Below are 72,089 nucleotides of genomic sequence, written 5' to 3'. Positions count from 1 at the left end.
TGTAGCTTCGGAAGCCAATACATAGTTGGGACTTTCATTGTATTTGGCTCTGCTTGTAAAGCGGTGCCTTAAATTTTATGTTTGTTACAGATTTCGTTTTCTGAAAATGGAGTCAGTTGGAATGTTGGTGAATTGGTGATTTCCTTTTTCAGAACCTCAATGTAAAATTTACGTCAAACAATAATAGTATTATTAGCAGCTTTATCTGCCGGGACAAAAACAAATTCCTTGGCTAGTTCTTTTAGTTTATGTTTGATACGAGAAATAGGTTTATTGTGGTTATGGTTTATAGTAAAATGTAGCATATAAACGTAACAAAAATATAAAAGAATAACTTGCTAAATCAAGGCAGTAGTTAAGAGACTTTTGAATAGGGACCCAAGCAAAAATTCCCGAAACACTGTTAGTGATAATCTTAATTATAGGCAACACTCTTATAGAAAATAGAGGAAAAAAAACCGGTGTAAAGTCTTGAGTTAGTTGAAAGAAATCGCATTTAATTATAACCGCATAATAAGTCTGTTTAGTATTTACCAACAGCATATGCATGCACTAATGAAAGTTCAAACAGGGTCAGTAAACACTTATATCTAATCAAACGATGTATGTGTTTCTACTTTAGTAGCGTTTAGGAAACGATAATAAACGCCACACAACGTTTACAAAATTTAGGTTAGAAAGAAATGCAAACTTATTATTATTAACAAGACATGTCTCTCTTTTTTTAATTTACTGTTTTTTGCAAATTTTAGACTTTGAAAATTTCATATTAAACAGCCTTGAAAAGGTTGCCATTAATATTAGGTAATTATATTTTGTAAACTAAATTGAGTATTTTATTCCATTTTTAGGTACTTATGGATGGAGCAAATGGAATTTGGGCTAGTGTAATAAAAGAAGGCGCTGCCATGGGAAATGCGCCATCTATAGTTACAATACTTAATCTAATTAGAATGGGAAACAAAAGAGTGCTGAAAAAGTTTAATTGTACGTACCTGAGAAAAGCAGCAATTAACATGACCAGAATTACTACTGGAGTTGATCCCCACATCAAACAGCCTGTGTATGGTGCACGTGCTCTCGACTTCGTTTATGATTTGAATGCTGAAGAATTTGATTTTGCCGAATTTTTCGAGGAAAAAGCTCCTATTCGAATAACCACTCTTTCATCAGCAAAAATGGTCCAAACTAAATTAGTCAATTATTTTGGCGAGAACGAAGACTTTACTATAGAACGAGCCAATCTTATGAAGGAAGTCATGCTAGAAGATTTACGATCGAACAGGTTTGTTTACATTTTCTATAAAGTATACAACACAGGTTGAAAAAGCAACTACTTCAAAAGTAAGTGCAAATGTGTTTGACACTGAACATAAGTTTATCGCATCCGACAGACGATGTTGTTTTTTCTTAGTATTATATATTCATTTCATGTCTAGACTTGAAAATCTAGTGTTGGAAATTGTAACATGTTAAATAACTATGTGGACTATTCAGTAAAGTTGTGAGCTGAAAGATCTTTAGATTTTGTATGTGCATATGTTTTTCCAATTTTATTTATCAATTTGCAGCAAAGAATTTGATATTTTTATTTCAGTTTCACAAGCTTGATTTAAATGCATAAAATCATCTCGATAAACAATGAACGTAACATATCGTGTTTTTTTTTATAAATAAAGATAACGAGATGGTATGATTGCCAATGACACAACTACCCGTCAAATGTTAATTTCTAATAACACAATTTAAATTAAGCAAATATTTTCTTTAAAATGTACAATCATAATAAGTCGATTACTGTATATAAATATTTGTTACTCAGTATCTTCACCGACATTGTTTTACTGATATTTCACGAAGAGGAGAGATTGTTCTATAATTCTCCTTTTCATCGCTTTATCCGCTATAGAGTCTTTGTAAAAGCTTTGTTTTGAAAACCTATTGGTTTAAATTTGAAACCCTTTTCCTTGTTTTCTTTGCATTGCACAAATTTCACCGACCTCATCATAATTATATCTAATATGAGGAATGCATTACTCGTGAAAGGGGACGAAGTCTGTATGATTTTTTTTTTAATTCAAACATATCTTAATTTCAAAATGGAAATACCGTAACGTTTCCGATTTTGGTTCTGTTGTTAGGGATTTTAGTTGTGACGTTATTTAAGTTATGACGTCATATGCAATGAAAACAAAGAAATGCTATCATAAGGTAACGTTTTTTCATATCAAGAAATTATTAAAAATGAAATTGATATTGCGTTCCTTCCTATTTTATACTAGACTGATAAATATATATTTTACTCAAAATTTCATGCAAACGAGACCGGAAAAAGGAAGTACATTGTAGATTTCTGCGCAGATGCGGGAATTAAAACATGACATAAAAAAGTTTGAACGATTTTGAGTTCATTAGTACAATGAAAATTTCGGCAAAATTTTCCCGATTTTTTTTTATTGAATTTTCTACTGTTATTGGGGACTTCGTCCCCATAATAAGTACATTGTATTGTACAATTTTATCAAAGCATATAAATCCCAGAAAATAAAACCACTTTAATTAAAAAGGTAAAATAAATTAAAATTACGTTCAAAATGAAAAGTTACAAGGTATAAATAAACCGCGAACACTGCTTCACCACCAAACAAAGACAAATTAATGTTCGGGTTAGTACTTTTTTTCTATTTCATTTTTTTTTTATTTTCACAAGTCCACTGTTCATGTTTTTATTATATTCAGGAAAGAAGAGTATATGAGTAAATGTGGGTTGGCTGTTTTATTCGACCGATCTGGGGGGAAACTCACAGATGAAATAAGAGACGAAATCGCCAACGATCCAATGGAGACACCACATGGACAAAACCTACTTCAAGAAATCCGTGAAAGATGGGACGAATGGGATCTGAAAGATAAAGTTCAAGGTGATAACCTCCTGGATTTCGATTCCTTCTACAATGGTTTCATGGCCCCTTATTTTGCCTGTTACAGATGTAACGATACTAAAAAAGCGTTGCAGGCCCTCGATATGGATAGCGACAACTCCGTTGATTGGTCGGAATTCTGTGTCTTTTTGAAATGGGCAATGAAGCAATATCCTAAAACAATTCATACTGCAGATGATTTACTCGATGTGGCTTTCCGAAAAGGTTTAATTCCTTGTATGAGAGATGAAATGGTTGTCAAAAAGTAAAAACGAAAACAATATTGTATCTTGAAACCAATAGCAACATATATTTGTAATGAACTGCGTATATATCCATACAAAGCATCTGCTTGCAACTGCTAATAGTATATTTATGTCTTTTATGTGTAACACAAATGTGATTATTTCAACAATATAGAGATATAAACATGCATCTGTTTATGGTCAGAACAATGTTTTTATTTGAAGTAAATGTAAGAACAAATATATGCAAAAAGTGAATTTGATATCCTAAATAAACAAATTAATGTAACCAATTGCTTGCCTGGAGACATTTCTGCAATAGTTTTATTGTATTTAGATTTGTATATTTAGTATATTAACTTTATCTTGAATAAAAATTATGTGTATTTCGTTTGATCTGTCAATACGGCATTGTATGTCAAAAAAGATACAAAGTAAAGGTTTTTTGTTGCACATCAATGTTTCTGTTGGTTTGTTGTTATAGTTGATGTGTTTACTTTGAGGTTTTAGTTTGTAAACCGGATTTGGTTTCTTTTCTCAATCGATTTATGACTGCCGAACTATTGTAACCTTTATCTAACGAACTTGTTGCTCGTACATATGTCACTTGTTAAGACGTACTTATATATTTTTTTCTTTGACTGAATCGTACCATCCTTTAGCATAGACAATTTAGCTAATTTCCAATCTATCCCATCTTCCTGCTAAATACAGCATGGACAACTCTAGATTCTACTGACGATGTAACACTAGGGTAAATAGAAAACATTTTTTTTCTGCCAAGATTTCAGGTTAAGTACTAAATTAAACAATACTTAACTTGGTTAAAGTTGAAGTTTAATTTGAATTCTATGTAGTCATAGAATCACTGACGTGATTAGGTGAGAAGCACTGCGCAACAGTAACCCCAGTCTTAAAAGATACATTGTTTTATGATGAAAGCCAAATAGTACTCTTCCAATACCATAAGCCTTTAACAACACAGCTGTAGGGAGGGTGGTGTCATCTGATTTCTTCAGTCTACATGTCTAAGGTATCTAGTGGGGACAACTGCTCCAACACGATCAAATGGGGACTTCTTTCGTGTTGGTTTTTTGTTTAATTTGATATGAGATTTGCTTACAAAAGAACTTATTATATTTAGTTCACTTAATTTATGTCATCCAAAGGACATTTCTCAGCTACCAACTGTTACCATGGTTACATGCAATTATAATAAGTTCTTTTGTAAGCAAATCTGATATCAAATTAAACACAAAACCAACACGAAAGAAGTCCCAATTTTATCGTGTTGTAGCAGGTGTACCCACTTGACACCTTATATATGTAGACTGAAGTGATCAGCCACCCTCCCTACAGCTGTATTGTTTAAGGCTTATGGTATTGGAAGAGTACCATTTGGCTTTCATCATCGAACACATGTATATTTAAAAACTGAGGTTGCTGTTGTGCAGTGCTTCTCACCTAATCACGTCAGTGATTCTATGACTACATAGAATTCAAATTAAAAACAAATTAAACTTCTACATTAACCAAGGTAAGTATCGTTTAATTTAGTAATTAACCTGAAATCTTGGCAGAAAAAAAAATGTTTTCTATATACCCTAGTGTTACCTTTCATCGTCAGTAGAATATAGAGTTGTCCATGATGTATTTAGCAGGAAGATGGGATAGATTGGAGATTAGATAAAGTCTCTATTCTAAATGATCGTTAGATTCAGTCATTTTGATGAAATAGATTAAGTGAACTGAATGGGGACACACAAACTCTACACAAATGTATGATATGAGCATTCTAAATGGTGACTATTAATGGCATTTATTTCGTCAACTAAATGGGGACACTCAGTATGATATGAGATTTCTAAATGAGGACTTTCGTCTTATCATACTCCTCGAATAACTCAGTATTATAGTGTTTAAGAACGTTAATTAGGGATCGCATCCCTGTAACAAAACTCAGCATCAATGGTTATACACATCGAATAACACATTACCAGTGTTATATAAACGTTATCTAGGGGTTATACACATTCTAACCTAATTTAACTGGGACACGTAACTTCAAGTAGGGACACGTATGCTTGTCTAAGTAACATCAAGTGGAGACACACATGATAGATTCTTCCTAAATGAAAACATTTTTTTGTGAAAATTTTGAGAAATCGTGAATTGTTAGTTTTATATTGATCTAGCCATCCAAAAAGTCAATTCAAGTTTTATAACAAGGTGATCCAAACGACAGACTCCTAAAGAAAAGCAGTATAAGTATTCGCTAGTGGTCATTTACCAAGAATATCTCAGTATTAGTTTTATATGAACGTTTTATTGTTTTCATATCCCTTGAAAAACTTAGTATCAGTGTTATATGCACGTTTTATAGGGTTCATATCCCTTGTAAAACCAAGGAGTAGTGTTATATAAACGTTATCTAGGGATCATATCCCTTGTCAAACTAAGGACCTGTTTAATTGGAACGTTATTTAGTGTTCATACCACTCGAATAAATCAGTACCAGTGTTCAAGCAAGTACGTTATCTCGAGATCACATCCTATGAAAAATTCAGCATTATTGGTATATGAATTTTATCTCGGGGTTTTACACCTCAAATAACTCAGTATCAGTGTTTTATTGACGTTATCTAGGGGTTAAACACTTTAAACATCTCAGTGAGAGTGTTTCAGAACGTTCCATACAGATACAAAACGTCTAATAACTCATTATCAGTGTTTTAGGACTGTTTGCTAGTGGTCATTTCTCATAGAATATCACATAGCAGTATCAGTGTTATATGAACGTTATCTATAGGATTATACACTCAAAACATCTCAGTAAGAGTGTTTCGGAATGTTCCCTACCCATTAAAAACCTCAAACAACTCATTATTAGTGTTGTGTAGGAACGAACGCTAGTGCTAATTCGCCTAGAATATATCAGCTTCACATTTAACTTTAACCAAGGTACAAATGTAAGTATCGTTTAATTTAGTAATTATATTACGTCATGATATGTCTTCCGCAATTAGATGAGATTTTAAAGCACACTCAAAAAAATTTCAATAGTAACTTTTATATACATATCATTTATATATAAATGTAAACAAAGCATTTTTGTTTTAGATTTACATCAAAACTATTAGAATTTATAATTCTTTTATTATAGAAAGTTGCAAAAGTATTCACATTTTTCCAACCCGCTTTACTCATAATATCAGCTAAAAAACACTGTACCGTTTAGCCGGGGAGCCGCTTCGGACGCATGGAGTTATTAAACGTTTTGTTTTCAATGTTTTACATCACTGGGTCGATACCTCTGCTAGTGAACTACCAGTATCATCAGCTCAGTAGTCAGTACTTCGGTACTATAAAGGCCCGATATGTCAATGTAAAACAATTCAAACGAGAAAACTAACGGCCTTGTTTATATAAATAGATCATTTTAAAAAAAAAATAGTCAAAACATCTAGCACTATATTTATAGAAATTTGAAGTTTACTAATTTTCCTTTCAGGACAGTAAGACAACCACTTTTTGACAAATACTTTATACTACACTACAAACTGCTCAGAGTCTGAATTGACCAGTTTTTGTGCTCGATCAGTAAAATCGAGCACACATTATACTCGACCAGTCTCGACATTGTCTCGACTGTACTTAACTGTACTTAAGTGTACTCGACTAGGTCTCGACTTTACGTTGAAAGTTGAAAACGAATGTTGAAAGTTGAAAATCGAATGATGAAAACGAATGTTGAATGTTGAAAACAAATGTTCAAAGTTGAAAATCGAATGTTGAAAACAATTGTTGAATGTTGAAAACGAATATTGGAAGTTGAAAATCGAATGTTGAAAACGAATGTTGAATGTTGAAAACAAATGTTGAAAGTTGAAAATCGAACGTTAAATGTTGAAAACGAATGTTGAAAGTTGAAAACGAATGTTGAAAGTTGAAAATCGAATGTTGAAAACGAATGTTGAATGTTTAATACGAATGTTGAAAGTTGAAAATCGAATGTTGAATGATGAAAACGAATGTTGAAGGTTGAAAACGAATGTTGAAAGTTGAAAATCGAATTTTGAAAACGAATGTTGAATGTTGAAAACGAATGTTGAATGTTGAAAACGACTGTTTGAAAGTTGAAAACGAATGTTGAAAGTTGAAAATCGAATGTTGAATACGAATGTTGAAAGTTGAAAACGAATGTTGAAAGTTGAAAATCGAATGTTGAAAACGAATGTTAAATGTTGAAAACGAATGTTGAATGTTGAAAACGAATGTTGAAAGTTGAAAATCGAATGTTGAAAACGAATGTTGAATGTTGAAAACGAATATTGAATGTTGAAAACGAATGTTGAATGTTGAAAACGAATGTTGAAAGTTGAAAACGAATGTTGAAAGTTGAAAATCGAATGTTGAAAACGAATATTGAATGTAGAAAACGAATATTGAAAGTTGAAAATCGAATGTTGAAAACAAATGTTGAATGTTGATAACGAATGTTGAATGTTGAAAACGAATGTTGAGAGTTGAAAACGAATGTTGAAAGTTGACAATCGAATGTTGAAAGTTGAAAACGAATGTTGAAAGTTGAAAATCGAATGTTGAAAACGAATATTGAATGTTGAAAACGAATATTGAAAGTTGAAAATCGAATGTTGAAAACAAATGTTGAATGTTGAAAACGAATGTTGAAAGTTGAAAATGAATGTTGAAAGTTGAAAATCGAATGTTGAAAACGAATATTGAAAGTTGAAAATCGAATGTTGAAAACGAATGTTGAATGTTGAAAATCGAATGTTGAAAACAAATGTTGAATGTTGAAAACGAATGTTGAGAGTTGAAAACGAATGTTGAAAGTTGAAAATCGAATGTTGAAAACGAATGTTGAATGTTGAAAACGAATGTTGAAAGTTGAAAATGAATGTTGAAAGTTGAAAATCAAATGTTGAAAGCGAATGTTGAATGTTGAAAACGAATATTGGAAGTTGAAAATCGAATGTTGAAAACGAATGTTGAATGTTGAAAACAAATGTTGAAAGTTGAAAATCGAATGTTGAATGTTGAAAACGAATGTTGAAAGTGGAAAACGAATGTTGAAGTTGAAAATCGAATGTTGAAAACGAATGTTGAATGTTAAATACGAATGTTGAAAGTTGAAAATCGAATGTTGAATGATGAAAACGAATGTTGAAAGTTGAAAATCGAATGTTGAAAACGAATGTTGAATGTTGAAAACGAATGTTGAATGTTGAAAACGAATGTTGAAAGTTGAAAACGAATGTTGAAAGTTGAAAATCGAATGTTGAATACGAATGTTGAAAGTTGAAAACGAATGTTGAAAGTTGAAAATCGAATGTTGAAAACGAATGTTGAATGTTGAAAACGAATGTTGAATGTTGAAAACGAATGTTGAAAGTTGAAAATCGAATGTTGAAAACGAATGTTGAATGTTGAAAACGAATATTGAATGTTGAAAACGAATGTTGAATGTTGAAAACGAATGTTGAAAGTTGAAAACGAATGTTGAAAGTTGAAAATCGAATGTTGAAAACGAATATTGAATGTAGAAAACGAATATTGAAAGTTGAAAATCGAATGTTGAAAACGAATGTTGAATGTTGAAACCAAATGTTGAAAGTTGAAAATCGAATGTCGAATGTTGAAAACGAATGTTGAAAGTTGAAAATGAATGTTGAAAGTTGAAAATCAAATGTTGAAAACGAATGTTGAATGTTGAAAACGAATGTTGAAAGTTGAAAATCGAATGTTGAATGTTGAAAACGAATGTTGAAAGTTGAAAACGAATGTTGAAAGTTGAAAATCGATTGTTGAAAACGAATGTTGAATGTTGAAAACGAATGTTGAAAGTTGAAAATCGAATGTTGAATGTTGAAAACGAAAGTTGAAAAAGAATGTTGAAAGTTGAAAATCGAATGTTGAATGTTGAAAACGAATGTTGAAAGTTGAAAATCGAATGTTGAAAACGAATGTTGAATGTTGAAAACGAATGTTGAAAGTTGAAAACGAATGTTGAAAGTTGAAAATCGAATGTTTTGAAAACGAATGTTGAATGTTGAAAACGAATGTTGAATGTTGAAAACGAATGTTGAATTTTGAAAACGAATGTTGAATGTTGAAAACGAATGTTGAAAGTTGAAAATCAAATGTTGAAAACGAATGTTGAATGTTGAAAACGAATCTTAAAAGTTGAAAACGAATATTGAAAGTTGAAAATCGAATGTTGAAAACGAATGTTGAATGTTGAAAACGAGTGTTGAAAACGAATATTGAATGTTGAAAACGAATGTTGAATGTTGAAAACGAATGTTGAAAGTTGAAAACGAATATTGAAAGTTAAAAATCGAATGTTGAAAACGAATGTTGAATGTTGAAAACGAATGTTGAAAGTTGAAAATCGAATGTTGAAACGAATGTTGAATGTTGAAAGTTGAAAACGAATGTTGAAAGTTGAAAATCGAATGTTGAAAACGAATGTTGAATGTTGAAAACGAATGTTGAAAGTTGAAAATCGAATGTTGAATGTTGAAAACGAATGTTGAAAGTTGAAAATCGAATGTTGAAAATGAATGTTGAAAACGAATGTTGAATGTTGAATACGAATGTTGAATGTTGAAAACGAATGTTGAATGTTTAAAACGAATGTTGAAATTTGAAAATCGAATGTTGAAAACGAATGTTGAAAGTTAAAAATCGAATGTTGAAAACGAATGTTGAATGTTGAAAACGAATGTTGAATGTTGAAAACGAATGTTGAAAGTTGAAAACGAATGTTGAAAGTTGAAAATCGAATGTTGAAAACGAATGTTCAATGTTCAAAACGAATGTTGAAAGTTGAAAATCGAATGTTGAAACGAATGTTGAATGTTCAAAACGAATATTGAAAGTTCAAAACGAATGTTGAAAGTTGAAAATCGAATGTTGAAAACGAGTGTTGAATGTTGAAAACGAATGTTGAAAGTTAAAAACGAATGTTGAAAGTTGAAAATCGAATATTGAAAACGAGTGTTGAATGTTGAAAACGAATGTTGAAAGTTGAAAACGAATGTTGAAAGTTGAAAATCGAATGTTGAAAACGAATGTTCAATGTTCAAAACGAATGTTGAAAGTGAAAATCGAATGTTGAAACGAATGTTGAATGTTCAAAACGAATGTTGAAAGTTCAAAACGAATGTTGAAAGTTGAAAATCGAATGTTGAAAACGAGTGTTGAATGTTGAAAACGAATGTTGAAAGTTAAAAACGAATGTTGAAAGTTGAAAATCGAATATTGAAAACGAGTGTTGAAAGTTGAAAACGAATGTTGAAAGTTGAAAACGAATGTTGAAAGTTGAAAATCGAATGTTGAAAACGAATGTTGAAAGTTAAAAATCGAATGTTGAAAACGAATGTTGAATGTTGAAAACGAATGTTGAAAGTTGAAAACGAATGTTGAAAGTTGAAAATGGAATGTTGAAAACGAATGTTGAATGTTCAAAACGAATGTTGAAAGTTGAAAATCGAATGTTGAAAACGAATGTTGAAAGTTGAAAACGAATGTTGAATGTTGAAAACGAATGTGGAATGTTGAACGGATGTCAAGTTGGTTCAATATTCAACATTCAACATTCAACATTCATTTTTTTTTCTTGTATCCATTTTTAACATTCAACATTCAACATTCAACAATCGATTCCAATATTCAACATTCAACATTCAAAATTTTTTTTTTTTTTTTTTTTTTTTGTATCCATTTTTAACATTTGACATTCGATTTCAACATTCAACATTAGTTTTTAACATTCGGGATTCAAATTTTAACATTCAACATTCGTTTTCAATATTCAACATTCGTTTTCAACATTCGATTTTTCACTTTCAACATTCGTTTTCAACATTCAACATTCGTTTTCAACATTCAACGTTCGTTTTCAACATTCAACATTCATTTTCAACATTCGATTTTCAACTTTCCAAATTCGTTTTGAACATTCAACAGTCGTTTTCAACATTCGATTTTCAACTTTCAACATTCGTTTTCAACATTCAACATTCCTTTTCAACATTCGATTTTTAACTTTTAACATTCGTTTTCAACATTCGATTTTCAAATTTCAACATACAGCTTTTAATGATAACATTTGGTGAATGGTTATCTGTCTTTAGTCGAACTGAGGATGTCTTATAAACTGTTCTTTCGTTTTTATAGGAATCATATTATAATGTTTAATTTCATATTATTTCTATACATGTATATGTCGTGTACATGTTACTATTTTGTACAAGTTATTACCTGTACAAAAACTTTGTAACAGTAATTACCTGTACGATGCCATCATACAAGTTATTACTTGTACAAATATAATTGTACAAGTAATTACTTGTACAATTTTTGTTGAGAAAAAGATTATAACTTGTACAACACGCTATCTTTGGGTTATATTTGTTTCTTCCTTGAGCAAATTGGTCTTAGTCGCTTATCAACTTGTTGCCACTTTAAAGGGGCACTTACTACGAGATATATAACAATCTAACATATGATTTTTTTTTGTTCAATCATTAATGAAAGTGAAATAGTGAAATAACTTTTTCGCTTTATGCAGCCAGTATGGTTTAATTTGTCAAAATAAGCGAAGAAATCAATGATGATGAATTATTCACTTGCAACGTCAGATATTGCTACCATTTAGTGTAACAGAAAAATAACGTTAAACTAGAAACGCACGCAAGTTTTTCTGCTTTCCTTGTTGGGTAAATTCAAAGTATAGCACACAAGTAGAAATGCCGAGATATTCCATTCCAATATGATTTTATAATTAACATAGGATATTACATCATATTTCTAGTAATAATGTGTTTTTCGGGGGAATATTGCTGCACTATATATTCAAGCAGTGGAACAAGAGACAATTAAATGGCTTATAATTATGACACTGAAGTTTTCTTAACTTTTTGATCGTCTTATAGAAGTTCATTTTTGTAATATGTGCATCATTTCGTTTGGTTAAAGTAGGACATTTACATTAAGTGGAGGAAGGAACCCGCGAATGTAGTTCATGTCGTCCCATATTACGCTTGTGGCGACGTCAAATAATGTTAACAGACAACCTTGCCAGACATTTTCATTAATCCTTATTTTTTATAGGTAACCCTGTAATCATAATACAATTTGGTGTAACAATTTCAACTTTTAAAGTACTTTTTATTGGAATAGGTAATCAAAGCCGAAAAATAATCTTCATGAAATCAAATCTCTGTTTTTTGGCAGTAAAAGTTTTGTAAAGGAAGAAAGTTTAACTCGGACAATACCGCAAGACATTGCAAACCTATTGTATTGAATTATAAATGTAGCTCAATTCATTCATTAATTTGAACTTGACGTTGCTAACGTAAAATGTTATTTTCGCGACGTCAAACTGTGACATATCGCGAAAAGATGCATTTTCGACTGATTTTTATCATTCAAACTGATTTAATTTAAAAACGAGTGCATGGACCCCTATTTTTCAAAACAGCAATTTGTTTCATTTTGCAAGGAGATTATGTGACCCAAATTTTATAAAACTGTAAATAGTGCAATTTTTTTAATTTTGATAAACATGCAGCAAAAAATAACGTTTTTTCCTCTATTCATGAACATTTGATAAATATAGAGTTATTTCGGAACAAAAATTGCATAATTTTTAATGATACTTATTAAATACAGAAATTACCGATTTTTTAACAAAAACCATTTTGTGTTTATCTTTTAAAACAAAAAAGTTATGTCTTTCTTTCGAAAAAGAAAATATGGACACAAATCTGAATTTTGAGCAAATATACAAAATTTCGAACTCATTTTACTCAAAAAGTAGCACATGAAGGTATATTTTTTATTACATACTTGATTTAATGAGGTAAAAAATACCCTACATGCAAATTTTCACCAACTTGTAAATACAGGTTCAAAACTGTATCGTATGCCCTTAACAGGTTTGTTTTCTACGTCTTTGATATGGTCTCTTGATGGCCCTTGACGACGCAATTATATTTGTTTTAAAACGACCACTGTACACTGTGTGTATCTGGGTCAATTATAACGTGGTATTGTCTGTTGTCTCGATAACATGTAAACTAATTATGTTTGAAGATTTAACCACGGAATTACTGTGTATTTCATCATAGACTTACGGGAGAGAACATTCTGGTTAAAAATATTAATATTTAGATTGGAAAACAAAAAGATAATATTTTTATCAAAAGTATTTAATACAATCGGAATCAACGAAATATATATACAAAATATATACTGTATTTATGTTTCTGAAGAAACTAACAATGATTGAATTCAGAATATTTTCAAAGTTGCAATTCAGAAATAAGTATTTTATATGACAAGATCCTACAAAAAAAATGTGTATAAACCATTATCATTATACTTCTACGTTAAATATTTCATACCATTTTAGTATTTACGTTTTATGAGTAATTATTATTTATTTTTGTGTATTGTAATATATCAATAAAAACGGAAAGTAAGATCAAGTTATTAAATATTTAAATTTTAAACGGTCGTGAATGAAAATACTTGTGTGTTTTCAATTCATAAAGCATGATTTTAAATCCTTGTAGCTCACAACAACAGTTAAAATAATTAACAATAATCACAACTAAATTTAATTTCAACCATAAATGTTAATTTTTTTATACTGTTAGTATGGATTTAGAAGTCATTGCTTATATTTTGTATAGTAATATATTCACATTGTGGAATGTTAAAATTTAAAAATAGATTCATTCGATAAATAAAATGTCCATCCGTAAATACTTGACGTTCGTGTTTATTGATATTATATAATAATATTCAAAAAAAAAAGATTTTTGAAAAAAAATACTTAGATGAACGTTAATTTATTATAAAATTTTAATTCAATTTTTGTTTGTTTGTTTTAATAGTTTAACCTGATAGCATAAAATTCTACATATTTGTACTATCATGGTACGGTTTTGAAAATTGTATTCATTGTGTGTCCAACTATCCTACACGTCTTAATTCATTCTCATTATAGATCACATTTCAAAAGCACCCTATCGGTTTGCGTTCTCAAAAATTCCGGATAAAATGTCAATGAATCCGGAATCAAAACATTTAATGTAGGCCGTTTGACATTCAAATTCAGTATTAAATTAAGATATGTAATGACGCAAATGCGTATTCTTTTCCTGAGTATCAGTGAGATGCTTTCTATTTACTATTTCGTGCGCTAAAATACTACTTGCATGTAATACTATTAAATTCACTCGTGAAAGCTTATTTTCGTTTTTGTTATCTAAGTTCAGGACACGGCAGAAAGAGCTTTACATGTGACTTTCAAGCACGGTCATCATTACTAACGGTACATGTATTCTGACCTCGAGTTGTTTCTCTTTTGTTTCTTTTTTGAGTCACTGTCCTATTATAAACTTTGACCTTTTCAAAAAGCTAAGGATTGTCTACCCAAGGAATAGATTCCTTAACTTTGTAATGTATTTAGCCTTTTAACTTTTTTCATTCGAGCGTCACTGGTGTTTTTTTTTTTTTGTAGACTTAACTCGTGTCTGGCGTTTTTTATATCTACATACCTTTATATATATATTGGTTATTTTGAAAGTGTGTACAGGTATTCATAAACTTCTGAATCAAAAAATTCTTCGGCAAAACTAAGTTTCCCTGTAGAATGTCTGAATTGATTTAAGTAAAATCAGGAAATCCTTAAAATTTGAGATGTTTTATGAATCCAAAATAAGTCTCTTCCTAAGAGGTCCCAACCAATTGCATGCCAAGACAGCTTCAAATACGAGTTGGGAATATAAAGGCCGATCATGTAGGAAACAAAATATAAAGATATGATAGATAAAATGAATGCATCCAGAATTCCAGATTATAAAGCAAACTGAGTGCATAAATTTATATTGCGATAGGTTTGTGCCATTTGCATAAGTCATCCGGTTAGTAGAAATTAGGATTTGCCAAAGGGTTATAATCGGAAAAATTATGTACATTCCCAAGTAATAAATAAAATAGTCGAGCTTTAAAATAACTATTCAAATAGAAGCTGTAAATATATACTTTCAACTGACTTCTTCTATTCACAGTCAATTATTTCAATTCAAAAGCAAACACAAATTCAGCAACAATCTTTTGGTGACCCGGCATTCAGCAGTCTTAGGTTCATGTATTGCTTTTCTTTTTTTTTAAAGAAAGCAACTTGTTTTAACTGAAATGTTTCAAGTTTCCAAACTAAATTTCCCCTGGGACAGTCATTTATACATATTCTTTTCAAACTATCTATGCTACTTTTATATTGAGACGGCCATGTAAACCGGTACTGAAATATATCACGTCATAGAACATTCATGCACAATTTCAAAGAGTTGCGTGAACATTTCGCGAATTGTTCGAGTTTAATGTTTCGAGTTTGTTACATGGGACAACGCCAAGTGAACGTTTTTTCTGATAATCTGTGTCTTCCGAAGCCTATGAATATTATACTTGTATTCTTTCTCTATCATAATGTGAAAATTTAAGAAGCAATCTTTATTTTCATATATAATTTGAAATATTTATTTCAGCATTTCTAAGGAAAATTTCCTTATCAAATATTTACTTAGCCTACTTTTCGTGGTAGTAGCAATATCTAACGTTGCGTCACTACCCTTTCAATAATGTCAGATATAGAAAGATTATGCGAAACCATCACCAACTGTACGTATGCGTCTGCTGCGCTCATCATTCAGTGGATCAAATTCAACATATCGAAACTACTCATTATTGCTCTTTTTCAGTTCAGAAACATATAATCCCACAAGTAATATCACATATAAATGTTCTTGAATTGATATAATCAATATAAATCCCAACTCGAAGATTTTTTTCAACTTTTTTCCTCTCTAAAATTTTCGCTGGTTTAAACTTGGCGCATGCGTACCGTATTTCCTTCGATAATAACTTTTAAGACAAATCGGTGAACATGAATTTGACAGCTAGTGCCAATTTAATACGGACTACTACAATTATTTGCTCATGCGTGTCATGACTTTATTTCTGCGTTTTCTCTTTAAATGGACACCTGACATTTAGGGTTTAATTCAAGCCGTGGCCAAGAAGTTTACGGTAGGTTCTATAATTACAATAGCTGTAAATTATCTTCAATTGTCACTTTGCAGGATATGAGTAGCTCACAAAAGTAAAAACAAATATAAGTGAGTTGCATGGTTAGCTACTCAGCTGCTCTTGGCAATATGCCTCCATGACCAACTCCAGAATGTGCTGTTCTAATCAGAGGGTCAAGTTCATCAACTAAACAAATAATTTCGTCTCATTTGCAAATGAGTTTTTTTTAATTCCTGCTACATTCAACAAAACATCATACCGTCTCAAGAATTATTTTTTAAGTGCTGTTTTTTGGAAATTTATTTTGCTTCCTTTACATTCCTTATAGTCTCTCTGTATCCTTCATGTGTGAATGCCTGAATTATATTATTAGAAGATATTATTGTCATTTTTCAATTTATTAATTTCATCATGAAATTTCTTTTCTACGGTGTTTTCCCTCTTTTCACTTTAGATATGCCCATTAAACTGAACAGATTTGCTGACACATTTATTATATAAAAAGTTCTCAAATGTTACAAGTTTATTCTTTTGCATTTAGTAATAAATTAATTGTTAAAAGGAACATTTGTTGTGAACAGCAAATAGGTCTAGGTAGAAAACTGAATTGTACAAGTTATTATCTTTTTCTCAATAAAAATTGGACAAGTAATTACTTGTACAATTGAATTTGTACATGTTATAACTTGTATGAAGGCATCATACAAGTAATTACTTGTACATTTTTTTGTACAAGTGATAACCTGTACAAAATAATAAAATTTACACGACATATATATAAAAAAAGAAGATGTGGTATGATTGCCAATGAGACAACTCTCCACAAAAGACCAAAATGACACAGACTTAACAACTATAGGTCACCGTACGGCTTTCAACAATGAACAAAGCCCAAACCGCATATAGTCAGCTATAAAAGGCTCCAAAATGACAATGTAAAACAATTCAAACGAGAAAACTAACGGCTTTATTTATATAAAAAAAATGAACGATATATGTTTTTTGTCTATGATTTATTTATTTGTAATTGATATGCCTATATATGGGCCCTTTGATTTAAAGGAAATAAACATATTTGATTTTGACATAGATTTCAATCTGATGACTGAAATAAATCGTCGTTGATGCTTCAGAATACATGTTCTGTACGTTGTTTTTTTTTGTCTACTTTCTCGGTGAAATACATTCCAATAGAATTCAGACGAATATTACTGACTGCTTTCGCCTCATGCTAATATATCATTCTTATCATTAAAATACATGTGTCCATCCAAAAGGCAGCAGTGGCGGATAGAGATGTTTTCATAAAGGAGGGGAGGCTCACCGACTGACCTAAGGGAGGGCCCTCTCCAGTCATGCTCCAGTGATTCCCTATATAATCAACCAAATTTCCCCCACAAAATATGGGGCCCGGGCCCCCTAGTCCCCCCTCTTGATCCGCCTATTAGCAGCCAATTTTACGATAATAAAGAAAATAATTGTCCTTTTCTCCACCTATGTTTTGGCCTTGGGTGTGTTCTGTTTTCTGTTTGCATTTGCATTTTCAAGGTTTTTATTTAATTTGCTTTCAAACTAAAATAAAATTCCTTTCTTTTAATCAAATTATTCATTTCTCTAAGACCCTTTAAAAACTCTTTGAGGGGTCCGTATTTGGCATGTTACAAGGGCAAATATCTCTACGTTTTGTCCTTGTGCATGTTGTGCAATAAACCCTCATATTCCAGTGGCAGTCCAAAATTTCCCGACCTTCATCTTTGGCGGCCTCTTAAAAAGACCTTGCTATAGTAGTCATTGTTAATGAATTCTCTTCTTGAACATCCACGAAATATTTGCACTGTATATTTAACAACAAACAATTAATCAATCATTCAAAAATACTCAACTAAAAGGGACATATTTTACCATAAAGTTTCAAATATAATCGTTGATCCTACAAAATTTCAAAAACATGAAAATAATATTATCTTTTTATTAAATAATAATTCATACACAATCCTAAAATTGACTTCCTCTTTCATCTCGGACAGTTTGAAGCTGCATAAAGCAGAACAAACTCTATAAAATTGTCAATATGTCTAATTCATAATTATTGTTTATAATATTACATATTAATATAGTCATTATTTTCAATACTTATTATGTTTGACCAACTATGTAATTGATATACCATGAGCCTTAACCATTTATTGTTGATGAGTTTGTGCTAATAAAATATTTGTGTTTGTATTTGTATTTCAATCCTTGTTTGTATATTGTTACACAAATGAGAAATTAAGAAGGATTCTTTTTCACACAAACAATAAATTATTAACATATTCATAAACCCAAAATATAAAAAAGGACATCAATTGTTAGGACTTACAAAACGAGATTTAGTAACGAGGCTGACGTGACGCGCACCTTTTTTTGTTGTTGTTGTAACTATATAAAAAAAATTATAATATATTATATATATTTTATTGTGAAAATATGCGCTTCTAGCTGAATGCGGATGGGATTCAATAAACAGATTGATGGATAGACAAAGAATTGCATACTACGCTAGATTAAATCGTCTTTCTAAAATTATCCTAAATGAAATTATACCTGTTAAATGTAATGAATGAAAATATATCAAAAAAATATCGATTATTGTTAAAATTTATTGTTAAAATTATGAATAGTTCATCCCAAAACAAAACTACTTTTTGCATGAATAGAGTATGCATGTACTAAATAGATAAAATTCATATTGAGATCAAAAAGCGTAGGCGAAGAGATTTGTCTAAACATGAGAGACTTTCAAATTGCGTTCATGCAGTTTGATTTTTTTAAAAGGTTAAAACTATGTTAATAGAAATCCGACTGATAACGAAAACTTTTGTATGTTATACATGGTTAAAGATGTATATATAGTGTCTCATAAGACTATCTAGGCTGGGTATTTGTCTTATTTTATTATTGTGCAATGAATATTATGTAATCTGTATAATAATCTGTAGACAAACATGTGACACTTTAATAAAATAAATTATTATTTTTATATCTATAAATAGTTATTCGAAACACTTTTTACTCTACGGTTCACATAACCAGTTTAATGGCTGCATGGTTGACTCAAAACAGATAAAATTGATTTAAAGAAACGTTCGGATGTTATCTTTCCAATCTGTGGGATGTAGCAATAAAAAGCAAAACTGAATAACGATAATATTTTTAACACTAAAATATAAAAATATCCCTATTAATTTTATTTTAAAGGGTAGTCGATCATCCCTGTGAAGATATAGGACAGAAGATAAGGCAGTAACCAATTGATTTTCTGGAGGGGGGAGGGCTATTGATTTTTATGAAGAAAAAAAGTGGGTTTCAAGTATTTTGAGAAAAAAATAATTTGACATGTTTTTGATCCTGAGAAAATAAATTGTTTGTTTCACCCTCAGCTACACTATATGTATGCTAAAATTGAAAGAAAAAATGTTTTCGACTTGTCGTCCAAAAAAAAGTTTGTTTTTCGCCGTAGGCTAAAAAGAAAGATTGTCCGGAAAAAATCAGAGCCCCCCTCTCCCTCCCCAGAAAATCAAATGGTTGCTGCCAAATAATTTAAAACACGAAAAACGTCAAAAGATTTCAATACCTCACTCACACTGGTCTTTCGTGCAAATTGAACTAAATACTTTTCATTTATATATACACATGGAAAAAAGTATTGCAACACCAAATTGAAATTGAAATTAAAAAAACACTCTTTATTTTTTTTATATATAATTTGTTAAAATAGAACTAGTTAAACATTTTTAAAATATCACCTGAGTTTGATCAATAATTATTGACTCGATGAGTTCTTATCTGCACATGCAGCTACTGTACTCGTAAACAGCAAAACAGGTGTTTTTATCCTCATTGTTTTCAACACTTTAAATAACCAAGTTTATAAAGTTATGTGATTGACACCTTGTAATGGGTCCTCCACAACTCTTAACCGCAGCAAGATGGCAGATTATCAGCATGAGAGAAGCAGGAATGTCGCTGTGACAACCGCACGTATTGTTGGTCATCACCATTTCACTATTAGTCGTTTTGAGAATAACATCAGGCAATAAACGATGTTAAAGACTATCCGAGATCAAAAAGACCCCCTATGCCATCTGCTAGGGAAAATCAAGCATAATGAAGTTTGGTCAGAAAGAAACCCATTGCATACAATACAATCCTAAAATGAGAGTGGTGGGCATACAGGAGCCTTTTAACCAAAATTGTTCGAGATTGACTCATCGCTACTGGTTATCGTGCGATAAGACCATTTCGGGGACCTTTGCTTACGAACAGACACAGTTGCCCTTATTCAATGTAGTGCAGAGCTCGCCATAGTTGGAAATTAGCATCGTGGAGGAAGATCCGTTGTTCCAATGGAATTCGGTTTATCTTCCTTGGCCCGATCGTAGCCCGGATTTGAACAATATCGAGCATATATGGAACACTTTTGGGCGTAATGTGCGCGAAAGGACACCCCAGTCCAAACACGTGATGAAATAAACAATGCCCTTCATCAGAAATGGTTGCTGCTACCTTAGCAACAAATTGTTCGATTTATGGTAGGAATCAGAAGACGTAAAGTGGAGGTTAACAGTTTGAATTGAGGCTGCGCACAAAGTACTAATTCTTTGGCGTATAACGATCAACCATGATGTGAACAATCATCTTAAGATCAATTTTGAAATGTCTGACATTGTAAAGTTCGACTACAGTAAAAGTTGTAAAATGCAGTTTTTTTGTACAAAAAACACTTCATTTTGTTATTAAATATTTTTTTTTTCAAACATTTTTTGTTCGTCAAAATGCCAATGTAATCATAAACTATGTTTCAATATTATTTTACAAATATTTTATCATATTCCATCCAAAATAAAAGGCTAATTTTTCAAGTTTTAAAAAATCAAGGTGTTGCAATACTTTTTTCCATGTGTATATTATACTCTATATGTATACACTGTAAATGTATAAGAAAAAATATGTATTTGTGTTTTGTCGTTGTTGTTTTCGGCTATATCAAACTGTTTATATCACTATATATCGTGTATCAAATGTTACATTTTAGCGAGTGCTCAAACCCCTCACCTTTCCTACCAACGACAGTAGTGTAACCGCACAACATAATAAAAAAACCTATAAAAATCAGTATAAAAAAGGCTAGAGTGATTATTTCAACTTAAAGCCCCCTCCTTTCCCCCTCGCTCAGCCCCTCCCCGCCCCTTTTTTTACAAAAAAAAACTAAACGAAAAGACAAAAAAGACAAAAGACGCAATGTACCGATTTAAGTTTACTTGCAGTTACTGAATAAAATTGAGAAAGGAAATGGTGAATATGTCAAAGCGACAACCACCCGACCATACAGCAAACAACAGCCGAAGGCAACCAATGGGTCTTCAATGTAGCGAGAATTCCCGCACCCGTAGGTGTCCTTCAGCTGGCCCCTAAAATATGCATAATAGTACAGTGATAATGGACGTCATACTAAACTCCGAATTATACACAAGAAACTAAAATTTAAAATCATACAAGACTAACAAAGGCCAGAGGCTCCTGACTTGGGACAGGCGCAAAATTGCGGCGGGGTTAAACATGTTTATGAGATCTCAACCCTCCCCCTATACCTCTAGCCAATGTAGAAAAGTAAAAGAATAACAATACGCACATTAAAATTCAGTTCAAGAGAAGTCCGAGTCTGATGTCAAAAGATGTAACAAAAGAAAATAAATAAAATGACAATAATACATAAATAACAACAGACTACTAGCAGTTAACTGACATGCCAGCTGCAGACCTCAATTAAACTGATTGAAAGATTATGTCTTCATCATATGAATATCAGGTACAATCCCTCCCGTTAGGGGTTTAGTATCATACTATCATAAAATATATGAGAAGAACATAACCCGTGTCATGCCAACAACTGTTTTTTTTTAGAAATAAATGTGTTTAGTTCCGATGCAAAGACCCTATCAGTGAATCAATGTTAAAGCCAAAATATGCAATCTTTAATGACCTGACAACAGTATCGTAACTATATCCCCTTTTAATAAGTCTATTTAAAGGTTTTGTTAGTTTCTGAGGAGAATACTGACATTTTTGTGCTTTATAAAGAATATTTCCATAAAATTTTGGATGTGAAATACCTGAACGTATAAGATGTCTGCATGTTGAGTTATATTTACGAATTATTTCCTTATACCGGTGATAAAATTTAGTAAATGTTTTGACCAGTTTGTGATATCGAAAACCCTGGTGTAATAATTTTTCAGTAATACATAAATTTCTCTCGCTAAAATCTAATACATTGTTACATACACGAGCGAATCGTACAAGTTGAGATATATAAACACCATAAGATGGTGACAAGGGAACGTCACCATCTAAAAATGGATAATTAACAATAGGAAATGAAAAATCATCTCTTTTATCATAAATTTTTGTATTAAGCTTCCCGTTTATGATATAGATATCAAGATCGAGGAAAGGGCAGTGGTCATTGTTATCATTAGCTTTATTTAAAGTAAGTTCTACAGGATAAATTTCTTTAGTATACATACTGAAGTCGTCATTATTTAGAGCCAATATATCATCCAAATATCTAAAAGTATTGTTAAATTTTTGTATCAAATGTTGTTTTGATGGGTCTTTGCTAATTTTAGTCATAAATTGTAACTCATAACAATACAAAAACAGGTCCGCAATAAGTGGTGCACAGTTAGTCCCCATTGGAATTCCAATAACTTGACGATATACGGAATCTCCAAAGCGAACAAAAATGTTATCAAGTAAAAATTCAAGTGCATAAATAGTATCAAAGCATGTCCAATTGACATAGTTCTTTTGTTTATTGCTACTAAAAAATGATCTAAAAGAGTTTGAACATATGTACTCGCATTCCGACTTTTTAAATGCCCAGTTAATTAGGGATGTGAATTTTTTCTTAATAAGAATATGAGGCAAAGTGGTATATAGGGTAGAAAAATCAAAACTTTGAACAGATTCAAAATCACCAATATATGCATGCAATTTATCAAGTACTTCCAACGAGTTTTTGACACTCCAAAAGTAATTAATTCCACTATTTTCAAAGGCCTTATTTGAACAATTTATTATCAGGTTTTTTATTGTACCAAGTGTACTAGTAAGTAAAACAGACAATTTAGTAGTTGAACAATGGCTGGAAGATGAAATAAATCTATATTTGTAAGGTTTTTTGTGTAGCTTCGGAAGCCAGTACAAAGTTGGGACTTTCATTGTGTTTGGTTCTGCTTGTAAAGAAGTAGCTAAAAGTTTATGTTTGTTACAGATGTCGTTTTCTGAAAATGAAGTCAGTTGGAATGTTGGTGAATTCGTGATTTCCTTTTGCAGAACCTCTATATAAAATTTACGTCAAACAATAATGATATTATTAGCAGCTTTATCAGCCGGGACAAAAACAAATTCCTTGGCTAGTTCTGTTAGTTTATTTTTGATACGCGAAATAGGGTTTTTATAGTTTTTGTTGAGGGTAAAATGTTCTTTAAAATGTTGTATTCGAATATCAACTATCTTCATTACTGAATTAAAAAAAGAGTCCAAAGATTTTTTGTCAGCTTTTTCCCGTTTTACCCATTTCAAACAGTAGGCGCGGAGTGAGTCGTTGATGATATTACGACACTCATTCCAGTTAATAGTTGACGGGGGACGATATTTAGGTCCTTTACTGAGGAATGATTTTAACTCTCGGTCGCGAACGATATTAAGGTCTCCTGTTATAACATGGGAAATTGGTCCATAGGTGTATTCTGAATTACTGCAATTACACGACATAGGTGTATTTTCAGTGATATTTACATCTTTACACAATTGGCTATAATTAAACACATATTTTCGGGTCGATTTCTTGTAAATATAACAAATGAGAGGGAGTTCAGTATTATAAAAATATCCAGGAATTTGGTCTTTAACAGAATGGTCGTTAAAAATACCGGCAATATTTACAAAATCAAAACCTTTATTGACATACTTTATTTTAATAAAATGTTTTTTATGATCTTCAGGGCGATCAATTTTTGGAAACAGTTTAGAATAACAATATGCCATTATAATTTGGACAATTTCATAGTTAGGACTGTAATATGAAATTGTGTGTTACTGAAAGCTAGTTCAGAGCAAAATAAGCAAATACACGGCCGACACTCGGCTAACCGAGAGATTGGTCGGTTAATCTATATTGAGTATGCGGCTATATGGGCGATTGGTCTGTTAATCGGGTTGGTTATACTTCTGTTAAGAGTAAAACGCTTAATTTAATGTTAAACTCTATTAAATATACAGATTTTTTGCATGTTATAAGAACCAAATCAAAAAAAGAAAAGTGTCTGACAAAATGATATCTATCATAGAACATTTTGCACTTGTAAAAACATTTCTTAGTCTGTGCAGTTTTCAGTAAAACTAAAAGTCGTCGCGCAAGTATGTAGTATTTATGCTTATACGCATAGCAATTTTTTTTTATAAAAGGCGAAACAAACAAATTTAGATATCATTTAAAGGACAAAAAATAGTACTGTGGTTCTAAAAAATAAATTGACATTAGTAAATATTTCATAATTGTAAAATAACGTGAATAATACCACGTTTTAGTGAAAATTATGGGAATAAAGTCTGTTAATGGGTTGGACAATTAAAATTGTGTCAGTTAAGAGTTATTTAGCCACGACAATAATTTTGCTACCTTTATATTTTCCCCTTGAAAAATTTAAGAATGAGATGTTCCTTAGTAAACAAAAATGACAATACGGTGCCACAGTATCCTAGAAAGAGCATTTTTATTTTGACTTTCTTTGCATTTTATTGAAGGGTGTGTCACTTCAATAAAGCGTGATATGGATTGGCCTCTGGAATATGCATGAATTTTTTATTGACGTTTTCAATCAGCCTTAATTTTTGTGTCTGTTCGAAGTAGCACGTTCTCAATTCCGACTGAAAGTGTCTTTCTAATACAACACAGGGTACATATAACGTGTTCTCGTTCACATATGAACATGATATTTGTCACTGGACGTTACACCCTAATTCGTCAGCATCATCCAATTGGTTATTTTCTTCTATTACTTAATCATATGTTGTTTACAAATCTCTCTAAAGAAGTAAACGGAAAGGAGCGAATGCAGCTACATTTGGTTATTTTAAGTTTCAATTAATTTTATTCCGTTTAGTTCCTTTCTAAATAAGTGCAGAGGAGAACTACAGTTGTCTATTGTGGCCGGTGAAGCCCATTTCGCCTTTCATATTCTATAGGGCGATAACGCGAAATCGCGAAGTCGAAAACGATAAGTCGGTTTCTAGTTTTCGCGTTTTCGACTTCGCAATTTCGCGTTTTCGCCATATAGAATATATAAGGCGAAAACGCTAAAGCGCTAAAACGCAAATTGGCATTAACCTGCCACCATAGTTGTCCGCATGTAAACTTCTAAAATTTGTCACCGATATAAGTACATCGCAATCCGTTACTGTTTTAACAGCCATCGGTGTTTCATGTGTGTATTCTTAAACAAGTATTATTTTTCTCTCGTTTTTAGCAATGTATCACTCTCTACTGTCCTTATATATTATTCTATATTCTGCGTTTCCATCCAGATTCTCGGGTATACCATGAGGGTCCGGATTGGGGGTATTGTTTATTTCTGTATTCTTTAAATTTTCTACATTTTATTTATCTTACTCGTTATTCTTTCTTTATTTTTCATATTTTGTCATCCCAATATATTTTACTTACTTTTGTTTAGTTACATTACGACGTTTATCTCAGATTTACATACTGGTTACCAATGAAGTTGACAAATTTGTGTCATTCATGACAATTAAACAGAATTAACATTATATATGCGATCATTCTTGGATGAAATTAATATTACTTTAATATTACACTTTTTGAAACCATTTTTATCAATTTTCAATTTCATGTGTTGTTTCCGTATATATTATGTTTCATTGCTCATGTATTGTTTTCGTATATTTTAGCCGCTCGTCTTGAGCCTACTCATTTGATCCGATAACACCCCATATAGCAATAAAAGTATACTTTTATTGCCATTCATAACTCTTATAAAGATTGATTTATGTCACCAAAATACAGTTTTTCGTGTAGATTTTTCACACAATGATATCAATATGGTTAACAAACATAATGCCTTTGTTTTTTCGATGTTCAAAATATTGAATGCAAGTAAATTTAACCAATGTGTCATTTTGTGTACATTTTATGTGTGTAAAATGTGTATAAATTTATTGATGAGTAACCCCCCTTTTCATTTTATAGATCGTACATCGAAGCTAGAAAAATAATAATTACACCACTGAATTCAGTACATTGAATTGTTTTGTTAGACATGAATACTTTTTATGATGAAAATATATTTAGAAAGTTATACAATGAAACATGCTGAACTTTCAATGATTTTCTCGATAACACCTGATTAACAGACTTTAGCCAACCCGATTAACAGACCAACCGCCGATATAGCCGCATACTCAATATAGATTAACCGACTTATCTCTCGGTTAGCCGAGTGTCGGTCGTGAAATATACCATGTGTCATAGACTTGATTCAATCATTACACGTTCAAGCGATGTCCCCTTAAATTTGAGCAATAAACCTGACCTTGGTGGTTACCTGATGGCAGTGGTACACCTGTAGTTGTCCATCTCTATATATTAATATAATCAAATACAATGTGTGGATATAAAAAGTATATGTCAGTCTTAAATTAATGAAATAAAAATTGTATTTCAATGGCGAACTTTTTTTTCAAATTACATTTTATATAAGAAAACCTTAATCTTTTAATTAAATTACTTCTGTTTACAAGGTTAAACTGCTCTCAGGCAAAGATACAGTAACCTTTAATAGTTTTTTACTGATCTGTTTATATTTTTGAATTAGGATATTTGGCGTTGTATGTTCTACAACTAAATACCTTTCTAACGTTTTTCCTTGATCATATAATACATGTAACTGATGAACATTTACCGATAAAAACGTATTGTTAAAGACAGCTAGTATTTTGGGTTTCTGAAATATTGTAATGTATTATAACTGATGGTTGTGAAATTCATTCGCTCGGAGAACCTTTCGATTATAGTACATTTGTACTGTAGATAAAGGCATACATATAAAAAATAATAAAAGCGAAAATGATCAATGGATAAGGCCTAAATAGGGTTAAAATAATAGAGAACTGAAAAAAAATATGAGAAAATGGGCAAAACAATAAATAATAAAGAATTATAATCGGATGTTAACTATAACAAATAGATTGATTTATTGAATGTTAGTTGCTTAACGTCCTATAACAAGTAGATTATAGTTCACAAACAATAAAATAAATAGTGTAAAATGGCCTCAATTAAAAGGTACAGAAATGAAGACGCAAAACCAACCCACTCATAAAAGTTGGTTAATATTTATTTACGTAATCGATGCACAAATTACACCTGGGTTGACCTTGTCAGTTATATTTAATGCGCAGATAAGTTTTCGGCAGTATAAATTTAACACGAACAGCTTTCGAAGGTATGTTATCTTTAAATAACTTAAAGGCTTGCAAACTAAATTCAGGAACTATTCGTATATGCTCTCTAGTGCTCTTTATGTATGACATATAACTTGGGTGAGTTTGGAGATCTTCCTCATTGAAGGTATCATGCATCAGCTCAGTAGTTAGTCGGCACTGACATGATTTAACAAACTTTTCTAAAAATGTCCGTTTATGAATTTTGAATTATTAAGAAACAAAGGTTTCAACTCCCTCAGGCAAAGTTGACTTTAGATGAATTTGGCTATCAATTTTAGGTATTTTTGTCATATAACGGTTTCGGTACTTATACATCCTCGATTTCAAATGTTTGGCTTTGAGCGTTCCTGATGAAGGTAAATCCAGAAAAGAGCTTCGGACGCATTGAAATGATTAAACCTGTTGTTTTCAATTTTTGTTGGCTGGTACATGAAGAAAAATAACGCGAATGTGTAAAATTGTCGCGAATATGTAAAACTTACATTGTAGATCAATTCTTTTTAGCTACATCAAGTTTATTAGAAAATCCCATAATTAAATAGCCGTGAGGTGGACTAGAAAGGGTGAAGGGCAAAAAAGTATCTGCGAAAATAAGTTGAACATGTTGACTTACAGTATACTATTTGATGAGAAATCGTTTGTTCCTTTATGTGTAAATTGTGCTTTATTTATAACCTTGCTGCTATAGACAATGAAAGTCTTTTTTATAATATTTGTTGAGGGTTGGTCATTGTTTTAGCCTTGTTGTCTTAATATGCCCTATGAAGGTACATGTAGCTATAGAATATCGGTAAGACTACTGTATATATCTACACATCACGTGCATGTTAACTAAGGTTTTAGTAAATAAACAGGTTACGGTAACACCGTAAGGTGACCTATAGTTGTTAATTTCTGTGTCATTTTGGTCTCTTGTGGAGAGTTGTCTCATCGGCAATCATACCACATCTTCTTTTTTTATATATAACTTGCACCAGGCACCTCATAATTCATCGCTCTCTATCCTACTTATTTTGAAATTGATGGTTACAGTACGGTGACCAGACACAATATTTTTTAGATTTAATAATCAAACATACTATATGGCTATATTATATATCATTGGATTCGGAAAAATGAGTACTTTTGAAATATCGATGTCGTCAAAAGGAAATGTGGTAACAGTTTTACATAAAATAAGGTCAAAGATCAAATTCTGATATTAAATTTGTTTTCTCCATATTTTAAAAATTTGAAGATTTCTACAGCAATTATGGTCAAATTTCAGAAACAGACATTTTTTCAAATCAATTAGCCATGAATTATCTCGAAAATGTAAAAATAAAGAAATAAGGACGTTAATTTATTCTGAAAATTGGCGTTTTTCAAACACTTGTTTTATTATAAAAGATCAACACATATTCTATTAAAGTTATAGTTGTTACCTTGCTGGCTGATATTCAACATCAGCAATCCATAATAAATATTATTTTTACCTGAAGCCTAATATCATGAAGGTGTAATTTGCAAAAGCTCATTAATGTAGTTCATTCAAACTAAAAACCACTCAATACCTCGAAAAAAAGTTACAATTCAAAAATCCAATCACAGAGATCCACACAACAAAATTAAGCCGTAGTATGCTCCTTTTCGTCTGTCAGGTTACGTGATTGGAAATAATTTCTACATTATTCTAATCCTTTACAGGAGCGAAGCTCTGAACATATAAGGTTTTGTTGTGAACCAACTAATGACTTTTACGTTAAAGATTTTCCCTCACATGAAAACACAAGATTATGCAAGAATTCTGCTGACACCTGCCCTTTAAAATACACTGGGTGTAATGAATCATATAACTCGCACCGATCGTATATATTCTAAGCGTGACGGAATAGGGGGCTCAGCAATGTGTAGTGCGGTCCAAATATTAGTTTGAAACGAACCACGTAAAACATGCTGTTTCAGTTCCGCTTCACTGGGAGATACTGACTTAACTCACATCTTCAATGGGGGCAAATTTGACGCTTATTGTATAAATATCATGATGGAATGATTTAAAGAGATTTTTCTGATAATAAAGCTTTGAAATTAACTTTCAAGCCCAAAAAAGGCTTCATCTCTGTCAATATTAACAAAGCTCTGAAAACCTATGAAATAGTCGTGCGTGTTTCCTTTCAGCAGACTTTACAGAGTTGTTCATGTCGTAGCGGTCAAACATATCTGCTACTGTGTGCGCTATAGAAAAGTATTTGGACATGTTTTTGTGATTGTAAGCTGCAAGGTCACCGAATGTTTTACTTTTCTTCACATCAATACATTGAACCAATTCCATACCATATCTGATGTAAGTTTGAGTGATGGTACAAAAGAAGGTCGAGAAAGTGCACAAGCTGTGAGCAAAAAATCTTGAATATCTATTGTAGTATGCATTCCAGAAAAGAAATTATAAGACATGGATGATGGAACACCACTTCAAAGGGATAGGTCATGGTTCATTCAGATGGTTTAAAATGGCAATAACATGTTTTTTGTCGAAAAGGGAGAAGGTTTAGTACTATTAAAACGTTAAATCCCGCTTCAACTATTTGAACCTGTCCTAAGTCAGGAATCTGATGTTCAGTGGTTGTCGTCTGTTCATGTGGTTCATGAGTGTTTCTCGTTTCTCGTTTGTATATAAATTTAACCGTTGGTCTTCCCGTTTGAATGGTTTTACACTAGTAATTTTTGTGGGCCTTTGTAACTTGCTGTTCGGTGTGATCCAAGGCTACGTGATAACGGCCATACCTTGACCTATAATGCTTATCTTTTAATAGTTACATGGATAGAGAGTTGCCTCATTGGCACTCTACCACATCGTCCTATATCTATCTTCATCTCCTTTCATTGCTGTTGGTTTTGTATCCTTGTGTGAATTTGCATCTTTCCAGCATTACACGACTAAGGGATTTTAGGAAATGTCTAGTAAGGGTCCATCTAACAGCGCAGCCTTCTGATTTGCTATGCATATACATCGCAACCGGATCCCCTTGAGGCTATTATAACGGTCTTTTTGGTTGCCATGTCGGTCCATATACCATTGAAATGTCTAGGAGTCTGTCTAAAAGCAAAGTCACCATCTATAAAAGGTGCTCAATATTCTCAGAAAGTTGAAGCATATCGAGTTTGTAAACTGGCATACACCTTCAGTAATTGGTACGGTTGGTTACAAAAAAATACGGTAACATTTGAAATGATTGATCTCAAACAAGTGACCAGCTACCCTCTCCTTATATTTGTTATTCTCATCGGATTGTGTCTTATGCTTAGTTCGTTTCTGTGTGTGTGACATTTTAATGTTGTGTCGTCATTCTTTTATATTTAATGCGTTTCCCTCGGTTTTGGTTTGTGACCCGGATTTGTTTTTTTTCTATCGATTTATGAGTTTCAGTACATATGAACATCGGTATACTACTGTTGCCTTTATTCTGCTCTAACATTTGACAGCAAACTGTTTATTGTTTCGAGGAACACATTTCAGTATTCGAATATAAGTGATACAACACAATCAAATGGCTTATATGTATCTATAAAAAGCTGTATATGGGCTTCGAATAGCTCCATCATCTGAGCGTTAGGGCTTGTGCCTGGCTTGAATTGCTGAAATAATACTTCTGAGATAAATGAATTTGATATTATTTATTATTAAAGGTATGAAATATCATATAAATGTTGATTATTTTACATTTTTCTTAAAAACAAATGATGAAATTGAGTTGAAACGCACTCTAGTAAATGCCCAATATTCGTAGTGTCAAACTTATACAAAAACTCTTTCATAACGCACTAATTCTGCTAAACTTTGTTTGAAATCGTTAAAATTAGGTGTCACAACAAAGTATTTATTAACAGAAACCATATCACGGATATTTTTTTACATTGTGAACCTCAAAACTTCTGAAAGTCGATTTTTCTTTCAAGAAAATTAACTTACTTAAAAGCCCATTTTACAAAAATTGAACCGTACGATTTTTTGACGACAAGTCAAAATGTAAAGTTTAACCTTTGAACTACCAATACTGTGATTTGTAGCCATATATTAGTCCGAATGACGATTAAACTCCTTAAATAAGCGACTTTTCCTTACTTGGTTACCGTAATTTTACTTTACATCCCACTTTTTTCTATTAAAACCACACTCTTACTGTCGCGGTCGTCGAGAGACCTGCGGTAGCCCACACGGATCTTACGTGCGGCTCCTCGATGAAAAATTCTCCCCCGTAAAGTTTTTTACCGAGGGTATATTTTACTGCAGATTAAAAAGACGTATCTTAAGTTCTCATGGCTTTTACTTCAACCATTAGCTATATACATGAGCAAATGATTGTACCAAGTCAGGAATATGATAGTTGTTTTTCCGTTCGTTCGATGTGTTTGACGTTTTGATTTTGCGTTTTTGTTTAAGAGACTGTTCGGTACAAATTTACTCCCCTGGGAGGAATGAACCTTATCGAAAGATGAAAAGAGTAGAAGAATGGAAATATTTGTCCTGAAATCATTTTCTTTATTTTTTTGGTAATCAGTTATATTTTAAAAGTTAAAAATTTGAGAAAATCAACAGGACCGATAAAGTGCATGTAATGCACAAGCACTGCGTAGAAAAAGTGAGCAATTTCAAGTTCATTGGTACAAATTTATATTCACTCGTATATTTGTGTTTTTATACGCCGGTTTACGGTAGACTATTGATGTGAGTTCCCTTTCGATTTTTAGATATAAGATCTTATATTTCCGAGTGTTTTATTCATTCAAAATTGAATTTCCCATTTTTAGGATAATAACTCAAAAGTTCATTGAGAATTTTCATGAAACTTGAGTGACTGGTTTATATCTGTTAGAATAACCTCCCTTTAGATATTTTTTTAATAAATTTCTAATATGACATTGAGGAGTTAAACAATTTTATTTTTCGAAAAAGCGACTAACGTGTTATGCGCTTATCTCGCAACTCTTTATTTCTGATTTTCTTACTGTTATTAAGTATGTTTTCCTTATATATATATTGTACTGTCATGTACTTGTGAAATTGAAATTGTGGTAACGTATTTATTTTAAAAAGTACCTCAGACTGAAATAGATTATTTACATGTAACTATAATGTTGAAAGTCAAAATACAAGAAACATTGAAACTTACAGGTCAATAATTAAAGATATTCTTATTGCTATTGTTGAAACCTTAAGATCACATTGTTCCTAATTTGTTGTGACGTCCAACGTCTAATTTTGGGGACGATAGATATACTACAGTTGTACATGTAGTACGTGTATATAGAAACACGTCTGTGTGAAAAATGAATGAACCTTACATTGTTAATCGCAAATTTTATATGAAGGTAATGGAACTTTCGTTTGTGTTACATAGGATAGTCAGTGTCAGGCTCGTACAGCATTTTCCGATTTGGACTGTGCTTTTAATTCTGACAGTCCCAACCAGTCCCTTATTAAACAGGCTGTCGGACTGAGAGCAATCTCTGACTATGATATGGGTGTTTTGTTTTGTGCCATTCCAACTCATATCAAATATGTCATGTTCTGATCGATGAATCTCAATGAAACTTTAGGCTTTTAACGTTTAGTTTTTAATCTTGACCTTGTTTTAAAACAATTTAAGATTGGTTGATAATATCCAATCTAATTAAAATTAAATCCTTTAATTGCTCCCATTCTGATCGATGCGCGGCATATCAAAACGGGAGCAATTATAATATTTAATTTTAATTAGATTGTTTTTCTATTAACTTTTAACATATTTTTTTCTATAGTAAACATTACAGTAACCAATTCAAGTTTCTGCCCGAGTCCCTTTTTTAAAGAATGATGTAGATTTAACCTTCATTTAGCAATTGGTGCGTATCAACAACTCTTGTCAGTTTTGTTTACGCCTGATGAACAAGTACAGGTAGAGATATTTTTTGAGACAAAATATAAACACGGGTGTATCAAGTGGACATCTTATTCAGATCAGCTTTGATAATTATGTATCAAAGCTATCTATCAAAGCTTAAAGTAAGTAAATATATACCAGTATTAAAATACATATAGGCTATACATTATAAGAAAACTTATTATTCATAAAAGCGCATGTATCACGATGACACAGAAGCAAACTTTTTTAAGGTTCAAATATACTGCTAAGGGAAAAACAAAATTTTGCGAACGTAAATTAACAGATCTAATGTTGAGCTAAATTTGAGTCAAATTATATAAAATTTTAATGTACATGTATATTGTGGTTTAAGCTAGAGTATTACAGACCTACGGGTCACTAGATTGAGAAAGTCCGTCACATGTTTAGACGTATATTTCTATATATATACATAATATATACAAATCCGGTTTAAGCATCAGCCAAACAATGTAAGATCTGTAATTTGCTTTCGCAAATAGCCTCGTTGGTCGAGTGGCATAGAGCAATCATGGACACATGACACAGGACAGACTGAGTGTTATATAAAAAAAAGAAGATGTGGTATAATTGCCAATGAGACAACTATCCACAAAAGACCAAAATGACACAGACATTAACAACTATAGGTCACCGTACGGCCTTCAACAATGAGCAAAGCCCATACCGCATAGTCAGCTATAAAAGGCCCCAATAAGACAATGTAAAACAATTCAAACGAGAAAGCTAACGGCCTTATTTATGTAAACGAACGAAAAACAAATATGTAACACATAAACAAACGACAACCACTGAATAAAGGCTCCTGACTTGGGACAGGCACATACATAAATAATGTGGCATGGTTAAACATGTTAGCGAGATCCCAATGTTTACGTTCTTAGTTAGTCTATTATTTATTTTTTTATGTCGTACGATTGTCTCACTTGCGAATTTCCTTTTCCTTCTTATAATGTATATTATAAGTTGAGTATTGCTACAAGTAAATACCTGTAATAGAAGAGATATCTATCATCTTAAATATATATTACAATCACTTTATATATATATTTACTTTTGCGCCCTAGTTCACTCAATTTAAAGAGAAATTTAAATCACGTTTCAAGTTATCACGTTTCAAGTTATTATAAGAACATTATAAGTGTCAAATCACCTGAATGACATTAAAAAGAGATAATTTCTGTTCTGTATCAGTAGCGATTAATTGTGAGTTACGATATACATTTCTATATGGTCCAAGTACATTTCGTAGTGCGTGTCTTATAGGCAATAAATTAAAATTTATAACAATCCCACCTGCGCTTTCTCAATAATATTTTTACAGTGTGCTGTACTACTTTTGGGACAAATTATATCAAAATTATAGAAAACTTCATCGGCTCTAACTCCAAATATGCACAATTTTGTGTTAAGGGGGTCTTGAAATCTTCTGACAGCTTCCGAAGTGCTACATGTAATTTGTAACCCTATTCAGCTGTACCAAATCACTGCTTACATGTTACTTTCTAATTCATGACTATATTTTTTTTTACAGTGTCATTTCACCCCCCCCCCCCCCCCTACTTGCTATTTGAGTAACAAAACATGGAGAAATAAATTTGGAAGGGGTTTAAAAAAAAATTGACAAGAAACACACTGTCCACACTAAGGACTATATTCGTACAAAAAAATCAAAGGACGATAACTGTGTACTCGGACCATATGTTTTGTTTGTCTGTTTGATATTGTGTTGCTCGCTCACATGTTTTCTTATATTTGATTAAGATCTATGATTTGATTATCAGAATTCTGTATAACGGCAGTACTTATGTATACATTTCAAATGCTTACAGTGAAGTGATACGTTTTTCTCTTTCTATTTTTATATTTAAAAATAGATTTTTCAGTTCCTTCTTTGTGGTGAAAGGAATTCTTCTTTCGTGGCCTTGTTGGGATGTGTCGATCCCTTTTTTGCCGCGTGTTCCTCAACTTAATCCCAATCCCGTTTTACAGAGGAGGGAAGTCATAAAAACCAAATATTACAAAAGCGCAAATATCCTATATAAAGCACATTAGAAATATAATCTGGTCAACAACTTTAGATGAGAAACTGTTTGCCATTCTATTTTTTGTTACAAGTAGTGCTCATGAAAACATCCCTTCGGAAATAACGGACTACTAGTACCAAATAGAAGTCTCAGGATTAACGTATTTACGTTCTTAATGAATTTAAAATAGTATTACGAAGGAATATTTCAACGTTACTAGAATGATCGAAAATGTGAGGAGAAATATCTCAAGATTTATATCAAACGAGTATCCGAGTTCTAAAATTGTACTCGAGTACTAGGCCTTCCGAGCTTGAACCGAGTACTCGAGTGCGTGTTGCCATCCCAACTTTATATGTATAACTAATTAATAAAAAGAAAAGGACAAATTACATCATTTTAGGCCCAGGAAAAAAAGGTTTTCCATACAATCAATTAACATTACCAAATAATTAAAAAATCCTGTTCGAATCCGATACCAATAATAATGTCACCTGTCACTGTCTCTGTCAGTTTCAACGATTGATTTGAGATATTGCTATAAACACGGGTCATAATCACACTAGTCCTATAATAAAAGTCTTTGGAGTTTGATAACCAAGCAAGAACTCCGTCATTATACAGAGATTGACACTACTAAATTCAATCAATGACCAAAACATATGTTTACAACTAGTATCCGGTATTTTTTAGAAAACCTGAGGTCGGGTTCAAACTAAAACATTGGATAGCAGAAAAAACTCCTTATCATCAGCAAGACTTCAATGATAATACTAATACTAATACAAATCCAGACTGAACATAAGGAATAGGTACTTAATATCAGCCAGGAAACCACGATGTCGTGGCTGTATTCTATTATAGTGTAAAAGCCATTTTCTTTAAATCTTATAAAATCCTTTCTATAATTGTTTCATAGTTTTTGACAGAAAAGGTGCAAATGTAAATGTATGAAACCTATAATAGACTGAGGAATCATTCCCCGTTTGAAAATTTCTATTGATTACATATTCAGGGGGGGGGGGGGTGGGGGGGGGGGCAGAACCTTTTTCGGGACATCGGGATCGGATGTTTTTTAATTGGGGATTTCGAGATTGACCCCCTCCCCCCCTCCCACACATATGGAATAATACATGGCAAAATCCGTATTGGATACTGTATCACCACGAGAAACCAATATCAGTCCCGAGGGCTGATATTGGTATAGTGGTGATACAGCTTTCGATATAGATTTTGCCATGTATTGTTCTGTTTAACATATATTTTAATAGAATCAGATTCATGAGATACCAGTTTTTTCGTATGAAAATATAAGCAAGAAAAGAACTTTTATGATTTTCCTGTATTTTTCTAGCTGACTTTTTTTTATAGACTTCTTTTATGTTTAAGACCATGTAGATTCAGATTCATATTCAATATTTTATGATAGTCTATGATGAGTTTATTTACTCACTACTTGCAATACATAAATATACAGTACATACAGAGTATATACACAATATAAAACAGACAATACACAACTATAAAATACAAGTACCATTCTGTAAAGAATTATGAGAGACTGTGAAACAATTTCTAAATGAAATTAGTTAAAATACATACGATTCTTAAAATGTATTAAAATGCAACCACTAACGAAACTGTCCTATCATTTAAACTTAAATTAATATTTAAAAACAAACATTACAAAGTTACAACATAACTGATTTATATGAAATAAATATCATAAGATGTAAAAATGTTTAAAGTTTTATTGTTTATTTTGCGATTATCATGATTATATTAATCATGATCATTTTAAGAAGAAAAAAACAAGAAAAACATTTCTTGAAAAGTTTGCTATCTATTCTAATCAAATTAAAATCGTAAATTGCATTATTATTTAACCCATCAGGTAATGAAAACAAACTTCACGAAAATTATGACCAAATAAACAATAAAACTTCAGATATTTCTACATCTTATTGTGTCTTTTTTTATATAAATATCGCTCGTAAAGTTACTGGATAATATTTTTGAAAAATATTTATTTTAGTTGAAATATACGGATTTAAGTATGCGATACAGGATAAGCGATACAGACTGAAAAAAACTTGTATTAGATATTCAAAATTACTGTATTTTGTATTATATATTTGATAAATCTAAAAAAAAAAAAAAAAAAAACAGGATACGGACCTATTACTTTTTAAGTTCCTTTATTTGTAAACTATCAACTATAAATCTTGTTATTTTTAAACGAAGGAACGAACATCCGTAACAGACACTGACTGAATTAATTTGTGAAGTATCAGAAAACAGATTAATTATTATTGATGATGGCTATATATACATGTTACTCATATAATTTCACAAACTTTCTTTTTTATTCATTTTATAAAACTGAATATATATTTCGATTTTTCAATAGTAAGTATATTTTTTTTATTCTTAACTGTAAACATATTTTAAATGTCACTGTGTATATGTAAATACTAAATCAAATAACTATTATATATGTAAAATTTAAAACTAAATCAGATAACACAAAAAATATATGTAAATACTAAATCAAATATCACAACAAATACATGTATATGTAAATACTATAATATCAAATAACAACAATTTATTCTTCAGAACGACATGGGACGATAGAGATGCAGGTTTTGACAAATATATAATGAGTTTTAAAATGTCTACTTGATTGATTAATAAATATATAATACAATTCAGAGAGACGATATTAATTTGATACATCAGATTATCAATTTGATACAAAGAGAATAATACATTGCAACATCCGTATCATGTGCCGTATTATCCCGAGATACCAATATCAGCCCAAGGGCTTTAAGGCCAGAGGATCCTGACTTGGGACAGGCGCAAAAATGCGGCGGGTTTAAACATGTTTATGAGATCTCAACCCTCCCCCTATGCATTTTTGCGCCTGTCCCAAGTCGGGACCCTCTATTTGTGAGTCTTGAATTATTTTTAATTTTAGTTTCTTATGTATAATTTGGAGTTTAGCATGGCGTTCATTATCAGTATATATATTATTTAAGGGGCAGCTGAAGGACACCTCCGGGTGCGGAAATTTCTCGCTGCATTGAAGACCTATTGGTAACATTATGGACGGGTTATTGTCTCTTTGACACATTTTCCATTTCCATTCTCAATATATATCCTTGTTTTTACAAATAATAAAAAATGTTTATCAATAATCAAATTGTCTTGGTTATACCAGATCTCATTTAAATCTAAGTTAGATAACAATTGTTGGTCTTCCCGTTTGAATGGTTTTACACTAGTAATTTTTGTGGGCCTTTGTAACTTGCAGTTCGGTGTGATCTAAGGCTCCGTGTTAACGGCCATACCTTGACCTATAATGCTTATCTTGTAATAGTTACTTGGATAGAGAGTTGCCTCATTGGCACTCATACCACATCGTCCTATATCTATCTTCATCTCCTTTCATTACTGTTGGTTTTGTTTCCTCGTGTGAATTTGCATCTTTCCAGCATTACACGACTAAGGGATTTTAGGAAATGTCTAGTAAGGGTCCATCTAACAAGCGCAGACTTTTGATTTGGTATGCCTATACATCGCCACCGGATCCCCTTGGGGCTATTATAACGGTCTTTTTGGTTGCCATGTCGGTCCATATACCATTGAAATGTGTAGGAGTCTGTCTAAAAGCAGTCACCATCTATAAAAGGTGCTCAATATTCTCAGAAAGTTGAAGCATATCGAGTTTGTAAACTGGCATACACCTTCAGTAATTGGTACGGTTGGTTACAACAAAATACGGTAACATTTGAAATGGTCGATCTCAAAGAAGTGACCAGCTACCCTCTCCTTATATTTGTTATTCTCACCGGATTGTGTCTTATGCTTAGTTCGTTTCTGTGTGTGTGACATTTTAATGTTGTGTCGTCATTCACTTATTTTTAATGCGTTTCCCTCGGTTTTAATTTGTGACCCGGATTTGTTTTTTTTTCTATCGATTTATGAGTTTTGAACATCGGTATACTACTGTTGCCTTTATTCTGCTCTAACATTTGACAGCAAACTGTTTATTGCTTCGAGGAATACATTTCAGTATTCGAATATAAGTGATACAACACAATCAAATGGCTTATATGTATCTATAAAAAGCTGTATATGGGCTTCGAATAGCTCCATCATCTGAGCGTTAGGACTTGTGCCTGGCTTGAATTGCTCAAATAATGCTTCTGAGATAAATGAATTTGATATTATTGATTATTAAGGTAGCACAATACAAAGAATTTTCATCCCCAACCAGACATCTTTAAACTGATGTAATTCCACTCATCTTTCTTTAAATTTTATAAATGAGGTACCAAAAGAAAGAAGAAGGATTAATCTTCCAAATTGTGATAATTTCATTATGACATAATTATTACATAAATAATTGTTGTGTAATTAGTTGCCACATTGTGATGTTCATACTTGAATGAATTTAGCTTCTTTGTTATTCATAGCATCCCAAAATATTTTATAGATTCTTGCACAACACAGTTTGACCTCCAAAATTGTGTCTCAGATTGGTCCTCTTGTATTTCATTCTCTCATAAATCTACAATGAAATTTGCAATAATAATTCATAAGAGACCACTAAATTCAATTGGGTATAAAATTTGTTCTATTGATGTTTTTGGAAATCTGAGACACAGTGTTGGAGGTCAAGCTGTGTTGTACAAGAATCTATTAAATATTTTGGGATGCTATGAAGAACAAAGACGCTAAATTCATTCAAGTGTGGACATCACAATATGGCAACTAATTACATAATAATTAATTATGTAATAATTATGTCATAATGAAATTATTACAATTGGAAAGATGAATCTTTCTTCTTTCTTTTGGTACCTCATTTATAATATATATAAAGACAGATTAAATGAATTACATCAGTTTAAAGTTGTCTGATTGGGAGTGAACAAATCTTTGTATTGTGCTACCTTAAAGGTATGAAATATCATTTAAATGTTGATTATTTTACATTTTGCGTAAAAACAAATGATGAAATTGAGTTGAAACGTACTCTAGTAAATACCCAATATTCGTAGTGTCAAACTTTTACAAAAACTCTTTAATAACAGATTAATTTTGCTAAACTTTTGTTTGAAATCGTTAAAATAAGGTGTAACAACAAAGTATTTATTAACAGAAACCATATCACGGATATTCTTTTACAATGTGAACCTCAAAACTTTTCAAAGTCGATTTTTCTTTCAAGAAAATTAACTTACTTAAAAGCCCATTTTACAAAAATTGCACCGTACGATTTTTTGACGACAAGTCAAAATGTACAGTTTAACCTTTGAACTACCAATACTGTGATTTGTAGCCATATAGTCCGAATGACGATAAAAATCCTTAAATAAGCTACTTTTCCTTACTTGGTCACCGTACTATTACTACAAGCTTCTAGTAAGTCTCTCACGATCAAATTATGTAATTATGTAAAAGCTGCATGGAATATTCGATCTCATATATAGTCTCATAACTAAATTTATATGTCATTGTATTTTACTATTGTTCTCTGCTGTCTATTCATGTTTTATATTATGTAATATATGTTGTTAATTTTGCCATAGCATGTCTATGCTTTGCAATAAAGATTCATTCATTCATTCATATTAAAATCCCCACAAATATAAAACGGACATCCATTCGGAATAGAGTATATTTGAGACATAAGTGTATCAAAAAATTCATAAGCATTTGTTGAACGTGCAGAAAATTCAGGCGGTAAATACACAACACTAACATAAAATTTATTACTATCGTTGTTTTTTTCTACAAATTTTATTTCTAGTAAAAAAGAAGAAAAAGACACTAGTTCTATCTAAAATTATCCTAAATGAGATTATACCTGTTAAATGTAATGAATGGTAATATATAGAAAATATCGATTATTGTTGAAATTTATTGTTGAAATTATGAATAGTTCATCCCAAAACAAAAGTACTTTTTGCATGATGAATAGAGTATGCATGTACTAAATAGATAAAATTCGTATTGAGATTCTTTTACAATGTGAACCTCAAAACTTTTCAAAGTCGATTTTTCTTTCAAGAAAATTAACTTACTTAAAAGCCCATTTTACAAAAATTGCACCGTACGATTTTTTGACGACAAGTCAAAATGTACAGTTTAACCTTTGAACTACCAATACTGTGATTTGTAGCCATATAGTCCGAATGACGATAAAAATCCTTAAATAAGCTACTTTTCCTTACTTGGTCACCGTACTATTACTACAAGCTTCTAGTAAGTCTCTCACGATCAAATTATGTAATTATGTAAAAGCTGCATGGAATATTCGATCTCATATATAGTCTCATAACTAAATTTATATGTCATTGTATTTTACTATTGTTCTCTGCTGTCTATTCATGTTTTATATTATGTAATATATGTTGTTAATTTTGCCATAGCATGTCTATGCTTTGCAATAAAGATTCATTCATTCATTCATATTAAAATCCCCACAAATATAAAACGGACATCCATTCGGAATAGAGTATATTTGAGACATAAGTGTATCAAAAAATTCATAAGCATTTGTTGAACGTGCAGAAAATTCAGGCGGTAAATACACAACACTAACATAAAATTTATTACTATCGTTGTTTTTTTTCTACAAATTTTATTTCTAGTAAAAAAGAAGAAAAAGACACTAGTTCTATCTAAAATTATCCTAAATGAGATTATACCTGTTAAATGTAACGAATGGTAATATATAGAAAATATCGATTATTGTTAAAATTTATTGTTGAAATTATGAATAGTTCATCCCAAAACAAATGTACTTTTTGCATGATGAATAGAGTATGCATGTACTAAATAGATAAAATTCGTATTGAGATCAAAAAGCGTAGGTGAAGAGATTCGTCCAAACATAAGAGACTTTCAAATCGCGCTCATGCAGTTTGATTTTTTTTTAAAGATTTAAACTATGTTTATAGAAATCCGAATGATAACAGAAACTTTTGTATGATATAACATGATTAAAGATGTATACAGTGTCTCATAAGCCTACCTAGGCTGGGTATTTGTCTTATTTTTTTTATTGTGCAATGAATATTATGTAATCTGTATAAAAATCTGTAGACAAGCATGTGACACTTTAATAAAAATAATAAATATTTATATATCTATAAATGGTTATTCGAAACACGTTTTACTCAACGGTTCACATAACCCAGATTAATAGATATGGCTGCATGGTTGACTGAAAACAGATAAATTGATTTAAAAAAATGTTGTCAGTCCAATCTGTGGTATGTAGCAAAAAAACAAAACTGAAATACTATTTTAAAAACACTGCAATATAAAAATAACCCTATTAATGTTATGTCAAAGGGGAGTCGATACATGTATAGGACGGAGGACTATAAAACACGAAAATCGTCAAAAAATTTCAATACCTCACACTGGTCTTTCGTGCAAATTGAACTAATTTATTATAAAATACTTTTCATTTATTACTCTTCATGTATTTGTTTTTTGTCGTTGTTGTTTTCGGTTATATCAAACTGTTTATATCACTGTAAATCGTGTATCAAATGTTACATTTTAGCGAGTGCTCAAACCCCACCCCTTTCCTATCAAAGACAGTAGTGTAACCGCACAGCATAATAAAAAAATATTATTTCAACATACAGCCTCGCTCCGACCCGACCCGACCCACGTTTTTTTTTACAAAAAAAAAAACACTAAACGAAAAGACCAAAAAGACAAAAGAAAAGTCTGCTTGCAGTTCCTGAAAGCTTGTTTAGAGCAAAATAAATAAATGTACCATGTTTCATAGACTTAATTCAATCCTTACACATTCAAGCGATGTCCCCTTCAATATGAGCAAAACCCCGATCTTGTTGGTTATCTGATCGTAGTGGCACACCTGTAATTATCCATCTCTATATATTAATATAATCAAATACAATATGTGGATATAAAAAGTATATGTCAGTCTTAAATTAATGAAATAAAAATTGTATTTCAATGGCGAAGTTTTTTTTCAAATTACATTTTATATAAGAAAACCTTAATCTTTAAATTAATTCTGTTTACAAGGTTAAACTGCTCTCAGGCAAAGATACAGTAACCTTTAATATTTTTTTACTGATCTGTTTATATTTTTGAATTAGGATCTTTTGGTTGTATGTTCTACAATTATATACCTTTCTAACGTTTTTCCTTGATCATATAACACATGTAACTGATGAACATAACCGATAAAAACGTATTGTTAAAGACAGTATTTTGGGTTTTTGAAATATTGTAATGTATTATTACTGATGGTTGTGAAATTCATTCGCTCGGAGAACCTTTCGAATATAGTGCATTTGTACTGTAGATAAAGGCATACATATAAAAAAAAAAGAAAAAAAGCGAAAATTATCAATGGATAAGGCCTAAATAGGGTTAAAATAATAGAGAACTGAAAACAAATATGAGAAAATGGGCAAAACAATAAATAATAAAGAACAATCGGATGTTAACTATAACAAATAGATTGATTTATTGAATGTTAGTTGCTTAACGTCCTATAACAAGTAGATTACAGTTCACAAACAATAAAATAAATAGTATAAAATGGCCTCAATTAAAAGGTACAGAAATGAAGACGCCAAACCAACCCAATCATAAAAGTTGGTTAATATTTATTTACGTAATCGATGCACAAATTACACCTGGGTTGACCTTGTCAGTTATATAAGTTAATGCGCAGATAAGTTTTCGGCAATATAAATTTAACACGAACAGCTTTCGAAGGTATGTTATCTTTAAATAACTTAAAGGCTTGCAAACTAAATTCAGGAACTATTCGTATATGCTCTCTAGTGCTCTTTATGTATTAAATATAACTTGGGTGAGTTGGGAGGTGTGACGGTATCATGCATCAGCTCAGTAGTCAGTCGGTACTGACATGATTTAACAAACTTTTCTAAAATTGTCCGTTTATGAATTTTGAATTATTAAGAAACAAAGGTTTCAACTCCCTCAGGCAAAGTTGACTTTAGATGAATCTGGCTATCAATTTTAGATATTTTTGTCATATAACGGTTTAGGTACTTATACATTCTCGATTTCAAATGTTTGGCTTTGAGCGTTCCTGATGAAGGTAAATCCAGAAAAGAGCTTCGGACGCATTGAAATAATTAAATCTGTTGTTTTCAATTTTTGATATGTTGGCTGGTAAAATGTACATGTATCATTATACTCTCTTACAGAGATGTGTTTGTTCGAACTTTTTTCGGTTTCATTTTACTTATCATACCTTAAAACATTAAAACATGTGACCAGATATTGTAAAAACCAAATTATTTTTGCGACTTTCGCGAGAAGAAAAATAACGCGAATATGTAAAATTGTCGCGAATATGTAAAACTTAGATCAATTCTTTTTAACTGCATCAAGTTAATTAGAAAATCGCATAATTAAATAGCCGTGAGGTGGAATAGAAAGGGTGAAGGGCAAAAAAAGTATCTGCGAAAATAAGTTGAACATGTTGACTTACAGTATACTATTTTATGAGAAATCGTTTGTTCCTTTAGATGTAAATTGTGCACTATTTATAACCTTGCTGCTATCGACAATGAAAGTCTTTTTATAATATTTGTTGAGGGTTGGTCACTGTTTTAGCCTTGTAGTCTTAATATGCATATGAAGGTAGCTATAGAAGATCGGTAAGACTAATGTATATATCTACACATCACGTGCATGTTAACTAAGGTTTTAGTAAGTAAACAGGTTACGGTAACAATCAAAAGTTCATTGAGAATTTTCATGAAACGTAAGTGACTGGTTTATATCTGTTAATAATTACATTAGATGTATGTTTCATCATAATACGTTATTCTGATTGGCTAACTAGCAATCTCTCGATATTAATCAATTGCATTACACAATGCAACTTTTCATTCATGATGACACGAGGTCCCACAATAAAGTGCACAGGTAAAATAAAAGGCGTGTTTTCATGATTCTATAGGTAAAAATGTAATTATAAGTATTGAATGTTTTTTTTGTAACTATATAGGGTTGTAAAAGCGTTGAGCGTGCGCACATTTTTAAAGGCGTGTTTTAATCAAAATGTACTTCGGTCAACGCTTTTACACCCCAATAAATTTACAAAAAAGAGCATTCAATTCTTAAGAATAACCTCCCTTTAGATATTTTTTTTTATAAATTTCTAATATGACATTGAGGAGTTAAAAAAACTTCATTTTTCGAAAAAGCGACTAACGTGTCATGCGCTTATGGCGCAACTCTTTATTTCTGATTTTCTTACTGTTATTGAGGATGTTTTCCTTATATATATATTGTCCTGTCATGTACTTGTGAACTTGAAATTGTGGTAACGTATTTGTTTTAATCAAAGTACTGAAGTACTGAACATCAGATGACCTCAAGTTATGTTGAATTATTGATAAATGACAGGTGTTTATATTATACCTGCCAGACAGATATGTTCACCTTGCAATATAGTACAAATAATATAATTTGCTATCATATCTGAGATACTGACTTGAACAAGGAAACTTAACTTTGTGAATTATCAATGATTACGTGGTCAAATGAGAACTGTTAGATTGGCATTATGACCATATAGTTGCACACATACAAAAATCGTTAGCATATAACTTATAATAGAGAATCAACATAGCAAACAATTCACCGAGTAGCTATATAGTCACTCACTGAACTATGAAAAAGAGGTTCAAGACAATCATATTAAAAGAGATAAATTGTAATATTGGGGCTAAAGATATCAGATGAACAGCAAACTCATAAATCGAAAATAAACTTACATTCCATGACTAAAACTGAAAAAGATATGCAGACAAAAAAAGTACACTAGAAACAACATAGAAAACTAAAGACTGAGCAACACGAACCCCACCAAAACGGGTGATCTCAGGTGCTCCGCTATTTTCCCGCTAAAGTCCACAACGCCGCTAAAGTCCAAAAACTTTTCGCTAAAGTCCACAAAATGAACTCCGCTAAGGTCCACAAGAAAACGCCGTTAAAGTCCACGATAGCAAGTTCTGCTTAAGTCCACAAAAAAGCACCGTTAAAGTCCACACCATTTTTTTATTGTTAAAACATAATATTCGTTATTTTTATCCCGTTAGTACAATACAAAGCATGGGCCTTTCTTCTCGGTAGTATTTTTTTTATCAGTTTGATACATGAAAAAAGTACAGTATCTGTATATGATTTTGTTCCATTAATTTTGATCTTTGTATTATGATGATGATTGCCAATTTGGACATCATTTCTAAAAAGTTTGTAAATTCGTTAGTTAGTATAACTGCATTCTACAAGTACTTTTTTTTCTCTTATTCTTTGCATATAATCACTTTTTGACATACTTAATATACAAAGCAAAGGTGCCTCCTAATCTATAACATTTGAACGGCATTCAGGCAACAATCTTGATTATATCATTACACAAAAAAATACTAAGTTTATGAATTCCCAAAGGTCTCCTGTCGCAAAACTTTTAACCAACGTTTAACGTTATTAATTTCGGTGTTCGTTATAGAAAACCACGAAAAATAATGTGATATGATTTTCAGAACGCAAAAATGAAGCCAGTATGATAAATTCTAAATAAAAAAGAAAATATTCAATGCTTTAAATTATATTTTTATCGATTAGTATCGGATATCGAATCGAATGCTTTGAATGGGTTTCTACCAAAATTTCAAAATAAAACCTGATTTGATCGATATAGGAAGATGTGGTATAAGTGCCAATGAGATAACTCTCTATCCTAGTTAAAATTTATAAAAGTAAACCATGATGGGTCAAGGTACGGCCTTCTACACAGAACCTTGGCTCACACCGAACAGCAAGTTATAAAGGTCCCACAAAACCATTCAAACGGGAAAACCACTGCCCATAAATGGGGCTTAAAAATATACATACACGTCTAGTTGTGTATCTTGGTAAAGTGTTTTAATCACATGCAAAATTACTCACTACATTGATATGTATAAACTCACAAAACGCTAAATCTGTTCTACAGTAACCAATAAAATTGTATTGAAAAGAATAGAAACATTCTTTGATATTATATACTTCGTAAAAGTTTCAGCCTAAAACTTCATACTAGTAAAAGTATCTTTAAAATTAGGGAATAAAGAATGGAAATTAACTCTGAAAGAGATACCGTGTACTTTGATGTGACGTTCATTTTATCAATCAATATGAGTATAGGATAGTTCAACAATTGTTGGTGTTCGTGCTCAATGCAAGATGAACGTTCCTATCGCCTTTATTCTATATCCACACCCTGCCTTTATCCTATATCCACACCCTCCAATGCTCATAGACACTTATTTTCATTAGTTCTGGATTTCTCAACACACAAATACATCGGCAAGTGAATACAAGAAAAATACATTTGAAGGCATTTACAGTTGGATTTTCACAAACCATTTGTTGAAAGGCACATAATTGTCTAAATATATATTTGTTTGTTTGGTCATACTTTTCTTCGGTTAGTTTTGTTTTTCTCCTGGTGCAAATATTTTTTTTGGATAAAATATAAACTTTGTGTTATATCACCAGAAATTGATAATTAACGCTTCAAAGTAGATATATTACCAAATAAACAAATAAACCTACATGAGAGTTCTGCTTCTATTGGTACTAATTTAATTAAAATCATACATGAAATAGTCCCTAAGTATTTGTTATGAACAAAAAACGTAGATTTTCATGATATATATAACAACTAATTGTAGGTGACAAATACTTTTGACCATTATACTTTACTGGCTTGACGGTTTTTGAAGTACAACGTTCCTAAATGTTCTAAAATCTTATCTTCCAAAATATACATGTATGTACTTCCATAACGTCAATTGCAATTTGAGCATTTGAACTCAATTTCATACTTAAAAATGTAGCGTCACATTTTTATTTGGTTAAAGTTTTTATTTCATTTTCTGACTCTTGATAAATTTGACAAATGCACATGTATAGTCGACCTCGTACTAAACCGTACGAGTATACTCATACGGTACGAGCATACATTCAGGTATACTTATATGGTCCAGACCGTACGCGTACGGTTCAAATACTCATATTGTCTGGAACATAATTTATATACATGTACATGTAGCATTGTTGAAATATTTTTGTTATACTTGTAGTCATCATGGATAATACACATTACAGAACTACATCCGCGTATAATTTATTCAATTCATCTTTCATTCTGAAACAAATTCCTTTTCCTTTTTGAAAACAAAACAAATATGCAAACCAATGAGTGATGGAAATCTGCTGAGCACCACAAAAAGCATGAATTTGTGGTATTCTTTATCATTATTTTGATTTCAAACAAGAACATGATGGTTCTAAGTCTATATTTGAGATTTACGGACCGTTTTGGCTGCTGTGGAGCCTAACAGACACTGAATGGAAATCTTACTTATGTTATATAGATATTTGCAAAGGAAATTTAAATGTCAAAAATAGGCTCGAAATTATGTCTCTAGCATATACATAAAGAGAACGCTATGTTGGAGTTTCTTGTGGATGAACAAATATTTACTAAAGAATAAAACGAGTAAAATAGCTAGATAACTTTTAAAAAATGTTGTCTGTTTGATTGATAGAAAATCGCAACACAAAGATCAAATTTATGGTGATAAAGGGATGATAAAGCAAATACTATAATCTTTTCATTCATCAAAAATATAATTTATACTGACAAGATATACTTTCTAAGAACAAAAGTCCATGCTTTTTATTAGATCTATAACGGTGCTTTTTTGTGGACTTTAGCGGAACTTGTTATTGTGGACTTTAACGGTGTTTTCTTGTGGACTTTAGCGGAGGTCATTTTGTGGACTTAAGCGGATATTTTGTGGACTTAAGCGGAAATTTTGTGGACTTTAACGGTGTTGTGGACTTTAGTGGAATTTTTTTGTGGATTTTAGCGGTGTTGTGGACTTTAACGGTGCCACATAGGTTCCTTTAAATGTAGCTGAACATTTTGTTTAAATTCTCTAGAATATACAAAGTCACATGTACATGTGATTTTAATCGTGGACATTTTAAATCCCTGTTAACTAATGCGTGACTTGGGCTTCTGGTACAAATTAAAACCTAGAATAATTCATTCAAACTTACAGAAAGATTCTTGAGATTTAAATTTCCACAGAATAATAAATTAACAATAAAAATTTCAACATTTCGAACATTTAACATTTTGATAAAATAAAATAATACACTAACTCTTTGCAATGTTGCAGTTCAACTTTTAATCTGGGGTTCCAGAAAACTTTTAAAATACCTCTTGCAGTCATATGCACTGCAGCAGAACATACAATTACTTTTCTCTCTAACATAATTATATAACCCTTCACCAATGTATATGCGCATCCATCGCTGTTGATAAATCTTGTCTAACCACCAAATTTTGAGCTTGTTTTTTTTTTTTTTTTGTGGGAATGAGCACTGTTGAATAGTTTTAAGTATTACATTTGTCTGTGGCAAATAAGAGTTAGAAATATTATTAAAAAGAGGAACATTATTAAAAAGATAAAAAATATTTGCACATGTATTTAAGTGGACATACATTTTTCACTATAATGATAAGAGTGACACAATCTAAATTTTAAAATTATCTTGGGTTTTATTTGTGATAATGTATGATTAGCACATGTCATCAAATTTATCATATAATTTTGACAATACTTTCACATATTGTTCCTAAATTGTTGTGACGTCCAACGTCCAATTTTGGGAACGATAGATATAGTACTACAGTTGTACATGTAGTACATGTATACATATTGAAACACGTCTGTGTGAAAAACGAATGAACCGTACATTGTTCATCGCAAATTGTATATGAACTTCAAGGTAATGGAACTTTCGTTTGTGTTACATAGGATAGTCAGTGTCAGGCTGGTACAGCATTTTATTTTTATTTTTCAGATTTGGACTGTGCTTTTAATTCTGATAGTCCCAACCAGTCCCTTATTAAACAGGCTGTCGGACTAAGAGCGGACTATGATATTGGTGTTTTGTTTTGTGCCATTCCAACTCATATCAAATATATATGTCATGTTCTATTCGAGGAATCTCAATGCAACTTTAGGGTTTAAACGTTTAGTTTTTAATCTTGACCTTGATTAACAATTTAAGATTGGTTGATAATATCAAATCTAATTAAAATTAAATCCTTTATCTGCTTCCATTCTGATTGATGCGAGGCATATCAAAACGGGAGCAATTATAATATTTAATTTTAATTAGATTGATTTCTATTAACTTTTAAAATATTTGTTTCTATAGTAAACATTACAGTAACCAATTAAAGTTTCTGCCTGAGTCACTTTATTAAAGAATGATGTAGATTAAACCTTCGTTTAACAATTGGTGCGTATCAACAACTCTGTCAGTTTTGTTTACGTCTGATGAACAAGTAAAGGTAGAGATATTTTTTTAAACAAAATATAAACACGGGTGTATCAAGTGGACATCTTTTTCAGATCAGCTTCCATAATTATGTATCAAAGCTATCTATCAAAGCTTAAAGTAAGTACATACACATGTATATATACCAGTATTAAAATACATATAGGCTATATATTATAAGATAACTCTTTATTCATAAAAGTGCATGTATCACGATGACACAGAAGCAAAGATTCAAATACTGCTAAGGGAAGAACAAAATTTTGCGAACGAAAATTAACAGATCTAACGCGTTGTTGAGCTAAATTTGAGTCAAATTATATAAAATTTTAATGTATATTATGGTTTAAGCTAGAGTATTACAGACCTACGGGTCATTAGATGGAAAAAGTCCGTCACATGTTTAGACGTATATTTCTATATATATATATATACAACTCGTCTAAGCATCAGCCAAACAATGTAAGATCTGTAATTTGCTTTCGAAAATAGCCTCGTTGGTCGAGTGTCATAAAGCAATCGTAGACACAGGACACATAAAACAGGACAGTGTTATGACACAGGACACAGGACAGTGTTATGTTTACGTTCTTAGTTAGTCTATTATTTTTTTTTATTTAGTAACAGTGGCGGATCCAGAAATTTTCATAAGTGGGGCCCCTTGACTGCCTAAGAGGGGGCACGCTCCGGTCATGCTTCAGTGGTTCCCTATATAAGCAACCAATTTTTTTTCCAGAGAAGGGGGGCCGGGCTCCTGACCCCCCCCCCCCCCCCTAAATCCGGATCTGCGTACGTTTGTCTCACTCGTGAATTTCCTTTTCCTTTTTATAATGTATATTATAAGTTGAGTATTTCTACAAGTAAATACCTGTAATAGAAGAGATATTTATCATCTTAAATATATATAACAAGCCCTTTATATATATATATATATACTTTTGCGCCCTATTTCACTCAATTTAAAGAGATGTTTAAATCACATTTCAAGTTATTGTAAGAAAATTATAAGTGTCAAATCACCTGAATGACTTTAAAATATTTAAAAACTGGTGAAAAGAGATAATTTCTGTTCTGTATCAGTAGCGATTAATTGTGAGTAACGATATACTTATATTCTATATGGTCTAAGTACACAGGTACTTCGTAGTGTATGACTTTTAGGCAATAAATTAAAATTTATAAAAATCCCACCTGCGCTTTCTCAATAATATTTTTACAGTGTGCTGTACTACTTTTGGGACAAATTATATCAAAATTATAGAAAACGTCATCGGCTCTAACTCCAAATATGTACAATTTGTGTTAAGGGGGTCTTGAAATCTTCTGACAGCTTCCGAAGTGCTAATTTTTAACCTTATTCAGCTGTACCAAATCACTGCTTACATGTTACTTTTTTAAATTCATGACTCAATTTTTTTACAGTGTCATTTCACCCCCCTACTTGCTATTTGAGTAAAAAAACATGGAGAAATAAATTTGGAAGGGGTATCAACAAAAATTGACAAGAAACACACTGTCCACACTAAGGACTATATTCGTACAAAAAAATCAAAGGACGATAACTACATGTACTCGGACCATATGTTTTGTTTGTCTGTTTAATATTGTGTTGCTCGCTCACATGTTTTCTTATATTTGTTGATGACCTACAATTTGATTATCTGTATAACGGCAGTGCTTACGTATACGTTTGGAATGCTTACAGTGACGTGATTTGTTTTTCTCTTAACATTTTTATATTTAAAAATAGATGTTTCAGTTCCTTCTTCGTGGTGACAGGAGTTCATCTTTCGTGGCCTTGTTGGGATGTGTCGGTCCCTTTTTTGCCGCGTGTTCCTCAACTTAATCCCAATCCCGTTTTACAGAGGAGGGAAGTCATAAAAACCAAATATTGCAAAAGCGCAAATGTCCTATATAAAGCACATTAGAAATATAATCTGGTCAACAACTTTAGATGAAAGACCTGTTTGCCATTCTATTTTTTGTTACAAGTAGTGCTCATGAAAACATCCCTTCGGAAATAACGGACTACTAGTACCAAATAAAAGTCTCAGGATTAACGTATTTACGTTCTTAATGAATTTAAAATAGTATTACGAAGGAATATTTCAACGTTACTAGAATGATCGAAAATGTGAGGAGAAATATCTCAAGATTTATATCAAACGAGTATCCGAGTTCTAAAATTGTACTCGAGTACTAGTCCTTCCGAGCGAGTAACCGAGTACTCGAGTGCTTGTTGCCATCCCAACTTTATATGTATTACTAATAAAAAAAAAAGGACAAATTACATCAATTTAGGCCCAGGAAAAAAAGGTTTTCCACATAATCAATTAACATTACCAAATAATTAAAAAATCCCGTTCGAATCCGATACCAATAGTAATGTCACCTGTCTCTGTCTCTGTCAGGTTCAACGATTGATTTGAGATATTGCTATAAACACGGGTCATAATCACACTAGTCCTATAATAAAAGTCTTTGGAGTTTGATATCATTTACATTCAACGTTTTTATCGGAATTTTCTTTTACTATCAATGTTCAAACTCCAATAACCAAGCAAGAACTCCGTCATTATACAGAGATTGACACTACTAAATTCAATCAATGACCAAAACATATTATGTTTACAACTAGTATCTGGTATTTTTTAGAAAACCTGAGGTCGGGTTCAAACTAAAACATTGGAAAGCCGAAAAAAACCTCCTTATAATCATAAAGACTTGAATGATAATACTAATACTAATACAAATCCAGACTGAACATAAGGAATAGGTACTTAATATCAGCCAGGAACCCGCGATATCGTGGCTGTGTTCTAGTATAGTGTAAAAGCCATGTTTTTAAATCTTATAAAATCCTTGCTATAATTGTTTCATAGTTTTTGAAAGAAAAGGTGCAAATGTAAATGTATGAAAGCTATAATAGACTGAGGAATCATTCCCCGTTTGAAAATTTCTATTGATTACATATTAAGGGGGAGGGGCAGGACCTTTTTCGGGACATCGGGAGCGGATGTTTTTAAATTGGGGATTTCGAGATTGACCCTTTCGGGATCCGGCGGGATTTCTTATAAGAATACCGGGATGTCGGGATCCGGCGGGATTTCTTTTTTCGAATACCGGGATGTCGGGATCATTTCTTTTTTCGAATACCGGGATGTCGGGATCAGGACCCCTACGAACCCCCCCCCCCCCCCACACACACACACACATGGAATAATACATGGCAAAATCCGTATTAGATACTGTATCACCACGAGAAACCAATATCAGTCCCGAGGGCTGATACTGGTATAGTGGTGATACAGCTTGCGATATAGATTTTGCCATGTATTGTTCTGCTTATCATATATTTTAATAGAATCAGATTCATGAGATACCAGTTTTTTCGTATGAAAATATGTGACCAGCCACGACATATCCAGGCTTATGGAGGTAGGAAGTCATTGTGAGAAAAACGCCATTAACTATATGTGAATAACCACTTCAAGGCTTAGGAGGGTACATTGTCTAAAATTTGCTTTTTGTATATTTATCTAGAAGATCTAGTCAAGTTTTTATGACATTTTTGTTGTAAAAGCAACGAGTCATTTCGAATACCGGTATGGAAATGAGACTGTTCTATGACGACTTTTATTTATTGAAGGGACTAATTTATAAAACACAAAATTGTATTTATTGGCTCTTGGTGATGTCAAGCGTATTTGAATAAACTATCAAAGACTTAAATTTACTACAATACAAACAATTCTGATCTCTATTTTAGAACATGTAATTTAAACTTGTTGAAATGAAGTTAGCTTAAAATTTGTCAATATAAACTTTAAAAATTCCTTTTTTTTAATTTAGATTTATTATGCATGTCTCTAAACATAGTATGCGACGCGTAACAGTTTATGAGGTGTTCTCATATATGCATTTAATTCGGTGAATTTATTATGGATATATTTCAGACTTCATTTATGAAAAAAAATCTTTAGAGCAGTCTCAGCATTTTTGTTTGTAGCTCTATTCTAGAACATGTAATTTATACTTGTTGAAATATGTTTAAAATTTGTCAAAATAAGCTTTAAGAATTCCCTTTTTTTTTTAGATTTAATATGCATGTCTCTTTACATAGTATGAAACACGTAACAGTTTATAAGTGTAGGTGTTCTCTTAAATGCATTTAATACGGTGCATTTATTATTATGGATATATTTCAGACTTCATTTAGGAAAGGAAATCTATAGAGCAGAATTTTTTTTTATTTGTATCAATTTAAAATGTAGATTCAAATATTTTTCACTTCACACAATAAACTAAAACTTCTTCAAAACTTATATATGATGTATAATTCGGCGTCCGCAAAAAAGAAGCCAAGGAAAGGGTTCATCTCTTCTTTGCAATACGTATTTCATTGAATCTCGATATTTATCATGTTTATAATTTTTCTAACAATGACGTTCTACCTCCATAAGCCTGCAAATATCATGACGGGATATATTATAAGCAAGAAAAGAACTTTTATGATTTTCCTGTATTTTTCTAGCTGACTTTTTTATAGACTTCTTTTATGTTTAAGACCATGTAGATTCAGATTCAGATTCAATATTTTACTATAGTCTCACTACTTGCAATACATAAATATACAGTACATACAGAGTATATACACAATATAAAACAGACAATCCACAACTATAAAATACAAGTACCATTCTGTAAAGAATTATGAGAGACTGTGAAACAATTTCTATATGAAACTAGTTAAAATACATACGATTATTAAAATGTATAAAAATGCATCCACTAACGAAACTGTCCAATCATTTAAACTAAATTAATATTAAAAAAAAACATTACAAAGTTACAACATAACTGATTTATATGAAATAAATATCAGAAGATGTAGAAATGTTTAAAGTTTTATTGTTTATTTTGCGATTATATTAATAATGATCATTTTAAGAAAAAAAACCAAGAAAAACATTTCTTGAAAAGTTTGCTATCTATTCTAATCAAAATAAAATCGTAAAAATTTGCATTATTGTTTAACCCATCAGGTAATGAAAAGTTAAACTAACCACATGAAAATTATTAGATATACAAAATTACTGTATTTTGCACTAAACATATGATAAATCTAAAATAAAACAGGATACGGATCACTTTTTAAGTTCCTTTTATTTGTGAATTATCAATTTATAAACGTCTATATCAACTATAAATCTTGTTATTTTTAAACAGAGTAGCGAACAACCTTAAGAGACAAGAACATCAATTTCCGAAGTATCAGGAAACAGATTAATTATAATTATTGATGATGGCTATATATACATGTTACTCATATAATTTCACAAACTTTCTTTTTTATTCATTTTATAAAACTGAATATATATTTCGATTTTTCAATAGTAAGTATATTTTATATGTTTATACGCACTTATATTCTTAACTCATATTCTAAATCAAATAACAACAATTTATTCTTAAGAACGCCATGGGACGATAGAGATGCAGGTTTTGACAAATATAATGAGTTAATGTCAATTTGATTGAATAATAAATATATAATCCAATTCAGAGAGACGATATTAATTTGATACATCAGATTATCAATTTGATACATAGAGAATAATATGGCAAAATCCGTATCATGTGCCGTATTATCCCAAGATACCAATATCAGCCCAAGAGCTTTAAGGCCAGAGGATCCTGACTTGGGACAGGTGCAAAAATGCGGCGGGTTATACATTGTACATGTTTATGAGATCTCAACCCTCCCCCTATGTATTTTTACACCTGTCAAAAAGTCAGGAGCCTCTGGTATATTAAAGTCTTGAATTATTTTGGATTTTAGTTTCTTATGTATAATTTGGAGTTTAGTATGGCGTTCGTTATCACTGAACCAGTATATATTATTTAGGGCCAGCTGAAAGACACCTCCGGGTGCGAAAATTTCTCGCTGCATTGAATACCTATTGGTGACCTTATGGTCGGGTTGTTGTCTCTTTGACACATTCCCCATTTCCATTCTCAATTTTATATCCTTGTTTTTACAAATAATAATAATGTGTATCAATAATCAAATTGTCTTGGTTATACCAGATCTCATTTAAATCTATATTAAATAACAATTGTTGTAGTTGATCAATCCAACTGCTTCTAATATTACAGAAATTATACAGTTTTTACTTGTAGCAGTTTTTAAGAATACAGTTGCTTTTGGATAATAATTTTAACCAGTACATTTACTTCACTATTTTGTACATTCTAAAATATATCAGAGGATATCTACACAATTCAAAATAAACCATAACATTTGGTGTGCACTGTTTGACACCTAAAATGTTTATGCAAAAATCAAGTTGTATTTTTTCAATACTTTGAGCTTTATAGAAGCCTCATATTTTACAACAATAAAATAAAACACTTCTAATGTAAGCATCAAATAAATTCAAATATGTAAAAACAGCACGATTCGGGTGCGGGAATTTCTCGATGCATTGAAAACCTGTTCGTGACCTTCTGCTGTTGTTTTTTCTATGGTCGGGTTGTTGTCTCTTTGACACATTCCCCATTATCATTCTCAATTTTAAATACAATGATGAAACCTTCGACTTTAAACCAAATACTGTTTTTCTACTTTGCTAAGCTAATTGTGTTTGAGCTCTAGCAAATTTACTGTTAAAATGTTTTCCAATTGTTGGGTCTGAGACTTTCCTGGTGAAGGTAAACACAGAAAAGTGACTTCAAAATTGATATTTTAGTGTTTAATTAAACATTTTTAAGTAACCATGCACCATTAATATTTTCAGATAAAGAAAATGGCACGTGAAGCATGCAATGGCCAGTTTAAAAACTTGGCCAAAGTCTATGAACAAGATGCGGCCGAAAGTATAAAAAAATACGAAGTTCTGAAAGATTTAGATTTGTTTGTCCTAGACAACTCAATAAGAGAGAGCACAGTAGGCCAGCTTAGAGGTCACACCATTGAAAACAAGTGGAAAGTTTATGACGAAGTTAAAAAATGTGGATTTAAGCATACAATAGTTGCCTCCTTCAACCACAGCACTCGTGTAGATGATGTCTTTATCAAACAACTCATTGAAAAAGGAGAGGATCGTGCAGGCCTTTGGGCTTTCTCAGAAATAACTGAAGGTCAGTTACTTATAATAACATTAGATGTATGTTTCATTATAATACGTTATTCTGACTGGCTAAGTGCACATCACATGTTATTCCTTAAGCCTCGGTCACACCTTACCGGATAGCTCGAACGAACGATTAACGGATAATTTTTTTTTAATCCGTTCATGTCCGTTAGACGTCCGTTCTTATCCGTTAGACGTCCGTCCATATCCGTTGCATGTCCGTTAAGCGTACTTTTTATCCGTCGACGTCCGTTCTTGTCCTGTGGAAAATTTTGAGCATGTTCAAAACTTTGAACGGATGTCCAACGGATAAAATATCCTTTGAACGTCCGTTAGGTGTCCGTTTTGTACGATACTCGTCCGTTTCGTTTTCGTTTTGTATCCGTTAAGTGTCCGTTATACATCCGTTGGAGGTCTGGAAGATAAATTCACCCTAGGACTTCTACCGGACGTTTAACGGATAAAACGGACGTTGAACGAATAAGAAACGGACTTGAAAAGTTCGCGTCAGAAATGCCAATTATTTGTACGTCAGATTTCTTAAGGTTCATGAATTCTTATTATTCATAACGTAAATGCACGTCTTCACAATCAAGCAGCTCTTATATTTTCTGATCAGACACTGGCGGCATTTTGAAGAACAAACCAAAACCAGTTACACAGAAACATTTTGAATATTTATGCGATTTACATGTATTATTATTGTCGCCTTTAATTTTTCCGTATATCTTGTTCATCCGTTTTATCCGGTATGCTTCCGTTATGTGTCCGTTTAATGCGGTACTTGTCCGTTGGATGTACGTTCGACATCCGTTCTGTCCGGTACGTTTCCGTTTCTCGTACGTTGCATATCCGGTGTGTGTCCGTTATGCATTCGTTACACGTCCGTTTTATTCGGTCAGTACATCAACGGACTCCTAACGGATAACAATTTTGTCAACGGACAACTTTTATTTTCATCCGTTAGACTTCCGTTCGTGCTATCCGGCAAGGTGAGCACGAGGCTTAAAGCAATTGCATGACTCAATAAAACTTATCATTTATGATAACACGAGGTCCCAAAATAAGTGCACAGGTAAATTAAATTTAAAAAAATCGTGTTTTCATGATCCTAGCTAAAAAAATGCAATTATAAGTATTGAATGCTTCTTTTTGTAACCTCATAAGGTTGTAAAAGCGTTGACCGTGCGCATATTTTTAGAATGAAGCGCTTCCGCGCTTCATACGAACTGTACTTCGGTCAACGCTTTTACACCCCAATGAAGTTACAAAAAGAAGCATTCAATTCTCAAATAAAGTCATTGTTCCGAATATGTATTTAAAAAAAAATAAAGTTTAACAACCATCAAGCATTCAATGTATAATAAGGAAAGAGATGTCACGTAGCAATTAAAAAACACATAAGTCAATGGAGAAAAAAGACGGACAGAGAGACCATGCTCAGAAATTTTTATTACCAGAAAAACACCTGTCGATAGTCAGGAATCTGATGTACAGTAGTTATCGTCTGTTTAATTTATGTAGTTCATATGTGTTTCTCGTTTCTCGTTTTTGTACAGATTGGACCGTTGGTTTTCCCGTTTGAATGGTTTTACATTAGTAATTTTTGCGGCCCTTTATAGTTTGCTGTTCGGTGTGAGCCAAGGCTCCGTGTTGAATACCGTACCTTGACCTATAATGGATTACTTTAATTTATAAATTGTTATTTGGATGGAAAGTTGTCTCATTGACACTCATGCCACATCTTCCTATATCTAAAGACACCCCACACAATACGAGATGAACTCAGTGCCACAGAAAGATCAGCAGCTTTGTCTATACGTCTCGTAAACCATAACTTGTTATTTTTTTATTAACATTTTTTTACATTGCTCTTGGGCTTTATAACTATTTTGATTTGAGCGTCACTGATGAGTCTTATGTAGAAGAAACGCGCGTCTGACGTATTAAATTATAGTCCTGGTACCTTTGAAAACTATGACATTGTATATGCCTTTTTCAGCAATAAAGAAGAAAGTTCCTGACACTGAAAGCGTTCCTGTAGGTCTAAGAAAAATGAAAGAAGCTGGTCTGTATAACGTTATCTTCGAAATCGATCTTGGAGATTCTACGTATGATTTTGACAGATTCACCACAAAAGAGATGTGCGCATTGCTTAAAAAGTGGGTAGACTGGGTTTTTAAAAATTTGGGTACAGAGGCAAAAGTATTCGTAAGTTTCAGAGACCTCCCAGATGCTATGCCAACTGATTCCGAAAGAGTTTTTGAAGTAACTGATTTCCTATGTAAACTACCATTATTTGGTCTGATGTTTGAGGAACCAAGAGGGCAATCACTTCCAGAGGAATGTGGCGCATGGGCAAAACATATAAGAAAGGTCATGAATGCCAATAATTTCAAAGGTCATCTCTTGGTGCATGTTCACGAGAAATTTGGTTACTGTGATGCTGTAGCTTTGCAGGTATGCGTTTACAATAAAAGTGACATGTCTTTAATTATCATAATTTATTGTATATGTTAGCGGCAATAAGTGAAATTAGGCATTAAGCTTAAATCCTAGGCAATAAGCTAACGCCTAGGCAGTAAGTCTATTGCCTAAATGATGTTAGGCATTAGTCTTAAATCCTATGATTTAAGCTTAAATCCTGAAAAATGTGAGCAGGCATTAAGCTAAATGCCTAAAATGTAAATGCGAGTAAATAAAAGACATTTATTCATTTAAATTAAAATATTTTTGTTACATAATAATATTATGATAACTGTGGCCTGTTTATCGACACTGTCCTAAGATTAGTCCTATAAGATATTCTTAGGACAGCAAATATGATATAGTTAGGATCAACTTACGACATTTCTTAGCATTCTGCACATCGAAAGCTATCTGAGGATTTCATTAGCTGGGATGTCCTAAGTATTGGCGTAAAAGAAAATAGCAAATGAAAAAAATGAAATATTGTATCAAATTCGACCAAAAACATTAATTCACACACCGATTAATTACTAGTTTTAAATGAAAGGTTATAAATATTTTTTATTTTATGATTGTAGATCTAAACTCTTTGAAACAAAATATAAGTAAAAAATATAACTACGTTTTATATTAGAATTGAACAAAATAATTGTAAATAGTAAAAATTAAATATATAATCGGTAAAATCATGTTATGCTTTGAGGGACCTGAATTCGAAGCGTCACGGTTTCATACTTAAAAGTTCATAGGAAAATCTCGTGCATCTTCATATAAATACTGAATACTTCAACTATTTTATTTTCTTACTGCAAATAACATACGTTTGAGAATGAAAAGAAGAAAAAAAACCAAATTTCACCGATTTTAACAATGCAAAAGTACAGGACCCAGTGTCATCCTAAATATAAAAAAGAAGATGTGGCATGATTACCAATATGACAAATCTCCACAAGAGACCAGAAATAAATTAACAAATAAAATATGTTATTTATATTAAAATGCATCAAATTTTAATTTAGAAATATAAAAACTTGAAAGAAATTTGTGTTAAAAAATCATTTTGTTATCACAAATTGTCGAACTATTAACAAAGACAATTTACTTATCCAATAAAAAAAAATAGAAAATGGTGTGATAAAAAAAAATCCAATCTTAATTTGGTCTACTTTTGACAAGTTCAAACCAGCTCGACTAATGAAGTGTACAAATTTTCAAATAAATATAATTATAATTATTCTATAGAATTTCCCCCCTTTTTCAATTGGATAAAATTACTTTTTTTTAGTCTTTTTGATACTTATTTATACCACACAAACACGAAAAAAGTATGAGTTTATTCTGTTTTTCAAAATTACTAAATAAACTTACTAATTTTGAAGATCTGTCAAATGAATGTATATTTGTAAATGTAGAATTAGAAATATAATAAAAAACGACTCTTTCTCAAGAATAAATCAGCCAATATGCATAAATTCCAGAGTTTACTTATTGCCTAAAATTATCTTCGGTAATAGGATGAATAATCATCATCAGGTTTCAGGCAATAAGCTTAATGCCTGAAAATTTCAGGCAATAACTTAATGCCTAGGCGTTAGCTTATTGCCTAGGATTTAAGCTTAATGCCTAATTTTACTTATTGCCGCTAACATATACATAAATAGTGTTGTCAAATCGTACACTTTTACCTAACCGGTTACTCGTATAATCGTTCGACCGATTAACCGGTTAACCGGTAGTTGAAGTTTATGTTTGAAGGCCTTATCAAAAGTACCCTACACATCGATATAAGAAGATGTGGTATGAGTGTCAATGTGACTACATTCCATCCATGTCATACATTTACGTTTTTATAATACGATGAATTGAAGTTTGGCCTTTGGTTTTAAAAAGCTTGTCTGTGAAGATTCCTGTCGAAGTTTGACTTTTAACAATCAAATACACGGTGTCAATTATGGCGTTTGTACTAACTTCAAATTGAAAAATAAAAAAAAAATGTCTTGATCTCGTAGAATTGAATATGTCTGGAACCGATGATTTTTCCATTTTGTCTTGTTGTCTCCAAAAATAATGTGAGTTGTTTCAATTAAAATTGATTAATCCTGATATTCGTACCATCAAGTATACATTGATTACACTCACGTTGGCTTGCTTTTACAGTTTTTGATTTAGCATTTAGTTATGACAAAGACTTGCACGACGGAGATTTAACATTCAGATGTAGGTCTACACAATATAAGATCAAAAGTGAAATAATGAAGTAAATCGTAAAATTTAATTGTATTACTGATTAAAAATTACTGTTAAAAAAACATGAAACTATTTATGTTTCCTTAAGATCATTCCCCGAGCTGGGAGACAAGTTTTAATTAATTTTATATTTTTGGATTAACAATACCAATCAGTAAACTGGACAATTGATCCGTCAAAATAATATTTAAAGAAAACACAACTATTCAATGATTTCAATACAAATTTATATGAAATCTATTTAAATTGAAAGAAGTCCGGTTAACCGGTTAGCTTTTTTGGTATTCGGTATTCGGTCGTTCGAACGGTTAACCGGTTAACCATTGACAACACTAATACATATATATCTCACTGATTAGTTGTTTAAAAATTATCCAAACCTGATCTCGGTGATAAAGTGGTAAAAAAATGCCTTTTGACCAAATAATCTTAAATTTGTTGCCTTTTTACAAAAAGAAAGTAGAGCAAGAGAATTAAATTGTAGTGCAAAATGTCGTTCAAAACACTTTTAAAACAGCCGTTAAATAATATGAAAAGGATTTTTTTTTTATTTTAATGTATTATTATTCAAATGCAAAAAAAATAAGAGAGGCGAAAGAGGCATTAAAACTCACAAGTCGAAATAATATAACAACGCCATGGCTTCAAACATTATTCACCCTTATTATTATTTAACATGTAGGCTAATTTGATTTGAGGATTATACGCCCATGTGTTGTTTCACTGCGTAACATAGGAAAATCACTATTAGCACTGATTGGCAGTTCTAATAATGATTTTCCTAAGTATACAAATAAAGAGATTAATAAAAAAAAAAGCATAAACATGACATTTATCAGATCTTAAGGAACTTCCGGGAACAATAAACGCTACCCAAAATATTTATGGACGAACAAGTGAGTAATATATATATTCAAAGAGTTATCTAGGAACTACTTGTTATTAAGATAGTGCGTTTTCTGTTAAATTCTTGTTTTAGGTTTATACACAATCATGTTTTTCATGAAATGAAGTTTCTTTAAGTTATGTATGAAGGCAATGTATACAACAAGAGATGTGTATTTTTTTTTTAAATTATTGTTTTTGAAAATTTTAGACTTTAAATATTTCATATTAAACAGCCTTGGAAAAATAGTCATCGATATTAGGTAATTATATTTGTAAACAAAATTGAGTGTTTTTTTTCCATATATAGGTACTTATGGATGGAGCAGATGGAATTTGGGCTAGTGTAATAAAAGAAGGCGCTGCCATGGGAAATGCGCCATCTATAGTTACAATTCTTAATATGATTAGAATGGGAAACAAAAGAGTGTTGAAAAAGTTTAATTGCACATACCTGAGAAAAGCAGCAATTAACATGACCAGAATAACCACTGGAGTTGATCCCCACATCAAACAGCCTGTTTATGGTGCACGTGCTCTCGACTTCGTTTTTGATTTGAATGCTGAAGAATTCGATTTTGCCGAATTTTTCGAGGAACAAGCTCCTATTCGAATAACCACTCTTTCATCAGCAGAAATGGTCGTAACTAAGTTAGTCAATTATTTTGGCGAGAACGATGACTTTACTATAGAGCGAGCCAATCTTATGAAGGAAGTCATGCTAGAAGATTTGCGAGCGAACAGGTTTGTTTACATTTTCTATAAAATAAACAACACAGTTGAAAAAGCAACTGCTTCAAAAGTAAGTGCAAATGTGTTTGATACTGAAGATAAATTTATCTCATCCGACAGACGATGTTGTTTTTTCTTAGTATCATACATTCATTTCATATTGTGACCTGAAAGATCTTTAGATTTTGTATGTGCATAATTTTTTCCAATTTTATTTATCAATTTGCAGCAAAGAGTTTGATTTTTTGATTTCAGTTTCACAAGCTTGATTTAAATGCATAAAATCATCTCGATGAACAATGAATGTAACATATCGTGTTTTTATAAATAAAATTGGGAGATGCGGTATGATTGCCAATGTGTTAACTACCCATCAAATCTTAATTTTTAATAACACAATTCAAATTAAGAAAATATAATCTTTAAAATGTACGATTAGTCGATTACTGTATATAAAAAAAAATAATCAGTATCTTCACCGACATTGTTTTACTAATATTTCACGAAGAGGAGAGATTGTTCTATAATTCTCCTTTTCATCGCTTTATCCGCTATATTAATATATAGAGTCTTTGTAAAAGCTTTGTTTTGAAAACCTATTGGTTTAAATTTGAAACCCTTTTCCTTGTTTTCTTTTCATTGCACAATTGTCATCGACCTCACCATAGTTATAACTTATAAGTACATTGTACATTGTATTGTACAATTTTATCAAAGCAAATAAATGGCAGAAATATAACCACTTTAATTAAAAGTTATAATAAATTTAAAATTATGTTCGAAATGAAAAGTTACAAGGAATAAATAGACCGCGAACACTGCTTCACCACCGAAAAAAAAACAAATTAATGTTCGGGATAGTACTTTTTTATATTTCATTTTTTTTTTATCTATTTTCACAAGTGCACTGGCATGTTTTTATTATATTTAGGAAAGAAGAGTATATGAGTAAATGTGGGTTAGCTGTTTTGTTCGACCGAGCTGGGGGAAAACTCACAGATGAAATAAGAGACGAAATCGCCAACGATCCAATTAAGACACCTCATGGACAAAACCTACTTAAGGAAATCCGTGAAAGATGGGACGAATGGGACCTGAAAGATAAAGTTCAAGGTGATAACCTCCTGGATTTCGACTCCTTCTACAATGGTTTCATGGCCCCTTATTTTGCCTGTTACAGATGTAACGATACTAAAAAAGCGTTGCAGGCTCTCGATATGGATAGCGACAACTCCGTTGATTGGTCGGAATTCTGCGTCTTTTTGAAATGGGCATTGAAGCAATATCCTAAAACAATTCTTACTGCAGATGATTTACTCGAAGTAGCTTTCCGAAAAGGGTTAATTCCTTGTATGAGAGATGAAATGGTTGGCAAAAAGTAAAAACGAAAACAATATTATATCTTTAAACCAACAGCAGCTTATATTTGTAATAAACCGCGTATATATCCATACTATGCATCTGCTTGCAACTGCTATTAGTATATTGATGTCTATTATGTGTACACAAATGTGATTATTTTAACAATGTAGTGATATAACATGCATCTGTTTATGGTGAGAAAACTGTTTGTTATTTAAAGAATATATAAGAAAAATATATGCAAAAAGTGAATTTGACATCCTAAATAAACAAATTAATGTAACCAATTGTTCGCATGGAGACATTTCTGCAATAGCTTTATTGTATTCAGATTTGCATATTTAATATATCACCTTAATTTTGAATAAAGATGATGTGTATATCATTTGTTCTGCCAATACGGCATTGAATTTCAATTATCAAGTAGGTGAAATAAAAGGAAGTCAATAGGTATAATTTGTATTGCCTGATATAAATATTTTTTCAATATATTACAAAATACAATATATCATAAATAATTAAATACACAAATGAAAATACATATAGATATATAACCAAATTTTTTGGCAACCATCCGCCGCTATAAATTTATAAAAGGGAAAAAACATCTAACAAGGGAGGGAGGGTGGGTAATTTCAACGTAATATCAAATTCAAAAATGTAAAGAAAACACTTTGCAATAGTATAAATAAACAATTAACAACAAAGGAAAAGTTTATATCCAATAAAAAGAGCGAAATAATATAGTGAGTAAATTTAATGCAAGAGTTTATACTAACGAAAATCTAGTTTGAACCAGTGTGATTACTGAGGTGTAAAATATAAATTTCACCGTTTGCTAATTAAATAATTTAAATCTTAAATTAAACCAATTATCAAGTGGGTGAAATAAATGGAAGTCAATAGGTATAATTTGTATTGCCTGATATAAATATTTTTTCAATATATTACAAAATACAATATATCATAAATAATTAAATACACAAATGAAAATACATATAGATATATAACCAAATTTTTTAGCAAACATCCGCCAAGCCTGCAAGGCCGCCAAAAAAAAATAAAGATAAAATAAGAACTATCAAAACAGTTAATGATGATAAAAACCAGACATACTATCATCACTCTTTTTTCTCACTTCAAATAAGCTCCATCCTTTCAAAATGTGTATAGATAATGAAAGGACAAAACAGCAAACCAACTCAAAATATATGTAGATCTTGAGTAGTTAGAGGAAAACCAGCATCATATTCAGGATGCAAGTTCTCTGAAAAGAGAAAAAAGAATAATTATAGTAAACAATATACATGTATGAAGTAAATAAAAAACACAATTGTAACACATTACAATTTATATACTCTGATGCTTAATAATATTGATTATTTTTTTTCTGAAAAGTTCTGTACCAGCAAAATTTAAACGAAGCCCATCTCTCGGAGCAAATAAGGAAGAATCTGGAATATTGTCGTGTAAGGAACTCCTATACAAATTACAATATAATCAATTATTTCTTTTACACAATCTTTTTAACTCAGTATTAACTTTATTGACTTTAGCTCCAGTTTTCATGTGATCAACTGGTCTAGGAAGAATAGAAGTAAATATCAACTTAGCAAATGTCATCTTTTTAACTTGTGAATAAAATCTCCGAAATATGACATAATTGTATCTACGAATTTAGATTTTCTAAACATTAGAAAAAAGGCATGTAAAAATAAACACCATATAGTAGCATCATATGCACTATTCATATCCAGCTTCTTATAAATTTGAAGTAAAATGTGAGGAGTAGATTTAGATTTGCATATTTAATATATCACCTTAATTTTGAATAAAGATGATGTGTATATCATTTGTTCTGCCAATACGGCATTGAATTTCAATTATCAAGTAGGTGAAATAAAAGGAAGTCAATTGGTATAATTTGTATTGCCTGATATAAATATTTTTTCAATATATTACAAAATACAATATATCATAAATAATTAAATACACAAATGAAAATACATATAGATATATAACCAAATTTTTTGGCAAACATCCGCCGCTATAAATTTATAAAAGGGAAAAAACAGCTAACAAGGGAGGGAGGGTGGGTAATTTCAACGTAATATCAAATTCAAAAATGTAAAGAAAACACTTTGCAATAGTATAAATAAACAATTAACAACAAAGGAAAAGTTTATATCCAATAAAAAGAGCGAAATAATATAGTGAGTAAATTTAATGCAAGAGTTTATACTAACGAAAATCTAGTTTGAACCAGTGTGATTACTGAGGTGTAAAATATAAATTTCACTGTTTTGCTAATTAAATAATTTAAATCCTAAATTAAACCAAAAAATGAAACAAAGTAAAGATTTTTTGTTGCACATCAGTACGTGTTTCTGTTAGGTCGTTGCTATAGTTGATGTGTTTACCTTGATGTTTTAGTTTGTAATCCGGATTTATTCTATCTCAATCGATTTATGACTGTCGAACAGCGGTATACTACTGTTGCATTTTTTTAACGATCTTGTTACATATGTACTCGTACAGATCACTTTTTTAGACGTACTTATTGTTGAAGGCCGTACGCTGACCTATATTTTTTAATGTCTGTGTCATTTTGGTCTTTTGTGGATAGTTGTCTCATTGGCAATCATACCACATCTCTTTTTTATATTATATATTATTTTTGTGACTGAATCTAACGATCATTTAGAATAGACACTTTATCACATCTCCAATCTATCCCATCTTCCTGCTAAACACATCTAATCTCCAATCTATTCCATCTTCCCGATAAATACATCATGGAAAACTCTATATTCTACTGACGATGAAAGGTAACACTAGGGTACATATATAGAAAACATTTTTTTTCTGCCAAGATTTCAGGTTAATTACTAAATTAAACGATACTTACCTTGATTAATGTTGAAGTTTAATATGAATTCTATGTAGTTAGGTGAGAAGCACTGCACAACAGCAACCTCAGTTTTTAAATATACATTTGTTTGATGATAAAAGCCAAATGGTACTCTTCCAATACCATAAGCCTTAAGGTGGTAAGGGAGTCTAAAATAAAAATGATAGAATTTGTTCATACTTTGCCAAAACGTTGTATATATTGATACATGTTGAAAAATATAATAAAAATGATAGGTCACCGCGCATTTTCTCAAGCTACAGGACGGGACAAAATGACACATTTTGTATGGATTATACAGGAAAAAACACCATTTTGTGATTAGAAACTAAACAAAATGATAGAATTGTTAAATACTTCAGGAAAAGATAGCTTTCAGACACTGCTTTGAGAATATCAAAAGAAAAGATAGGGTCACCGTACGTTTTTTCCGGCTAAAATACAAAATAGGAAAATTCCATACAGAATCCTTCAGAAAATGCACTTTTGTAGAGTTACCTCCCCTTAAAATGCCAATTTTTAAAAAAGATAAAAACAACCAAAAATAATTAACATTTGCAAAAATATCAATATTTAGAAGTTATATTCTTATAAATTGGTACTTTTAAATGAAAATGTACATTAAACATCTGCATTCCTGCATCACATTTTGCTAACTTAATGGAAAATCTGGACCTTTGATTCTCTGTTTTTTACAATCCAAGATGGAGGAAGACACCCATACCACCTTAAACAACACAGCTGTAGGGAGGGTGGCTGATCACTTCAGTCTACATATATAAGGTGTCAAGCGGGGACACCTGCTACAACACGATCAAATGGGAACTTCTTTCGTGTTGGTTTTATGTTTAATTTGATATCAGATTTGCTTACAAAAGAACTTATTATAATTGCATGTAAATAGACTCATCATAGATACCAGGACTAAATTTAGTATATACGCCAGACGCGCGTTTCGTCTACAAAAGACTCATCAGTGACGCTCGAATCCAAAAAAGTTAAAAAGGCCAAATAAAGTACGAAGTTGAAGAGCATTGAGAACCTAAATTCCTAAAAGTTTTGCCAAATACAGCTAAGGTGATCTATGCCTGAGGTAGAAAAGCCTTAATATTTCAAATAATTCAAAAACTTGTAAACAGTAAATTTATAAATATAACCAAATCAATGACAATTCATGTCAGCATAAAAAGTGCTGACTACTTGGCTTGTGATACCCTCGGGGAAATAAATCTCCACCAGCATTGCAATCGACCTAGTGGCTGTAAATAAACTCATCATAGATACCAGGACTAAATTTAGTATATACGCCAGACGCGCGTTTCGTCTACAAAAGACTCATCATTGACGTTCGAATCCAAAAAAGTTAAAAAGGCCAAATAAAGTACGAAGTTGACAGTTGGTAGCTGAGAAATGTCATTTGGATGACATAAATTCAGTGAACTAAATGGGGACACACAAACTATACACAAATGTATGACATGACTAAATGGGGACACACAAACTATACACAAATGTATGACATGACTAAATTGGGACACACACACTATACACAAATGCATGACATGACTAAATGGGGACACACAAACTATACACAAATGTATGATATGAGCTATTGATTTTTGAGACCTAAATTGACATACATTTAACGCAGACCACGAAGAGGACTCCAATGCACTTCATTTGCTCAATATTAAAGTCATAAGAAACTTCAAATTAAAATAAAATATGCATATGTGTTTTTATAACTAAATGGATAGTTTTCATTCTACAACTTATGTACATATACTTTTTTCTGAGGAAAATTCTTGAATTTTTCCACATTTAGAAGAAGTTTACTTATAATTAATTGCTTGCTTCCAGGAAGATATTCACCGACATATTGTCCGTATGCATAGTGACCTGAGCGTGACCCTCCTCGTAAAAATCAGGTGATCGCAATACGCATGGATCTGTCATTAAAATAAACAATTATCTGATTATACATGTTAAACACGTGCTCAATACCCATGCTTTTTGTTATTTGTTTACTATAAGGTGACAATCGGTAAACTTCGGCTTCATAACACGGCATATAATGAGCAGCCATATTTATTAAATCATAACCGACAGAGAGAGAAAAAAATTGACGATTATACGATATATTTAAGTAAAAAATGATAAAATCGTGCACAGAGGACTAAGTTTACGATATATACATGTATTGGTTCAAGAATTGGATAAACATTATTTTTCACCACTCACTCGTTTCATATGACTTTAAAACAGAGTAACAGGAGATAATTACAAATAAAGCAAAAACTTGTTTATATAGCTGTTATTTGTAATTTTATGATTTAGGATCAAAACATATGTTATACACTTTATGTTTGCAGTTTTGGTGGGTTTTTGTTACAAAATTTATACCTATCTCTTACAATCAGGCCTCAACAGCTTACTTCCTATCATAACCAAGACAATAAACACCTCAATGGCAGAATCGCATTTTCCAGCATTTAACAAGGAAGCAGTTTGAGGACCTTTTGTTAAAAAAACACGGTTTTGACGTTGATTAGTTAAAAAAAAGCTATTGTCCCGCTTCGAACTTGCCTTTTATGGCAAAAATCTTGTTAAAGGTGAATGAAACTCGGTTCGAATAGCATCTTGAAGCAAACTCACTTTTCGAAAACATGCGAGCAGCATATCGTGTCTGTCATTCAAAAGAAAGAGCTCTACTTAGATTTAGCATTGGAACTTGATAATAACAGTTGTGTGGTACTTGTTACATGTATGCTCGATCTGTCCGCTGCATTCGACACTATCGACCATCCCATCCAACATCAATCAGTTAGAATACTCTTACGGCATGACAGGCTCAGCGCTGTCATGAATGAGATCATATCTTGATAGTCAAACTCAACGTGTTGCAATTGGCTCTATATTGTCAGATATAATAAACATTAAGGTAGATCATAGGTATATGTTCCTAAAGATAGAGTTTTCTTATACTTTTCCAAAATGAAGATTTTACTATGCTCTTTTCAAAAATATAATAAAACAGATAGGTCACCGTGCTATTTTTCAACCTATGAATCGTTG

General features: G+C 31.5%; 2 protein-coding genes across 7 annotated transcripts in view; both read left to right on the top strand.

Annotated features, from left to right (window-relative positions):
• The window catches only part of LOC139488900 (uncharacterized), a 12,861-nt gene extending 9,656 nt beyond the window's left edge, over positions 1-3,205 (top strand). The window contains exons 3-4 of the mRNA XM_071274868.1: positions 852-1,285; positions 2,740-3,205. Coding sequence (XP_071130969.1) covers positions 852-1,285; positions 2,740-3,190 — 885 coding nt within the window. The 3' untranslated portion in view covers positions 3,191-3,205. The remainder of the gene's footprint in view (positions 1-851; positions 1,286-2,739) is intronic.
• Positions 3,206-27,697: 24,492 nt separating this feature from the next.
• On the top strand, positions 27,698-66,483 carry LOC139488899 (uncharacterized). Of its 6 annotated transcripts, none has more exons than XM_071274861.1 (6): positions 27,698-27,864; positions 51,347-51,392; positions 58,073-58,415; positions 60,411-60,868; positions 64,320-64,753; positions 65,673-66,483. In XM_071274861.1, the coding sequence occupies exons 1-6, from the start codon at positions 27,713-27,715 to the stop codon at positions 66,121-66,123; spliced, it is 1,884 nt and encodes a 627-aa protein (XP_071130962.1). In that variant the 5' UTR covers positions 27,698-27,712; the 3' UTR covers positions 66,124-66,483. The 6 variants fall into 6 exon arrangements, with proteins under 6 accessions (XP_071130962.1, XP_071130967.1, XP_071130968.1 ...); XM_071274867.1 differs by lacking the exons at positions 27,698-27,864; positions 51,347-51,392 and adding exons at positions 27,867-27,961; positions 56,502-56,668; XM_071274866.1 differs by lacking the exon at positions 51,347-51,392 and having other exon boundaries at positions 27,726-27,864.
• Positions 66,484-72,089: the final 5,606 nt, after the last annotated feature.

The sequence above is a fragment of the Mytilus edulis genome, chromosome 9, assembly GCF_963676685.1.
Source record: "Mytilus edulis chromosome 9, xbMytEdul2.2, whole genome shotgun sequence".
Classification (NCBI taxonomy): domain Eukaryota; kingdom Metazoa; phylum Mollusca; class Bivalvia; order Mytilida; family Mytilidae; genus Mytilus; species Mytilus edulis.
The sequence above is the reverse complement of the archived record's forward strand: the minus strand, read 5'-3'. Positions and strand labels throughout refer to the sequence as shown.

Bases quoted from the DNA above. Each gene is read 5' to 3' on its own strand.
- LOC139488899 (XM_071274861.1), top strand. From the start codon at position 27,713: ATGAAGACGCAAAACCAACCCACTCATAAAAGTTGGTTAATATTTATT. The intron at 27,865-51,346 runs GTATGTTATCTT...CATCTTTTTCAG, and splicing joins AACACGAACAGCTTTCGAAG to ATCAGCTTCCATAATTATGT. The intron at 58,416-60,410 runs GTCAGTTACTTA...TGCCTTTTTCAG, and splicing joins TTTCTCAGAAATAACTGAAG to CAATAAAGAAGAAAGTTCCT.